This window comes from Pseudophryne corroboree, chromosome 3 (genome assembly GCF_028390025.1).
Source record: "Pseudophryne corroboree isolate aPseCor3 chromosome 3, aPseCor3.hap2, whole genome shotgun sequence".
In the NCBI taxonomy this organism is placed as follows: Eukaryota; Metazoa; Chordata; class Amphibia; order Anura; family Myobatrachidae; genus Pseudophryne; species Pseudophryne corroboree.
Window position 1 is genome coordinate 368,340,572 of NC_086446.1, and position 72,089 is coordinate 368,412,660.

Below are 72,089 nucleotides of genomic sequence, written 5' to 3' on the forward strand. Positions count from 1 at the left end.
CATACCTACACTGACCCACTAGTGCACCCTCCGGGGACAGACAAAACTACAGACCTGACATATACTGCTTTAGACCTGAACTGCAGAGTGCTTTCCATTCTCTTTGCATTTTTCACAGTAAGCTCCATGCCAGAGTACCCTCCAGAATCGGAGATGGACACAGCCATGACAGTTTGGATCAGGTGATCAGCCAAACACCAACTGGAAGCCAGTCTGTGATCACATGACATTCCCAGCAAATCTGCAGGCACCCATGGGTATAAAGATCCTTCAAAGGCACTTCTGGGTTGCCAGGTTTTGTTGTCTCCAGAGCCGCAGCAAGCTACTTTGTATCTTCCTGGCTGCATTCACCTTGATACTTTCAGTGTAACCTCCATCAAATGCTCTCTGACTTCTATGTCACTGGTGACATTCCAGCAGTTGTTCCTGTATCACTGGTGCCATCCCAGTGTCAGCTGCCTCATCCTTTCCTGTATCGCTGGTGCCATCCCAGTCTAAAGTCACAGCAGTTTTTCCTGTATCGCTGGTGCCATCCCAGTGACAGCTGCCGCATCGGTTCCTGTATCGCAGGTGCCATCCCACTGTGAAGCCACAGCAGTTGTTCCTGTATTGCTGGTGGCATCCATGTGTCAACTGCTGCATCTAAGTCCTGTATAGCTGGTACTGCTCCACATCCCAGCATCTAAGTCTAAGTAGCTGGAAACAACCCAGCATTCCTGTGTAGCTGGTACTACTCCACATCCCGGCAATCCTGTGTAGCTTATACTGCTCCGCATCCCAGCAACCCTGTGTAGTCGATACTGCATTTCAGCTCTTCCTGCTAGTACTAGATATAGTAATGTGCCATCTGTAATTCAATCTAATTACTTACTATATGAGAAAGAACCATATTAGACCTTTCAGTTTCTGTCCAAAAACTTTAGACCCCAATGCAGAAATACCATCTGGTCCGAGTTCACAACCAACCCCAGCTGTGACAGATATCTTCAGAAGTACATTAATATGCAGTATTAGAGACTGTACAAAGAAGGGCAACTAAAATGGTGCATGGCTTACATCACAAAACATACCTAGAAAGACTAAAAGATCTTAATAAGTATCGTTTGTAGCAGTGAAGGGAAAGGGGGGACATAATAGGAACCTTTAAATATTCAGGAGGGAGACATTCTTCAAAGGAAGAGAAATATTAGAACATGAGGACATGCACTGAACTGGAAGGAGGCAGGTTCAGGAGAAATTTGAGGAAAAATTACTTCATAGAAAGGGTAGTAAACAAGTGGAATAGCCTCCCATCAGAGGTGGTAGAGGCTAAGACAGCAGAACAATTTAAACATGCTTGGGATAGACATAAGGATATCCTTAGAAAGAAATAAGGATCAAATAGGGTTTGAGGTAATAATATGGTTAGAAAAGGGGCAGACTAAATGTGCCAAGTGATTCTTATCTGCTGTCAAATTCTATGGCACCAGAGCACTGATGAATAGCTCAGGTAGATTTGGGCCTGCCACTGCAATTTGCGGCAGGTTTGATTTGTAATTTGCATGAAGCCATCACTATTATTGTGGAATAGGCCCCGCTGTGAAATACCATGTCATTATTTTTCTAGAAGAAGATGAGTATTTATTGTTAAAAAAAATTCTTAAAGTATATCACTGATAACAACCAAATCCCCAAACTGAAATATTCCCATATGATGCAGGTAAAATATCTGAAACTGCAAGGATTTGAGTGGCTGTGATATCACTGTCTGGCCCTAGCCCTCTGTTTGTATCAAAAAATGTGCACAGTGTATTTCTGAAAGTCAAGTCTACCAAGCAGTTAGTCACTGTGTGGCTGATTCAGATTCACAATCTGACGTGACTGCTTTAGCATCTTCGCCTTTTTTCCTCTAGAAACAGAAGAGGATGGGACATACACATTGCATTTGTAACCCACCACATCACCACAGCCCCAGACTCTGAGTTCACCCAGACCAGACTTACAGGAGGCAACAAGACAAGCAGGTACTGATGCTGGCTCTGACTTCCAGTTCTCCGGGGCTTCATTCCACGAGCAGCATGTGTCACTGTTAGACACATGAATAAAGCACTTGATACAAATTTGTCATCAGATGCAAAAACGTAACAGTAGCTTTTCTCATATGAATACAAATGTTATGCTTTTAAATGATAATGTTTGTACTCTAAATCAAAATGTCAGCCAGCTAAACACCAATTTGACAGAGAGTTTTGCTGTAATATCCAGAATTTTGGAGGAACAAATTCAAATATGGCCTTTCAGTAAAATTTCATTTGTCTCTTTGAAAGTCGAAACAAACTATTCAGGGAGATGAATGAAAATTTAACACTAGCACATCTAAATATTGGTGGCCTCACTGAGGCATCAAGTTGCGCCGGTAGTAGTGCCCACCCCTCGCCTGCACAAATGCCACCCAGATGTGTGGCCAGTACTCAAGTACTCAAGTACTCCCCTATCTGTCCACCTAAAAAAGAAACATTGACAATTTCTGTGAATTACATTATTATGCTTGCTTTATAAAGAACCTTAAACAACAAAAGCAGTTAATAGTTTCTAGTTTTGTTAGTTTGTTAAAAAATAATAAAAAAGACAATATTAATACAGTCCTGCATATAATAAAGCATTGTTTGTAATATTATGTTAAGTTTGAAGCATTTAGGCCTGAATATTGCATATTTCAGACTTTATTTTTTAAATATTTGTATGTGGATTTTAAACGTATTATTTTTGCTGAATAAAACTGTGTTGGTTATTTTTTGAGCTGGAGCGACTTTGTTGCGATTTTTGTGTGACTTTGGTGGTGCTTTTGATGGGTCTTAGACAAAAATATGATTGTTCCATGTGAAAACAGTGCATTGATTTTGTGCATTGAGGTGTGTCTTTGTTGCAATTTTGGTGCGAAGTGGAACATTTTGACACAATTAATTTTTAGTCAATTTGAGATTTCTAATGATAGCAATGTTATTTGGTCGATGTTTGTATCAATGGTGAATTGCTGCATTTTGGAGCACAAAGTCACATTGCGATTTTTTAAGCAAATTAATCATGACTAAATTAGCAGTTTGCAAAAAATAAAAAAAAATTGTCAAAAATCGACCTTTAGTAAATTTTACCCTTGTAGTCCAGCACTCCACAAACACAATGGTTAGTACTGTGGTGCCCTCTGTAGAACATCAAAACAACAGCGACCCTCAGAGTCTTTCAAAAAATGTAAAGTGCCACTTGAATCATCTAACGTTTTGGAGCACGAACACCCTCTTATTTCAAAGTATATTCAATAAATGTGACTATATTATAGTAAGAAACTGCCTGACCTTATTTTTTACCCACAACTTTCTGAAACCAACTGTTTTCATGTTATTAGTTGGTAAGAAGAAACAAATTGTGATTATCGAACAGCAGTAGTGGAAAGCCTTTGTAATTTGATCAGTGGTGGAGATACAGTACTGGCCCCTTTACTATCTCTTTTGGAGTGTATGTAAGTTTGGGCTTGATGGGCCCGAAGTGCTCTGGCAAGCATCCTACCTCAGAGAGAAAATGTATGCTTGCATTTACCTAGGGACAATTTTGTTTTATCCCAAATTAGTTTTTCGAGGGCTGCACTAGCTGAAGAAAGCTACTAAACTGTGGTTTTAGGGTAATTTTGAATCCCCAAAAACTGTGAATTGATGATGGTTTCTATGTCTAATTGATATAATTTATTAAGCAGTGGTTCTGGTGTCTAAACTGAAATCCTCATCAATCCCAGGCGGTTTCTAAATGACAACCCACAGTGGCGTTATTCACAGCGGTTTCTGTTGATAATCCACTTTGGAATACAAGCTAAACAACTAATAACTATGATCTCTGCAGGCTTTATTTGTTGTAAAAGGATAGAAATAGATGTGTACTGTCTTTCATATTTTTTTTACAGGTGGACTACAGGTGCCAGAAGGCCTTTCATGTCCTCAAGTGCCATCAAGCTGGGGCAGGCTTGCTGGGACTTGAAGGCCCCCTGTAAAAACCAATATTATTAACACTTTAATTACCCTTAATTCTGTACACAGTGCCACCAGTGGGGAATAGCTTTTAACCCCCAACCTGGTGCTAGTTATTGGAAAATAGGGAGTACTCTAAGCTTCCCCCAATACCAGATGATGCTCAGAGGTCCAGGTCTGGGTATTGATTTGGGGGAAGGCGCACATTTTCCTAAGTCAACTATTTGTATCCATTTATAAAAAAACAAAGCCTGCGCAGTGCCACAGGCAGGGCTATTGTTTGGGTGGGTTTGACTGTTTTTTTGAGGGCGGTTTTCAAAGCCCCTGCTTGATAAATTTGTGGTTTCTATTCTACTCTTTCTATGGTCTAAAACATATTCAATTCTGTTGTATTCTATTCTAACGTGTGTTTTCTCAGTGGTTTTATGGCAGTTTTGGGCTAAGTAAATTGATGGGTTGAAAAACAGCTGGTATTTACACCCCAACGCTTAGTAAATTTTGCCCAAGGAGTCTAATTGTATCAAAGAACTTGGTTTCAAGGACCTTTGTTACTTTTGAGTAGTGAGGCCATTTGAATACATGTTCCCCTGCTAGCACACTTGTGGGCTTCTCAGATCGAGATCTTAGATGTATTAGGGTCATCATTCAAGGCAATACAGTCAATCCAATTCTTCCATCGGGACTGGATCAGATAAAATAACTTCATGAAATCACCATGATGATGTCTACGGGGGCAAAACAAATATTAAGAAGGACTTGGACCAGAGCATTGTTGGACCAAGTAATCTAGCCAATATTGCTGTCAGTGTACAGGCGAAGGCACCTGTGGTCTACCAAGGAGTAGTCTAGCCTGCAGTAAGTCAAATGAGGTGAAGGGTAATAGTATCTTACCAAGGGGTGGGGATTCTCCAGACATCGACCAGCTGCGAAAGAAAAGATTGCAGATTCTGCTTTTTAGCACAACCTGCATTCCAACCGGACAACCCCCTTTGTGCCATCATTCCCATGCAGGGACTGGTAGTGGATATTCTGATGCCAAGCTGTAGCCAGTCTGGCAAGGGCACTTTGGGGATCTCTAAAATCTTGTAGAATTTGTCCAAGTCTTAGAGTCAGACAAAGAGGCATGTCACCCATTATGGGAAGTAAGAAACTGAGAAGGAAAGCCCATTGAAATCTTATATTATATTGTTTGATGGCATTAGAGGTCAGGGCAAAAAGGTAATCTGGACACCATTAAAATTCTGCTGTAGTTTTGTTAAGTATATCTTTTAGAGAAAGAAGCTGTAGAATAGAAAGTAATAATATTCCAAAATGGCGGGAACTCACCCAGACATCCACACATTCTGGAAACAAAGAGACAGAGCCCTGTCTCATACACAGGAGAATGGATACCTAGTCCCATTACACTATACTCCCTCACAGCTCCCTCATTGGACCTCTGAAAACAGACCATGAAAAACGTAACCCCCCCCCCTGCCTAGTGACTGCAATACATCTCAAGTCTAGGTGTTTAAGCTCCTTCTTGCTCATACCTGAGCACTCACTCCTCATTCTACAGAGGACATGAACAGAGACTATGTTATGAATTTGAGCTTGAAGCTCTTCAGAGGCCTTGCTCTTCTTGGGAGATGTCTGCAGGATGGCAATTTCTGGCTTCACAGTTTCCCTTAGATTCTTCTACCAAATCAAGGAAGTCCTGATTGGCACTTACTATAGATCTTGCTTGGTGAGAAGAGAGTGAATATTGGGCTTTCATCATCCAGAGGTTGGCAAGATGGAGGAGAAGTAATGGCTGGAGGAGTATTGAGTTCAGAAACAAGGTATCAAGGCAGGTTCATTTGACGATTCCTTTACATCTGTTTTTTCTTCTGTAGCAGGGGAGTAAGTGAATAGTAAGATGCAACAGGTGAGCATAAGAACAGGAGCCAGGGTAGCAGCCACCATAGCAGGAGCCATATCAGCATATTAGGTACAGATACACTGTGCCTCAAGTTGCACCAAATATCTCCTCTCTGCATGCATATTTAAAACAACTAGAGGTGACAAAACAACATTGCTACCATACACTGACCACTGGTGGCACTTGTACATCTGCTTGTGACAGAGTCTAAATCTTTGTAAAAAGGTCTGATATGAGTAGCAGGAGCTTTTTTACACGCCACAATTCATTGTGCTTCATACGCGATAATGTACCTGTGTTATAGCAATTCCGGTGCTATTAAAACCGCAGCCTCAAGTACTGTACAATATGAGCAGCTTTTAAAGCAAAACACAGTACTCTACTACTCTTGGAGCATGTGCTGTGTCTAGCACTGTAAGGTGCAAAGACACTAAGTGTATGAGGACCCATCCCTATGACAGGTGCAGGTGTTCTGTGATGAAGAGGTGCTGATAGGCATACCTCCAGTAGCCAGTAGAGAGTGGTGAGTATGGACCCAAGAATATAAAGGTAGCCAACAGAGAGTGCTTACATTCCAATTAAGAGGGTTGTCAGCATTGCAAAAAACACCAGGGGAAGAAGCACCCTTAAGGTACAGTAAATTAAAAGAAAAATGGAATCCCTAGGCATGTAAAGGTGTGCTACAGAAGAAGGGAAAATTCAGAAGGGAGGCAGGTGGTAGCTCCTACAGCAAATGGTCAGCTGGACCATGATGTCCATGGGTAAAATTGAAGCTAAGATGGAGCTAAGGACAGCGATACTATCAGAAGCACCTGCCCATTGCTAGGTGCAGATTCCCCAGCAAAGTATTGCCTCCAATGTAAGTGATTAAGGGGTCTATTCATGAAGCAGTGAAAAGCCCTGTTTTGTGTTAAACAGGGCTTTTCTCTGCTTACTGCAATTCACAGAGCGGGTTACCATGGAGAAGTCCCTGATGTCTCCAGCGGCACCCCCATTCAGTGCCTGAATCGCATCACCATACTTTAGTATGGTGAGTAAGATTCATGAAGGAGCGGAAAGCTCAGCTTTCCACTTCTCCAAGGAGTTTAGGTTCACTCAGGATGGCGTAACCTGAACTGCGGTGCAGTAACTGCGAGAAAGCTCAATGCTTCTCTGCTCTCTGTACGTACCCAGCGCTGTCTCCACCCCCCTGACCTCCCATCAGCCACTGCGGCCTTCTGGGAGGTCAGCCAGCAGGGCATGCGCAGAAGGACCCGCTGGTTGAATTCAGGACCCCACAGAGGGACCGCCGTAGAAGAGAGGGTCACTGGAGCCCAGGACATCGCATTGCTTCACCAGAAGGGTGAGTATGCATGAATTGCTACTTAAGTTATAACAGCTATATATCGCATCGAACTGATGCGATGTATAGTGATATGTATCAGTTCATTTTTCCTTATCTTTATGAATAGACCCCTAAGCATCTGAGTTTGTTACCAATAATGTGGCGCACTCCATACACTCTCATAACATGACTATCAGACAATGCATCTCCATGTGACTGAATAGCCACATCCCAATCACTTTCCAGGAACGCATAAAACATTTCCAATACATTTCTGAAACTGTGTATCTCAGTTGCTTCTGTGTGTCAGGAACACACGGCCCTGACATAGTAACCTGTTGCAGAGTGCTGTGTATATAATGTGTTGGATAAATATTTGGTGCCTATTTATCAAATAATATTTTTTGGGATATTCCCCGACCACACCCATTTATGGGAGTACCCACTAATAATAAGATTTTACTCACAGGTAAATCTATTTCTCGTAGTCCGTAGTGGATGCTGGGAACTCCGTAAGGACCATGGGGAATAGCGGCTCCGCAGGAGACTGGGCACAACTAAAAGAAAGCTTTTAGACTACCTGGTGTGCACTGGCTCCTCCCACCATGACCCTCCTCCAAGCCTCAGTTAGGATACTGTGCCCGGAAGAGCTGACACAATAAGGAAGGATTTTGAATCCCGGGTAAGACTCATACCAGCCACACCAATCACACCGTATAACTTGTGATACTATACCCAGTTAACAGTATGAAATATATCTGAGCCTCTCAACAGAGGGCTCAACAATAACCCTTAGTTAGGCAATAACTACATACAAGTATTGCAGACAATCCGCACTTGGGATGGGCGCCCGGCATCCACTACGGACTACGAGAAATAGATTTACCGGTGAGTAAAATCTTATTTTCTCTGACGTCCTAGTGGATGCTGGGAACTCCGTAAGGACCATGGGGATTATACCAAAGCTCCCAAACGGGCGGGAGAGTGCGGATGACTCTGCAGCACCGAATGAGAGAACTCAAGGTCCTCCTCAGCCAGGGTATCAAATTTGTAGAATTTTGCAAACGTGTTTGCCCCTGACCAAGTTACAGCTCGGCAAAGTTGTAAAGCCGAGACCCCTCGGGCAGCCGCCCAAGATGAGCCCACTTTCCTCGTGGAATGGGCTTTTACTGATTTAGGATGCGGCAATCCAGCCGCAGAATGCTCCAGCTGAATTGTGCTACAAATTCAGCGAGCAATAGTCTGCTTAGAAGCAGGAGCACCTATTTTGGGTGCCTACAGGATAAAAAGCGAGTCAATTTTCCTGACTCCAGCCGTTCTGGAAATATAAATTTTTAAGGCCCTGACTACGTCCAGTAACTTGGAATCTTCCAAGTCCCTAGAAGCCGCAGGCACTACAATAGGTTGGTTCAAGTGAAAAGCTGATACCACCTTAGGGAGAAACTGGGGACGAGTCCTCAATTCTGCCCTATCCATATGGAAAATCAGATAAGGGCTTTTACATGACAAAGCCGCCAATTCTGACACACGCCTGGCCGAAGCCAAGGCCAATAACATGACCACGTTCCACGTGAGATATTTCAAATCCACAGTTTTAAGTGGCTCAAACCAATGTGATTTTAGGAAACTCAACACCACGTTGAGATCCCAAGGTGCCACAGGAGGCACAAAAGGGGGCTGAATATGTAGCACTCCCTTTACAAATGTCTGAACTCCAGGCAGTGAAGCCAGTTCTTTCTGGAAGAAAATCGACAGAGCCGAAATCTGGACCTTAATGGAACCCAAGTTTAGGCCCATAGTCACTCCTGACTGTAGGAAGTGCAGAAAACGACCCAGCTGAAATTCCTCTGTTGGGGCCTTCCTGGCCTCACACCACGCAACATATTTTCGCCAAATACGGTGATAATGGTTTGCGGTTTTATCAGCGTAGGAATGACTTCCTCCGGAATGCCCTTTTCCTTTAGGATCCGGAATTCAACCGCCATGCCGTCAAACGCAGCCGCGGTAAGTCTTGGAACAGACAGGGCCCCTGCTGTAGCAGATCCTGTCTGAGCGGTAGAGGCCATGGGTCCTCTGATATCATTTCTTGAAGTTCTGGGTACCAAGCTCGTCTTGGCCCATCCGGAACCACGAGTATCGTTCTTACTCCTCGTTTTCTTATTATTCTCAGTACCTTTGGTATGAGAGGCAGAGGAGGGAATACATAAACCGACTGGTACACCCACGGTGTCACTAGAGCGTCCACAGCTATCGCCTGAGGGTCCCTTGACCTGGCGCAATATCTAGTTTTTTGTTTTGGCGGGACGCCATCATGTCCACCTGTGGCCTTTCCCAACAGTTTACCAACAGTTGGAAGACTTCTGGATGAAGTCCCCACTCTCCCGGGTGTAGGTCGTGTCTGCTGAGGAAGTCTGCTTCCCAGTTGACCACTCCCGGAATGAACACTGCTGACAGTGCTAAGACGTGATTTTCCGCCCATCGGAGAATCCTTGTGGCTCCTGCCATCGCCATCCTGCTTCTTGAGCCGCCCTGTCGGTTTACATGGGCGACTGCCGTGATGTTGTCTGATTGGATCAGTACCGGCTGGTTTTGAAGCAGAGGCCTTGCCAGACTTAGGGCATTGTAAATGGCCCTCAGTTCCAGAATATTTATGTGTAGGGACGACTCCTGACTTGACCAAAGTCCTTGGAAATTTCTTCCCTGTGTGACTGCCCCCCAGCCTCGAAGGCTGGCATCCGTGGTTACCAGGACCCAGTCCTGTATACCGAATCTGCGGCCCTCTTGAAGATGAGCACTCTGCAGCCCCCACAGTAGAGATACCCTGGTCCTTGGAGACAGGGTTATCAGCCGATGCATCTGAAGATGCGATCCCGACCACTTGTCCAAGAGGTCCCACTGAAAGGTTCTTGCATGGAACCTGCCGAATGGAATTCTGCTTCGTAAGAAGCTATCATTTTTCCCAGGACTCGTGTGCAGTGATGCACAGATACCTGTTTTGGTTTCAGGAGGTCTCTGACTAGAGATGACAGCTCCTTGGCTTTCTCCTGCGGGAGAAATACTTTTTTCTGTTCTGTGTCCAGAACCATCCCCAGGAACAGTAAGCGTGTGGTTGGAACCAGCTGTGATTTTGGAATGTATAGAATCCATCCGTGCTGTTGTAGCACTTCCCGAGATAGTGCTACTCCGACCAACAACTGCTCCTTGGACCTCGCCTTTATAAGGAGATCGTCCAAGTATGGGATAATTAAAACTCCCTTTTTTCGAAGGAGTATCATCATTTCTGCCATTACCTTGGTAAAGACCCTCGGTGCCGTGGACAGTCCAAACGGCAGTGTTTGGAATTGATAATGGCAATCCTGTACCACAAATCTGAGGTACTCCTGGTGAGGATGGTAAATGGGGACATGTAGGTAAGCATCCTTGATGTCCAGGGATACCATGTAATCCCCCTCCTCCAGGCTTGCAATAACCGCCCTGAGCGATTCCATCTTGAACTTGAATTTTTTTATGTATGTGTTCAAGGATTTCAAATTTAACATGTGTCTCACCGATCCGTCCGGTTTCGGTACCACAAACAGTGTGGAATAGTAACCCCGTTCTTGTTGAAGTAGGGGCACCTTGACTATCACCTGCTGGGAATACAGCTTGTGAATTGCCTCTAGCACAGCCTCCCTGCCTGAGGGAGTTGTCGGCAAGGCAGATTTGAGGAAACGGCGGGGGGGGGAGACGCCTCGAATTCCAGCTTGTACCCCTGAGATAACTCTTGAAGGATCCAGGGATCCACCTGTGAGCGAGCCCACTGATCGCTGAAATTTTTGAGGCGGCCCCCCACCGTAACTGGCTACGCCTGTGGAGCCCCCGCGTCATGCGGTGGACTCAGAGGAAGCGGGGGAAGAATTTTGATTCTGGGAACTGGCTGACTGGTGCAGCTTTTTCCCTCTTCCCTTGTCTCTGTGTAGAAAGGAAGCGCCTTTGACCCGCTTGCTTTTCTGAAGCCGAAAGGACTGTATCTGATAATACAGTGCTTTCTTAGGCTGTGAGGAAACCTGAGGTAAAAAAAATTTCTTCCCAGCTGTTGCTGTGGATACGAGGTCCCAGAGACCATCCCCAAACAATTCCTCACCCTTATAAGGCTCTATGTGCCTTTTAAAGTCAGCATCACCTGTCCAGTGTCGGGTCTCTAATCCCCTCCTGACAGAATGGACATTGCATTAATTCTGGATGCCAGCCGGCAAAATATCCCTCTGTGCATCCCTCATATATAAGACGACGTCTTTAATATGCTCTTATGTTCGCAAAATAGTATCCCTGTTTGACAGGGTCACAGACCACGCTGCAGCAGCACTATCTGCAGGTCTCAGTCTAGTACCTGAGTGTGTAAATACAAACTTCAGGATAGCCTCCTGCTTTTTATCAGCAGGTACCTTCAAAGTGGCCGTATCCTAAGACGGCAGTGCCACCTTTTTTGACAAACGTGTGAGCGCCTTATCCACCCTAGGGGATATCTCCTAGCGTAACTTATCCTCTGGCGGGAAAGGGTACGCCATCAGTAACTTTTTAGAAATTACCAGTTTCTTATTGGGGGAACCCACGCTTTTTCACACTTCATTCACTCATTTGATGGGGGAACAAAACACTGCCTGCTTTTTCTCCCCACACATAAAACCCTTATTTAGTGGTACTTGGGTTAATGTCAGAAATGTGTAACACATTTTTTATTGCCGGGATCATGTGACGGATGTTCCTAGTGGATTGTGTATATGTCTCAACCTCGTCGACACTGGAGTCAGACTCCGTGTCGACATCTGTGTCTGCCATCTGAGGAAGCGGGCGTTTTTGAGCCCCTGATGGCCTTTGAGACGCCTGGGCAGGCGCGGCTGAGAAGCCGGCTGTCCCACAGCTGTTACGTCATCCGGCCTTTTATGTAAGGAGTTGACACTGTCGGTTTATACCTTCCACCTATCCATCCACTCTGGTGTTGGCCCCACAGGGGGCGACATCACATTTATCGGCATCTGCTCTGCCACCACATAAGCCTCCTCATCAAACGTGTCGACACAGCCGTACCGACACACCGCACACACACAGGGAATGCTCTGACTGAGGACAGGACCCCACACAGCCCTTTGGGGAGACAGAGAGAGAGTATGCCAGCACACACCAGAGCGCTATATAATTTAGGGATTAACACTATATTGAGTGAATTTTTCCCAATAGCTGCTTGTATATACAATATTGCGCCTAAATTTAGTGCCCCCCCCCCCTCTCTTTTTAACCCTTTGAGCCTGCAAACTACAGGGGAGAGCCTGGGGAGCTGTCTTCCAACTGCACTGTGAAGAGAAAATGGCGCCAGTGTTCTGAGGGAGATAGCTCCGCCCCTTTTTCGCGGACTTTTCTCCCGTTTTTTTATGGATTCTGGCAGGGGTATTTATCACATATATAGCCTCTGGGGCTATATATTGTGATATATTTGCCAGCCAAGGTGTTTTTATTGCTGCTCAGGGCGCCCCCCCCCAGCGCCCTGCACCCTCAGTGACCGGAGTGTGAGGTGTGTATGAGGAGCAATGGCGCACAGCTACAGTGCTGTGCGCTACCTTGGTGAAGACTGATGTCTTCTGCCGCCGATTTTCCGGACCTCTTCTTGCTTCTGGCTCTGTAAGGGGGACGGCGGCGCGGCTCCGGGAACGAACACCAAGGCCAGTTCCATGCGGTCGATCCCTCTGGAGCTAATGGTGTCCAGTAGCCTAAGAAGCCCAAGCTAGCTGCAAGCAGGTAGGTTCGCTTCTTCTCCCCTTAGTCCCTCGATGCAGTGAGCCTGTTGCCAGCAGGTCTCACTGTAAAATAAAAAAACTAAAATAAACTTTCTTTCTAGGAGCTCAGGAGAGCCCCTAGTGTGCATCCAGCTCGGCCGGGCACAGAAATCTAACTGAGGCTTGGAGGAGGGTCATGGTGGGAGGAGCCAGTGCACACCAGGTAGTCTAAAAGCTTTCTTTTAGTTGTGCCCAGTCTCCTGCGGAGCCGCTATTCCCCATGGTCCTTACGGAGTTCCCAGCATCCACTAGGACGTCAGAGAAATTATGTTTTCCCTATCTGCACTCTCCAATATCTGCCATGATTCTACCATCTAAGACAGCACAAGGAACCCCCATAGGTTTCTATGGAGGCTGCTCGTATGTCAGATTTACCATGCTCTGGAATGCGAAGCACCCACATAAACGGCAGGCACCAGGCTGACAAGCCATAAGGAATAAAAGTAAAGAAACCATAAAGACACCCCATACTGCTCATGAATTACAAACTGGAAGGTTATTAATTTGTCAGTAGTCGACCCCCATGTTTTGGTTTTGAAGCTTTATAAATTTTGGGTTTTGGTTCTAATTTAGCAAAACCACACTCACAAGTTTTGGTTTTGGAACTGTATTTTAGAAGGAAGGAAAATTCCAACCACAGCTAAAATCATATAATGGGGCATGTTTTTGTTCCTACAGTGCCTCACAGCTCACAATATTCTTCACCAATATTGGCAAAACTAAGCAACAGAGCGGTGGCACAGCCACACAACAGTTATTTCTGTTTAAAAATGTGTTGCAAATTAGTAATGTATTAGTGCAATAACCAATTAAAAGGTCTATGCAAAAATACCGTCTCCAATGCCCATTATGAAAAGTGGTTCAAGATGGAACTGTCCTTGGGCCCTCCCACCCATTCTTATGTTGTATATTAAAAAGAACATGCACATTTTAACAAACCAAGCACGTTAGTTACAGGGACTGCCACTTTGTGGCAGAAGTGCTTGGTTTGTTTGGTCCCCACCAAAAAACATTTATTTGGAAGGACTAACTTTGATAATTTATAAGGAGGTTGATGATGAGGGTGTTGGCTGAAAAGATTGCATGGGCTGGTCCAAACTGTTGGTAGCTGATACTGGACTGCTTGTTATTATTTTGAAAATTATTATAATTTAGTAAAATATATTACATGAACTCGCGGCATATGAACATGGAGGAGAAGCTTCAATGGTTAACGTCCCTACTACTTTGGCCTCACAAATGGAGCAGAGGCCTTCACAAATGTGGTCAGGATTTGGGTAAAAAATAATCCACGCCCAAAGGTGGCTTTTATGGCCTTATGCCAAGGCATCACAATATCTTCAATTTTATCATGGGCAAGAATTGCTGCCACTAATTACTGGCTTTCACAAACACCATCATCAACATCCTCATCATCATCAATATCCTCATTAGCATCAGATGGTACACCAATACTCCCCTCATCCGGAGGCACTTGTACACATCCTCAATTTCTATTATGTCATCATCACCATCTTTACTTGTACTGTACATACACACTTTGCAGAGGGTGCAGAAATGGTGGAAGGAGGCTTCTTTTCAAGTACAGTGTGAGAAAAGTCAGACTCACACATACTGTATCTAACATGGACACCCCTAGACTCTCTTCAGGGATTTGGGAACACACAATTTGTTATTCAGCCTTAGTGTTCTTTTTGTTTTTTTTTGGGGGGGGGGGGGGGGGGGCACTGATTTGTCAGTTTTAAATACTCAAAATCTTTTATTAAAATTGTAAAATATTTCTAATTTCTTAATTTTTCAGGACCACCTTTAGTAGATGTTGTAGAACTATCATGACTGACAGCAGCTACAGCACTAGTACTTGGTTTCTGCTCCTGCTCTTCAATTGACTGATCATGATCCATGTTAACTTACATCGCTTATATTATTAATGCAATGGCACAGCACCTACTGAGCATTGTTGTAACACAGTGCTGCCATCTGACCCTGAATACAGACAAGTTTTTAGGGGAAAAAACACTTTTACCTGTTGGTTTTTTTTAAACAAATTTCACAATATTTACCATCTATAATTTCAGCATCGTGTCCTCCCATTAGCTCATAACTTTATCTGTCAAGTTGTTTCATCTAACTAGACAGATGAAACAAAGTGCAGGTTATTTCCAGTAGTTTCCACTGCAAAATTATGCAGGTTTCATGAAAATCAGTTCAGTAGTTTTTGCGTTAACTTGGAACAAACAGACACAACGATCTTATAATATTAGTAAAGATATAGATATTTGTCTGAGATAACTGTGGTCTCAGTGTTGTTGGTCACTATGGCACTGATGCCTGTCGGGGGGGTGTATCTTGCGTGTTTTCACATTGATGGGAAAATGCATTAAACCTTTGATAGAAATAAATTGGAGAAGTTGCCAAAACAATCAGCATCTTATTGTCAACTGTACTAGATAAATGACACTTAGAAGCTGATAGGTCACTTTGGACTACTTCACTGTATCTGTCTCCAAGGCTTGATACACCTCCCCCGTGTATGCTCCAAGCTGGGCATATGCTTGTACTGTGCGCTCAGCTAGTATGGTTAATGTGAACAATGCACAATTATACACATTTCAATCTACAGTTATAATGGAGGAGGGTGATTAATGGGCACACTCATGTAGGCAAAGTCAAGGGAGGGCCTGTTGTGCAGGCGTGGGGTATGCAGAGATGGATATAAGCGCACATATACTGTTTCCAGGCACTTCATTCATACCAACTACAGGCTGGTGCAAGTGTCCACTGATGATGGTGCACTGCAAGATGCGTACATCTGCTGCATGTGGGCACATGTACACATTTTTTTCTATACATTTTTATATTTCTATACATGAACTGCCAATTTGCATCTACATTCATTGTACTGCACCACGCATCTCATGAATATACTTACACGCTTGTAAACAATTAGTTGACAATTATATAAAAGAAGATTCACTGCTAGGAAGCCAGAGAATTAAGGACATTGCTTCCCACTGTGCAAGTGGCTGTCTGTCCTAGCAACACACTGTGAATTGAATGTTATGCAGCATTTGTTATGAGTGATGTGGGCTTTTGGCTGACATTAAACAGATGACAGTTTGCAGTTTGTAGCTCAGATTAATATCATAACTAGTACAGACACTGATGTGTACAGAGGGAAAGGATGGGTAAGACCATTGTAGTAGTGAGTTTTAAAGGCATAAAGTAAGGATTTGAGAGAAGAGTTAACTAAAATAAACCATTCTAAAATATAATAACATGAACACAAGGCATACTTGCCTACTCTCTCGGAATGACAGGATGCTCCCAAAAATCAGGTGGCACTCCTGGCCATCCGGAAGCGTGGGCAAGTCTCCCAGAGCCGGCCGCTACCCGGTTGCCCACTTACCGAGTGAAGATGGCAATCATAGCCACGCCCCCAGTGTACAATGCTGTAATACCAGCAAAGTATACTGTAGCAAGAGAGAGGCCATGATGACGTGATTGCAGCCCCCACCCTGCCCCTAATGCCTCTCTATACCACGCCACATCAAGCCTTTGAGAGATGGTGTTCCTTATAGAAGCTTATGGGCTTATTTTTGTAAAGTGGTCTGTAGAGGGAACCGGATGATGCCCGAGAGTGGCCACTAGCATATGCACAGCCCGATGGCCACACATGCACATTACTTTACCTGGCTCATGAGACAGGAAGTGAAAATGAATAATACAGTAAAATGAAGAATACAGTGGGCGTTCCTACAGGTGAGTAGGTAACATGTTTATCAATGATTAATGCCTGTAATCATTGATAACTATAATGCGAAGTCCCTTTGCCTTCTACAGTACACAAACCACATTACTAGCTTCATCACCCATTGCTCATTGTTGTTTTTTACTATGCACATTTTTTTAGAAATACGCTGAGTGCAGATACACTAAGCCTTGGAGAGAGATAAAGAGGAGAGAGATAAAGTACCAGTCAATCAGCTCCTGTCATGTTACATGCTGTGTTTGATAAATGTCATTTAGGAGCTGATTGGTTGGCAGTTTATCTTTCTCCACTTTATCGTTCTCCATGGCTTAATACATCTGTCCCATAGGGTAGTGAAGTGTGGTCAGGTGAGGCAGGTGAAGCAGAGCCTCTCCTGTCATACTTCAAAATACAAAGAATATATAATAGATATCTTTTTTGTTTTATCCAGGGCCGGTTCGAGGGCCCTCGGCGCCCCGGGCAGGGAATGGGGGCGTGGATTAATACAGGGGGCGTGGCCAGTTACGCCCCCTGTACAGTAGAAGCGCCGCTTAAATGCTGAGCGGTGCGTGATGACGTCATCGCGCACCGCACAGCAAAAGGTCCTCTCCACGAAGGGAAACTAGACGCGTAGCGTCTAGTTCCCTTCGCGGAGAGGACCTTTGCTGTGCGGTGCGCGATGACGTCATCGCGCACCGCTCAGCAAAGGTCCTCTCCGCGAAGGGAAATTAGACGCTACGCGTCTAGTTCCCTTCACAGGGGACCACAACCGGGACCACAGCCGCAGAGCCGGGGGACACAGCGGGCAGCGGAGGGCACAGCAGTGGCGGATCTTGCCATGGTGCGGCGCCCTCCAGAGGGCGGCGCCCCGGGCAAAAGTCCTGCTTGCCCGTGGCAAGATCCGCTACTGGTTTTATCCTAATCATTTTACAGTCAAAACTAGTGACCGGTATACACTACAGGGACCACTATAGTGACCGGTCTATACTACATCCTACTGACTGGTATACACTATAGGGACCAGGGATGAAGTTAATTTGCCAGCTACAGGGATCCCAGCAGTCAGGATACCACCAGCAAAATCCTGACAGTCGACATCCGGAATCAAGGGCTATTCCACTCGTGAGTGTCCACAACACCTATGTAGTAGGGGTGTGCACCGGGCCATTTTTCGGGTTTTGTGTTTTGATTTTGGATCTGGATTGGTTTTGCCAAAACCGCCCTTGCGGGTTTTGGTTTTAGTTTTGGATCTGGATTTTTTCGACAAAATCATCATAACAGCTAAAATAACAGAATTTGGGGGTGTTTTTGTTCCTACAGCATTAGTAACCTCAATAACATTCATTTCCACTCATTTCCAGACTATTCTGAACACCTCACAGCTCACAATATTGTTTTTATCCAGTTTAGGTCAAAAGGTTGCACCGAGGTAGCTGGACGGAGCAGCAGCAGCCCTTGGATGTATATACTGGGAGGACAACATATAAAAAAAAAAGTATTTTAAAAAAGAAGCATTAGGCAAGACTCAAGATTTCAGTTTACAAAAAGGTGATTAAGGCAAAGAAGAATAAACAAAGACAATATTTTAGATTTAATTTATTTTAATTTAATTGATTTTAATTTATTTAGACTCAAATTCTTCATTTCCTCCAAGATATCTTCGATATGCAGAAAGTTCACTATATGAGTGTGGAGAGTTTATTTATATTCATTTAATTTAAATGTATCTAATTTATAATTATTATTATAATAATATTAATTTGAATTAATTACAGTGTGGTGATAAGAAGAGTTATGAAAATAGGACAATAAGTTATAATGAGAATATGAGCTACAGAAACCACACCCTGAAATGGACGGAGCACATCTGTATGTATTCTGGGAGGATACAGCACAAAATATATATATAAAAAAAAGATGTCTTTTATTTTGGGTGGATTGAAAGAACACCCCTAGATGGACGGAGCAGCTGCAATCCCTGGATGTATATTATGGGATGACACAGCACAAAATATAAATTTAAATCAAAATATATTATTTTTTATATCACACACTGCAGTTACAGTGTCGCACAAATGAATAAAAAATATGTAGAAGTATTTTTTATATCACACACCGGCGGTTACAGTGTCGCACAAATGAATCAGAAATATATATAATAATTACACACTGCGGTTCACTACACCGACAGCATTGCACAATGCGTTTATGAGTAGAAAATGATATACTTCTGACCGGCAGTGTCACAGTACTTATGGAAAAAAAAAATTGTATAGTACACTGAGGTACAGCACAAACAAAAAAATAGATATATTTTTTATAATTATAATTTTAGGATTTTTGTTTTTAGCTTTTACTATTTTAATTTTACACTGGGGAGGAGGCCCTGGATGTATGGACAGACCACCGTTTTCTGATACAGCAGACAGAGCACCCCTTTCAAATACATAATAGAAATATATTTTTGGCTCTAGATCACACACAGATATATAGCAGTAGTGTATGGCAGTACTGGTAGTCATCACTGAGTGACACACCTATAGAAATATATTTTTTGCTCTGGATCACACACAGAGGATATAGAGCAGTATTGTACGGCAGCTGCTGTACTAGTAGTCAGAGTGATGCACCAATAGAAATATATTTTTTGCTCTGGATCACACACAGAGGATATATAGCAGTAGTGTACAGCAGTACTGGTAGTCATCACTGAGTGACACACCAATAGAAATATATTTTTTACTCTGGATCACACACAGAGGATATATAGCAGTAGTGTACAGCAGCCGCTGTACTAGTAGTCAGAGTGATATGCCAATAGAAATATATTTTTTGCTGTGGATCACACACAGAGGATATATAGCAGTAGTGTACAGCAGTACTAGTAGTAGTCACTGAGTGATGCACCAATAGAAATATATTTTTTGCTCTGGATCACACAGAGAATATATAGCAGTAGTGTATGGCAGCCACAGTACTAGTAGTCAGAGTGACACACCAATAGATATATAATTTTTGCTTTGGCACACATACAGAGGATATAGATAGAGAATAACACCTGGTCCTATACACACTCACAGTATGCTATATGCAGTGCACTGTCTACTATGCAGAGCCCTAACACAGTGACAGTTACAGAACACCTACACAAGCAGCACCCCAGGTTAACTCAACTCTCCTGCTGCAACCCCTCTGCTCTATCCTGCCCACCTTCCCTAACCTGCCTATCTGATTACAGCACAGAATACAGCACAGACCACAGCACAGAAGGAACATGTCCTTACTGTGCACTCTCCAAGTCCAGAGTGAAGATGGCGCTGATCACCTGGTCTATATATAGAATCCAAAACACGCGAGATCCAACAGCGGGATGATGATGTTTTGCCTCATTTTTGGATCCGAATTAGGTGCGAGAAACCAAGCCTGACTTGGATCCGGGCTCGGATCCCCAAGTTCGGGCAGGGAACTGAACCCGCTCATCCCTATTATAGAGTGGTAATATAACCTGTGGAGAGCCACCGATCCCACAGCATGGTGAGTGCCGAGAGCCCACAAGGGGACTCTTATTGCTTATCCAGCTGCTGGCATGCTGGCGATCGGGATGCCGCTGTCGGTATACTGACGGCCGGCATCCCGACTGCAGGTAAATCAACCTGATCCCCAGGGACCATTCTAGTGACCAATATACACTACAGGGGCCATACTAGTGACCGGTATACACTACAGGAACCATGCTAGTGATCAGTATACACTATAGGGACCATGCTAGTGACCAGTATACATTACAGGGACCATTCTAGTGATGCTATACATTACAGAGACCATGCTTGTGACTGATATATACTACAGGGACCATTCTAGTGACCAGTATACTCTACGGGGACCATTCTAGTCACCAATATACACTACAGGGGCCATACTAGTGACTGGTATACACTACAGGAACCATGCTAGTGATCAGTATACACTATAGGGACCATGCTAGTGACCAGTATACATTACAGGGACCATTCTAGTGATGCTATACATTACAGAGACCATGCTTGTGACTGATATATACTACAGGGACCATGCTAGTGACCAGTATACTCTACGGGGACCATTCTAGTCACCAATATACACTACAGGGGCCATACTAGTGACCGGTATACACTAAAGGGACCATCCTACTGACCGGTATACACTTCAGGAACCATGCTAGCGATTAGTATACACTATAGGAACCATGCTAGTGACCAGTATACTCTACGGGGACCATTCTAGTCACCAATATACACTACAGGGACCATGCTATTGACCGGTATACACTTCAGGGACCAGGGATGCAGTCAATTCGCCGGCTGTCGGGATCCCGGTGGTCAGAATACCAACACCAGAATCCCGACAGCCGATAATGTCGACATCTGAAATCCCAGCGTTCAGGGCAATTCCCACTCGTGGGTGTTCCCAACACCTATAGAGTGAGAAAAGAACACCGTGGTGAGTGCAGCAAGCCCGCAAGGGGACTTTTAGCACTCGCTCCACTGCCGGCATGCTGGCGACCAAGGTGCCGCTGTCGGTATACTGATCCCCAGGGACAATTCTAGTGACCAATATACACTACAGAGGCCATGCTAGTGACCGGTATACACTACAGGAACCATGCTAGTGACCGGTATAAACTACAGGGACCATCCTACTGACTGGTATACACTTCAGGCACCTGGGATGCAGTTAATTTGCCTGCTCTCGGGATCCCAGCTGTCAGGATACTGACGCCGGAATCCTGACAGCAGATAATGTCGAAATCCGGAATCCCGGCGTTCAGGGGCTATTCCTACTCATGGGTGTTCCCAACACCTATAGAGTGGGAATAGAACCTGTGGCAAGGCACCGAGCCCACACGGTGGTGAGTGCAGCAAGCCCACAAGGGGACTCTTAGCACTCACTCCGCTGCCGGCATGCTGGTGGCCGGGATGCCACTGCCAGTATACTGATCCCCAGGGACCATTCTAGTGACTGGTATATGCTAAGGGACTATTCTAGTGATCGATGTACACTACAGGACCATGCTAGTGACCAGTATAAATTACAGGGACCATTCTAGTGATGCTATACACTACAGAGCCCATGCTTGTGTCCGATATATACTACAGGGACCATTCTAGTGACCAGTATACACTACAGGAACCATTCTAGTCAACAATATACACTACAGAGACCATTCTAGTGACTGTCATACACTACAGGGACCATTCTAGTGATTGGCATACACTACAGGGACCGTGCTAGTGACTGCTATACACTACAGGGACCATGTTAGTGACCGCTATACACTACAGGGACCATTCTAGTTACCGATATACACTACAGGGACCATTCTAGTGACTGGTGTACACTGACAACTGGGACTGTTTTAGTGACCAGTGTACACTACAAGGACTTTTCTCTATTAAATCATAAAGGTATGATTAATAAATGTAATTAGTCCCACTGCATGAAAAATAATAATAATAAAAACATGGTATGCACAAATGATAGACCCATAATCATTTTGCACTCAGGAAAGTGAATTTTAACTTCTCTTGGCAGTGTATATTATATTATCATTTACTATCTATGTGAATCAGGACCCCCTGCACAGTGAGCTCAGCCTACAGTCTGCACTGCTGTAACACTCACTACTACTGTGTGGAGAAAGAGACTAGAGATTAGAGAGGAAGAGTATACAGTAGCTGACAGAAGAGGAGCATTTTGAAAGATTACATCTCCAGAGTCAGACTACCTTGCATGCTGGACCTTCGGCACTTCTTCTTATCAGTGCAGCAGCTGCAATCTGATTTCTGTTCAGTCTCCAGGTCTGTTCTCCGGGGTCCGTCTGTACTCAGTGACAATAGGAGGAAGCGTGGTCTGCAAACCAGGTAGCTTCTCAGTGGCGGAACTTGTGAGTGGTGGGCCAAGGTGCGAAAATATAATTTGGGCCCCCCTCCTCCACCCCAACCCAAGTTCACAATATGCCACTTGGCAGTGGGTGACAGGGAGAGGCAGAGGCTAACAGCGTAGGGCAGGGGAGGCAGAGGGTGACAGACAGAAGGGAAGGGAGGGAGAGGGTGACAGCGGAAGGCAGGGGGAGGCAGTGGGTAACTAGGGTACAAGCACAATGTCCTCCTGCACAGTACACAGAACAAGGGGCATGTACCTTTGTGGAGGCATGAATACAGCGACCTCTGCTCCGTGGGCCCGATTTAGTAAGGATTGCAAATTCTGCTAAGTAGCAGAATTTGCAATGCTTGCGATCGCATGCTGGGACCAAAGTCACATCACCCCTCTGTTATACTTTCAGCTGGATTCTCTAACGACTTCCACACTTGATTCATGGAGCATATGCATTATATAAATAACTTGAACGGGGTAAGTTGCTGGAGGTTATCCCCCATCAATGGAGTCCTTGGATATTTTAGAAATAATTGTAAACAAGCTCCTTATAACATACAGCAATTAAACATTAAAGAGAAACGACAGTCACCTGCTAACACCCCCACTGCCACTGGGTGCTCATCTTTGTGTGAAGCAGGACACGCCACCTTAATGGAGCTGCACGCGATTCTATCATCAACTGGAATCTCCTAGAAACTACTTTTCAAGAGTAGGCAAGTATGAGATTACCTACTGTAATTTGTACCCAATATACTATTATAATAGAATAGAATGACATTTATCTGACAGGAGTTAAACCTACTTGGGGTGGTGTACAAATAAGACAGTGAGCACTTACCAGAGTAGGTTAGCCAACAGGATATCAGGGAGAAAGAAGGGTGTAGAGTAAGGGATTCTTTATTAGGGACTGCTTACATAACCTATGACTCTTATAGAAGACTGCCTCCCACTGCCAGCTCTTGCTGTCCTTGTGGTTATTTTATAGAGGTTGAATATGTATTCACATTGTCTAGTAGTACATAGCCAGCATATGCCGTTAGTGTCTACATGGGGGTTTAATACATGCAAAACTTGCATTTACCGAGAAAACCAAAACAAATAAAACTACAAAATGATATTCAATTAAATATAAGCATCTGTTATCTTCCTCTTTAACAATCAAATGTTCCTGCCACAGTCTGTATTCAAATATTAATTAAGTAACGAGAATAGATTGCTGTGATTACCTTTTATTTAGAAGCCACATTAAATGTTTATACACAGTGGGAGGGGACAAGACACAATCAGTCATTCAGAAGCAGCTGCCAATTGTCATCATCATCATCATCTTTATCATCTTCATCAAGGCGCATTTTGCACAAGAGATACTGTTCCCGACAGCAATCTATGTGTCTGTATCTCGGCCTCACTGAGGGCTTGATTTATAATAGTTCGATTGAGGGATTATCAGTGGTCATACGTCACTGCCCAGTGTGCGCGCGCAGTAATTGAATTTCAATTATGGATGCAGTGAGGATTCATTCACAAGTGATTGACTGTGAGTGGCAGTTTTGTGGGAGGTAACAGGCAGAGGTGGCAAAAACGCAGGCATGTCGGGACCATTGTTGGGGCGTGTACCAGCCACCTACTGTGATCCTTTATGCAGGAAACACATCTCAATTGCGATGGCGATTCTGAGTGACCATACTCAGGGAATCTATTTTTGCCATATCTGTGTCGATGCTGCGAATGTGCACCAGTTTCGCCCAACTGCGATGGTTCTGGTGGTCATCTCTATACATATCCTGACAGCTATTACATTAGCATATTGTAGCTCATCCTCTGAGTCATCTATGGCAGCATTAGAATACAACTATGAAACAGGCCCCCAGTCACACATGTATTTGTACAAGCCTGTTCCCAACTACGTGTACCAAGGTGTAAGTGTAAGGGTTCCGGTATGAATGGTCGACCATGTTATGGTCGACAGTCATTAGGTCAACCACTATTGGTCAACATTGGCGTGGTCGACATGGACAAACGGTCGACACATGAAAATGTCGACACCTGAAAAGGTCGACATGAGTTTTTTTAACTTTTGTGGTGTTGTTTTCTTCGTAAAGTGACAGGGAACCCCAATAAGTGCACCATGTCCCCTCGTATGGCTCGCTTCCCTCGCCATGCTTCGGGCAAGGTTCCTTGCTCCGCTACCGCTGTGCTCGGCACAGATTACCATTCCCAATCGTAGTCCACGTGGATCATAAAGTATGGAAAAGTTCCACAAAATACATTTTTTTCGACCTTTCATGTGTCAACCATTTTCATGTGTCGACCATGTGTACATGTCGACCATGTCAATGTTGACCAATAGTGGTCAACCTAATGACTGTCGACCATAACATGGTCAACCATCCAAACGGATACCAAGTGTAAGATGTGCCAATCTGTGTGAGCGTTGTTTGTACCCAGTTGCAGTGCAGAAATATACAGTATACTCACCAATGGTGTTATAAGATGAAGTGCAATCCCCTACTCTCTAAGCAGCACAAACACCTGAATATCAGAATAATATAATCTGTTGACACAAACGAAAGAAAGTATCAACACCTTTATTTGCTGGAGTTGCTAGTGTGTATACAAATGCACTTGTCAATGAAAAAAAAGAAAGCATTGGCAGCCAAGATTAATTCTGAATCCTAATGCAAGGTTCTGCTTCTGTAGACAGTAATGATGCTGAGAAGGATGCAGGAAAGGTCAGATAGAATTTACTTTCATTTGAACAAAGATAAACATACAGATGGGAAAGTGGAAGTGATAGTCATCATGATAACTTTGCAATTTTCCCGCCAGTCAATTTCCCGCCAGTCAATATTCACTGTGATGATGGTGATACTATTATGGTGCTTGTATTGTATTGCCACTGGTGATGATATGATGAATTAGCTAGCCTTAAAATTGGTCATTGCACTTCTAGTAATAAGTCAGTCATATGGGATCAGGTCACCATACTGGCGATCAGGATGCCGGCAGTTGGAATGCAGACACTGGTCAGTAGACTGGCGAAGGCAACACAGATCAAAATGCCAGTGACAGAATCCCAGTGACAGGTTTAGGCTGGGGGGGGGGGGGGGGGTTAGGGTTAGGCTGCGAGGGGGGAAAGTTAGTGTTAGGCACCACCCGTGAAGGGTTAGGTTGCGGGGAAGGGAGGGTTAGGTTTAGTCTGCAGGGACAGAGGGTTTGGATTAGGCACCACTGTGGAGGGTTAGGCTCGGGAGGGGAAGGAGGGTTAGGGTTAGGCTGTGGGGGAAGGGTTAGTGTAATAGGGAGTTGGTGTCAGCATACTTACTGAACAGATACCAGTATCCTATGTGTTGGGATGCTGCTGTCGGAATTCTGACAACCAGATTCCAATACAAACCCATTCATATAACCCCCACACCACCAACATCATCATGATGATTGTCTCAGTCAGACCTGTCACTACTATCATCCAGCCTCTATCACATTTTGTTCCCAATACAGGTTGAAGATTATGTAACCTCCACGCTCAACTGGTTAGTAGAGGTAAAGTAAGTTTTGGAAAATTGTTGTCTGATCTTACATTATATTTTATTCATAATTGTCTATTGGCATGGTTATTTCATACCTCCCAACATGACCCTCTCCAGGAGGGACACAATGCTCTGCTTCTGGACTTTTCTCTGAATTTATGATTTCCGGCACCTGTTTTGAACAGGTGAATGGATAAGAAAGGTGTTTCAGCACAGGTGATAGCAATCATAAATTAAGAGGGAAGTCCAGGAGCAGAACATTCTGTCCCTCCTGGAGAGGGTCATGTTGGGAGGTATGTTATTTTATTTAATGTTTTATTATATTTTATTTCACCTTATTTACATAATTTTAATGTAATTTCTTCTTTCACAATGGTCACCTATAAAAACAAAAACATAGATTACATTATTGCACAGAGCATGCATCTCTTCAGGAACATGAAATAAGATGTATGAATTTGGCACAAAAAATATGCAGAGAAATCAGACAAAATGTTAGTTTTATTGAAAAAATGGGTTAATTTTAAACAGAGGTTAGTGGGTTATTATATATATATATATATATATATATATATATATAAGTGTTTATGTCATACTTGCCTACCTGTCCCTCTCCATGAGGGAGAAAATGCTCTGTTCCTGGACTTTCCTGGTAATGTATGATTGCCATCACCTGTGGTGAGCTAGTTAATTGATAAGAAAGGTGTTTCACCACAGGTGATGGCAATCATACATTACCAGGATAGTCCAGGAACAGAGTATTTTCTCCCTCATGGAGAGGGTCAGGTAGGCAAGTATGGTTTATGTGTACATAAAATTGTTCACATACAGTACAATAAAATAATAAGAAAAACATTCATCCTAGCTCTCTGGTCCAGAGATTGTAGGGGGTGGAATTTCCCCAGGGAAAGCAAGTACTGTATAGTCCATCTTCGTGATTATGTTGTTGGGCTGTTACTCTCACCCCCCACCGTTTGGTGAGAGTGTACAAGTGCTGACTGATGACGGTGGGTCTCCTGTCGTGATTGCAGAAATGAACTGGTAATCAAGAGGCCTGATTGTGCAGCTGCTTAGGCTGTTGGCTAGCAGCAGGACTTACTATGTAATAATGGGCATCAGATAAAAATCATGGTGGTGCCCCTTACACAGTGTATGATGGACCAGAATCTTCTTCTATATCTCTTTAATGCTTCCCCAAAAATCATCACCTCATGCTGCCCCATCACACTCGAAACACATTTTTTCTGATGTCTGCTCTTAGGTGAGTGTGCTCCTGCCCATTTTCCCCCATGGCTCCTCTTTTTTTAACCCCCATACTATGAATCGCAGAAGCATCCTGCCCTGTGATGGCACCTTCCATGTCTTCAGTTTTGCCATTTCGCAGACTGCTGCCCACAAGTAGCGGCAGTTCAGATTATGAGTTCTTGCAGAAGTGTTCTGTAATTATGCACTGATAGGGCTGTAACACACTCTCCCGCTTTTGCCGGGCGGGAAAAAGCCGGATGGCTTTTTCCCGTGCCGGTATTGTAATTAATAGTGTAAGGGGTAGGGTCCTTTCACACTGCACGGCCCCGGCCCGGCTGCCGGGTTGCAGCCGGAAATATCCACTGGAATGTCCGGCTGCTGGCCCGGGGGGCCGGGCCGTCTTTGAAGGCAGAGAACCGTGTGTGTGAAGGGGAGCTTTCACACACAAGGGTTTTTTTCAAGCCGTGTCTGCTGCTGCGCTTGCACACAGCATCACACATGGCTCAAAGCCGTTGTGTGTGAAAGACCCTGCTGGATGGCAAAAAGCCAGACAAACTTTGTCCGGCTTTTTGCCATCCGGGGAAAACCGAGTAGTATGTTACAGCCCATACTCATCAAGATCCATTGATGTAGATCTCATCCTTCAAATCTGATATGACTAGATGCCAACCTGAGACTGGATTCTTTTTACTTTTATTTGTTCACATACTGTAATTGGCCCTTGTTCTGAACAGAAAATTATCAGAGTGTGGGAACCTTAAATGAAAAGTCCCTGTTAGGCATTGTTTTACAAAACAGACATTCTAGCTCAGGCATTCCCAACCGCGGTCCTCAAGGCACACCAACAGTGCAGGTTTTAGTGATATCCAGGCTTCAGCACAGATGGTTAAATCAAAATAACTGAGCTACTAATTAGGTCATCTGTGCTGAAGCCTGGATATCACTAAAACCTGCACTGTTAGTGTGCCTTGAGGACCGTGGTTGGGAATGCCTGTTCTAGCTGTACAAAATACTAGCTAGTCTTGTACATCCACCTGCCATAAAATCCTAACTTTAATGACTAGCCATTTTGCCATGTACAGTAGCCCAGTGGGTAGCTACTCACAGCTGCAAGGAGCAAACAATAAATTGGCCAGAGGTGGTGAAGAGAACAGCAGTAACACAACAGCGGGACTAAGTCATCATTGCTATGTTTATTCTTATCACCAGAAGCAGCAACACATTGTCAGGCACTATTATGTATGCAAAGTTTAAGTGAAAGTTCCATATGGCTTCAGATATCTTGACATTATTACAAAATGTAGTTAACCATTTGCTATGTCCCAGAGTTCTGCATACTGATTATGTAACAGCAGAAAATGTAATGTATTTTGTTGCAACAGTGTATAAGGGTCAAGGCAACCTCAATCCATGATTTGTTCATGTCCACTTTTTTATTATTGAGGTGTCATGATGTGCTGACAATGGGGGTTATTCAGATCTGATCGCTGCTGTGCATTTCTAGCAGCGGGTGGTCAGATCCAAACTGCGCATGCATATGCACTGCAATGCGCAGGTGCGATGGATGGCTGCAACGGGGATCGTCAGTCAGCAACGCTATTGTGCAAAGGATCCATTTGCACGGGCATTCGCAAGGAGATTGACAGGAAGAGGCCATTTGTGGGTGGCAACTGACCATTTTCAGGGAGTGTCTGGAAAAGCGCAAGAGGGATCAAGCGTTTTCAGGGAGGGTGTCTGACGTCAAATCCGGTCCCAAACGGCCTGATGTGATCGCAGGGGCTAAATAAGTCCTGGGCTGCGCAGAGACTGCACAAAATCAGTTTGTGCAGCTCTGCTACACATGCGATTGCACACTGACACAGCAAATATACACTTCCCCTGTAGGCGGCGACTATCTGAACGCAGGACAGCAAAAGCGCTGTCTAGCGATCAGATCTGAATGACCCATAATGTTACCACTAGCATACACAATTTGCTTTCACTTTAATGTATCAGTGCAGTGCAGGAAATGTTACGTACACTTTGGGTTATAAAGACAAATTTCCATTACACAAGTTGAAAATGGAGGTCCTCGCCAGATGGAATAGCACTTTCAGTATGTTTGCACAGCTGCATAGCAACGAAAAGCCATTAACAAGCATGTCACAGTGCATTACAGGCTGCTGTATCGGATCTACTTACATCCTAGGCAAGAGCAAATCAGTGGGGACTTATGACGGCTATTCGCATCCTTGAAGGCACAAACCATTGCAGTGAGTGTGTACAATGCTACTATGAATCTTATCATCCCTTCCATATTCATCACAGAGAAAGCTTTCATCACAATGCAACACTATAATTGTAATAGTGACAATGATGAGACTGGTGTTGCTGCTTCTCCTGGTAATGATGACACAATGCTGGAGACAATGGTGGTCATTCCGAGTTGATCGCTAGCTGCATTCGTTCGCTGTGCAGCGATGAGGCAAAAAAACGGCACTTCTGCGCATGCGTATGCGGCGCACGCGCGTCGTACTATTACAACAAACAAACAATGTAGTTTCACACAAGGTCTAGCGAAGCTTTTCAGTCGCAATGCTGGCCGCAGAGTGATTGACAGGAAGAGGGCGTTTCTGGGTGTCAACTGACCGTTTTCAGGGAGTGTTTGAAAAAAGACAGGCGTGGCTGGGCGAACGCAGGGCGTGTTCGTGACGTCAAAACAGGAACTGAACAGTCTGAAGTGATCGCAAGCGTAGGTCTGAAGCTACTCTGAAACTGCACAAAATTGTTTTGCAGCCGCTCTGCGATCCTTTCATTCATACTTCTGCTAAGCTAAAATACACTACCAGTGGGAGGCGGCATAACGTTTGCACAGCTGCTAAAAACTGCTAGCGAGCGAACAACTCGGAATGACCACCAGTTTGTGATAAATGGTGGCATGAAACAATGTGATGTAGCCAATTAAACTCTCAAATGAATGCTTAGTTACACATGGTCAGCTATCAATGGAGTGAACTAAGGGGCTAATTCAAGTAGGATCGCAAATCGTGATCCAACCAGAATTTTTGTGATAGTCCCACGGGCGCATGCACAGCGCCTGTACTGCGCATGCAGCCGCACTTTCTGCGGGGGGTCAGCAGAAAATGCATTTGCCTCTGCCTGTCAATCAGGGGACGGGAGGGGGGCGGCAACGCTCCGTTTCCAGGGAGGAGACGGAGCGTTGTGGAGGCAGGGCAACCCATACTATGGGCGGTGTGGCGCGAATGGGGGCATATCAGGGGAGTGGTCATGGCGGTTTCGTGACATCACATGCAGCCGCCGCGACAGGTAAAATGGCGCCGGGACTTCTGCGGCCGCAGCTAGGCTGCGCCAGCAGGAGTCATCTTTAATTTCTGCTGACAAGCAGAAATTGCGAAGCGATCGCAATTTCTGCTTGTCAAAGGGGGGGGGAGGCGGCGGTCAGCATGCTGGGCGGCCCCCAGCATGCGAGCAAAAGGATTGCAAATTCTGCTTATTAGCAGAATTTGCTATCCTTACTGAATTAGCCCCTAAATGTTGGAAATATGGACCATTTTCCATTGACCATTATGCATAGCATAAATATACTTAAAAGACAAGAATATGCCAAACTACAGGTAGTTTAAGTTAAGAAAGAACTCTCACTTCACACCTATAGCAGTACAGACAAAGAAGAAAAGAATAAATGTGTCAGGATGGTAGAACTGGTTGAAATAAAAGGTTGTGGGAAAATAACAGAATTTTGGAAAAGTAAAAACATTTTAAAGAAAGTATGTGATTGTATAAGGGGGGTCATTCCGACCCGATCGCACGCTACGCTTCTTCGCAGCCGTGCGATCGGGTCAGAACTGCGGATGCATGGCGGCCGCATTGCGCATGTGCATCTTTGCCGCAGCGATGCCTCCAACGAAGAAAGCGGTCGCAGCGGCGACCGCAAGAAGATTGACAGGAGGAAGGCGGATCCGGGCGTCAACTTACCGTTTTCGAGGCGTGGAGATCCGAACGCAGGCGTGTGGAGGCATTTGGAGGGCAGATGTCTGACGTCGGTTCCGGGACCTGCAAAGCTGAAGTGATCGCATAGAGTAAGTAAGTCTTACCCTAGACTAGTTCTGCACAAAACTTTTTTGGCATAGCAGGGCTGCACATGCGATCGCAGCCTTGCTATGCAAAAATACACTCCCCCCATAGGCGGCGTCTAGTTGATCGCACTGGCTGCAAAAAGTGGCAGCGCGCGATCAAGTTGGAATGAGGGCCAGTATCCAGCTCACAGCATCAAACTATAAACCCGAACAAAATCAATAGAAAAACAGCATATTAGTATGCACAGGCACGTTATGTGTTGGAAATATGTGTGTACAGGCTTGATAATGTGGCAAAGTTTCAGTACACACCAGCAGATGCCCTAAGGCACAGGTTCTCAAACTCGGTCCTCATGTTTTGCAGGTAATCCAGCAGGAGCACAGGTGTATTAATTACTCACTGACACATTTTAAAAGGTCCACAGGTGGAGCTAATTATTTCACTTGCGATTCTGTGAGGAGACCTCGAAAACATGCACCGTGTGGGGTACTGAGGACCGAGTTTGAGAACCTGTACCCTAAGGCATAGAATGGCCCAATTGATTAACCAGTGTAGTGGTTTATTGAAGGAATAATGGGTACAGCCATACTCACTGTTATGTACACTGGTTGGATGGAGCAGAGTTTGAGTGGAGCAGGGTGTCTTAAAGCTCGACAACCGGTGAGTGTATGTAGCTTGCGGATAACTGTGTAGGATGCGGGAACAATGTCTGGAATGGCAGGTAATTGCAGGACTCACCGGAACTAAGTGGAAGACTACTGTCTCCTTCAGTGGTGCTCTAACACAGTGACAAGATGATACCAAGCATGAGCAGTACTTATGTCAATGACCATCTTGGTACAGGGAATGAAGCCTTCCTGGAGTAACAATATGGAGTCTATGCAGTAGTGCGCTCCTATTTCATCTTTCTGAACTTCTGAAAGTCCATCAGCAACAATCAGAATCAGTAGAGGAGGGAAGGTAACTGCTGGTAGTTTGAGCTATCTTGCAAGTTAGAATGTGTCAGGGATCAGAGACCACTCCTGATTGGATGGCCATTCACGTGCACCACATGCACCTAGTGTTGTTATTTTATATGGTGCAAGACAGTTGGTGCAATTTAGAGGCTATGCCACATATAAAACATTTCATGATTTTGCATTTTAGCATATTTTTTGCACAACATGTTGACTTTTTGCACAACAGCTATGTACCAACAGATTTGTAATGTACTACAAATGGGGACTTAAAGAGGGTCAATCAGGTGCAGTTGCATCTGCGCCCATAGTTGGAAAGTACCAATTTTTGGTACTTTGCTCATGCACAGGCAACGCCGCCATCAATAGGGAATGGCAGATACTTCAGTCCCGTGCCTAGACCGCGAGGAAGCCCAGGTGACAGCAGTGTTGATTGGGACCAGCATGGATGGGTAGCCGCCAGCAGTATTCTGAATATAGCGCTGGCCATGAGCCAATCAGAGCTTACAGACTGGCAGACAATCAGAAGCTGCCACTCATCAGCTCCTGATTGGCTGCTGGCACGCAAGCTCCGATTGGCTCAAGGTCAGCCGCAAATTTGAATTACTGCCGCTGACATGTAACATGTGTAGAGAGATTTAGATCTGGGTGGAGTGTGTTCAAACTAAAATCTAAATTGCAGTATAGAATTTAAGCAGCCAGTATTTACAATGCACAAAAACAATATAACCCACCCAAATCTAAATCTCTCTGCACATGTTACATCTGCCACATCTGCAATGCAGCATGGTTTTACCCAATTGCTCTTTTTTGGTTTGCTAACAAACCTGACTATCCCACATGTACTTTTTTTATTTATTGTATTTGAGTCTACACATTTAAACAGAAGACTTTCCCAAAGAAATCAAAAGGAAAGTACCTTTACTCACTCTACTTTTTTACACTTACAGACCATCAGTAGGTATGATAAAGTTAGGAAATTTGCTTCTGCTGCTCTGCATGAGGTCCACTCCTGCATAGTTCACAATGCCAAATAAGATGGGTGCTGCTCATACTTGCCTACCTGACCCTCTCCATGAGGGAGAAAATGCTCTGTTCCTGGACTTTCCTGGTAATGTATGATTGCCATCACCTGTGGTGAAACGCCTTTCTTATCAATCAACTAGCTCACCACAGGTGATGGCAATCATACATTACCAGGAAAGTCCAGGAACAGAGCATTTTCTCCCTCATGGAGAGGGTCAGGTAGGCAAGTATGGTGCTGCTGTGGCTGGGAATCTGCCAGAGCTCACATTTTGACCATAATAGTGACACAGTCCACTGTGCTGCTCACTAATGGACAGAATGCTGAGCAGTAGCCAAAATGTCAATATGTCTGTCTTCTCTTCCCTAATGGGTAGTCCAATTCACAACCAGACAACCCCAGTGATGACCAGGCCAGCCAACCAAACCATGGGCTCTGGTGGGGGTTATCTCCCTAGTGAAGCCAAAGTAACATATTGAACACAATGGGGGTTGTAGTATCTATGAAGATAGTTTATGTGCATTAGCTAGATGAGGTAGTGTACCTTTAAGAATCTTGCTGCACAGATGAACATATGATCAGGAAGTAGAAGGAGAGAGAAGGAGAAGGAAAGCAGCCATGTGGATTTGATGTCTATCTGTAACCATGCAAATCATACTTGCCTACCTGACCCTCTCCATGAGGGAGAAAATGCTCTGTTCCTGGACTATCCTGGTAATGTATGATTGCCATCACCTGTGGTGAAACACCTTTCTTATCAATTAACTAGCTCACCACAGGTGATGGCAATCATACATTACCAGGAAAGTCCAGGAACAGAGCATTTTCTCCCTCATGGAGAGGGTCAGGTAGGCAAGTATGATGCAAGTATTACTTACCAATAAGAAATAAAATACATAATCTTCATACTGCATGATTCATTGAAATAAAGAGATGTACATCAGGATATAACAACTGGCGACGAGGATAAACTTTTAATTACTTACACCCAGCTACTGTACATCCCTCTTAGTCACCATGGCTGACATGCTAGCATTAATCCCTCAGATTCTGCATACTGATGCCCCTAATGCAGCACAGTTATGGAGAAAATAGATTGCCCAGATTGATCACTATATTGAAGGGATTATAACAAATGCAGGGACTCTCTGACTGCCTATTTTGCTCCAAAATGCAGCCTGTCACATTCAAAATATCTGCTCAGGACAGCTATACAACTGCAAACTGAATCTGTTGATGCATACATTACTAGATAACGAATTCTTGGCAAAACTTGTCAGTTCCATGATGTAGAGGATGAAATTAAGCAGCAGCTAATCGCATATGGCCATGCTTGCCTACCTGCCCCTCTCCGTGAGGGAGAAAATGCTCTGTTCCTGGACTTTCCTGGTAATGTATGATTGCCATCACCTGTGGTGAGCTAGGTAATTGATAAGAAAGGTGTTTCACCACAGGTGATGGCAATCATACATTACCAGGAAAGTCCAGGAACAGAGCATTCTCTCCCTCATGGAGAGGGTCAGGTAGGCAAGTATGCATATGGCACATGTGGAAAGTTGCGCAGACGTGCTCTTAAATCTGAAATGACGCTGACTGAGCTGCAGCAATATGCTAGTAGTTTAGAACTTTCAGAGACACATGCTAAAGACATGGAGAGGGGCATGACCCAGCTGCAAGTGTGCAATAAATTACACACTGACACCAGTACCATTCTGGAGACAGGGAAATCTAGATCATGTTACAGGTGTGGACGCTCCTATCCACATTTAGGAGACTGTCCTGCCACAGGTAAAATTTGCACTGCATGTGGCAAAATTAATCACTTACCCTCTGTAAATCTAAGGAAATCACGTCTACACCTAGACAATCTTCACAACAGTTTAAATCCAGGCAAAAGACCGTGCGTTGTATGGATCAACATTCTACATTGGATCTGCCTGCAGAATCACCTGATAGTGATGACAAGTCAGAAGGATTTATCTACGTGATTCATCAAGTTGGAAAAAACAAGGTCAGTCCAAAAACTGCCAACACTCTAGAACACACTTCTGTTGACTTTCTCATAGATTCCGGTGCTTCTGTAAATATAATGGATGCTACCAGTTTCAAGAAGCTGCATGGCTTTTACATATTACAAAAGCTGTATTTTATGTCACTAAGTATGCAAGAGGTAATCTTTTGGAACTGGATACTGCATCAGAGTTGGGTCTTATACAAATTGTGGCACACTACTGTCTTACATGACCCTCCCAATCTCACTCCTGTCCTACATGACCCAAAACCACTACGAAGTGATGTGGATGTTTTACTACAGGAGTATGATCATCTTTTGCATGGCATTGGAAAACTTAAAGACTATCAAGTTCATCTTCACATTGATCACTCAGTTATCCCAATTGCTCAAGAACATCGGCGTATTCCTATCAACATAAGGAAGCAAGTGGAAGAAGAAATACAGGCCCTTGAAGACTTAGATATAATTGAAAAGGTATCTGGTCCAATACCATAGGTATCCCCTATTGTGGTAGTGCCCAAACCAGGTCAACCAAATGCAGTGAGAATATGTGTTGATATGCGTCGTCCTAACATTGTCATTAAAAGAGAGCACCATATAACTCCTACTATGGATGATATCATACATCAACTCACAGGTGCAAGTTTCTTTTCGAAACAGGATTTAACTAAAGGTTATCATCAACTGGAACTTGATGAAGAGTCACGGCAAATAACAACATTCTCAACTCATGTTGGGTTACAACGATACAAATGGCTGTCATTTGGAATTGTATCTGCAGCAGAGGTGTTTCAAAATGCTATCCGTCAGGTCATACAGTCAGTTCCAAATGCCATCAATTACAGTGATGATATCCTGGTTTTTGGAGCAACACACCAGGAACATGATGAAGCTCTGCGTCAAGTGTTGCAGTCTCTTCAAGCCAAAAATGTAACACTGAATAAAGATAAATGTGTCTTTCTTCAACAGAAGCTCAAATTTTTGGGGCATATCTTTTCTCAAGATGGAGTTAGTCCTGGTCCACAAAAAGTCCAGGCTATCTCAAATATGTCCACACCTGATAATGCTGGTGAGGTCAAGTCATTTCTTGACTAACTATTGCTCCCAATTCATTCCAAATTACGCTACTCTGACTGCCCCACTTAGGGAACGCACAAAGAAAAATGCTAAATTCCTATGGCCTTCCTCTCAGTCACAAGCATTTGATGACATAAAACGATGTCTGCAGGATAGTGTCACAATGTCATATTACAACACTGATTGGAAAACAGAACTTATTGTGGATGCCAGTCTTGTGGGGCTCAGAGCTATCGTGACTCAGATGAATACGCATGGGGATCATCATATTGTAGAATGTGCAAGTCGCAGTTTGACAGAGGTGGAAAAACGTTACTCTCAACCAGAAAGGGAAGCTCTTGCAGTAGTCTGGGGTTGTGAACACTTTAATCTCTATCTATACCTCAGAATGTAAGCTCTCATGAGCAGGGCCCTCTTCCCTCATGTGCTTATCCTTTTCGTACTTTAATTTTTTGGCCACCTTGGAACTTATCTCTATGTCATTTACTTATGTAGTTATGCTTAGTTACCCTGTACTTGTCCTGTATTATCTTCAACTGTACTGTTTTTCTGTTTTGATTATGTGCATATGTACTCTGTAATTGGGCGCTGCGAAACCCTTGTGGCGCCATATAAATAAAGGATAATAATAATAATACGGCATTGACTTTACCATCCAGACTGATCATCAAGCCCTAGTGACACTTTAAGGAAAGCCAAAATCAAAACAACCAGCTAGAATACAGCGATGGGGCTTACGTTTGCAGGCATACAATTTCTCCATCATTCATAGAGCTGGTGCTGACAATCCCTCAGATTACATGTCCAGACATCCCCTGCCTTCTGACATATCGCAGTCTACTTCAGTGGAGGAGTATGTGAACTTTATTATTAACAATTCAATTCCTGATTCACTTATTAGTGCCAACATCAAAGAGGCTTCTTCCTTCGATAAAGTTTTGTCAGCCGTAAAATACTGCATTATTTCCAATGATTGGTGACTGGGACAGTTTTTATTTTCAACTGATGAGGAACAAGACTTCCGAACACTTCATAAACATTGTCAAGAACTTACTGTACATGATGATTCAATCATTCTCAGAGGTGACAAAATTGTTATTCTAGCTGTTTTGAGAAAGAGGGTAATTGATATTGCCCATGCCAGTCATTTAGGAATTGTAAAGACCAAACAACTTTTATGTGAAAAGGTATGGTTCCCCTCCATGGAGCAACTTGTTGAATCGGAAATCCGTAACTGTATGACATGCATCCTTCTTTCTACGCAAACTAGCAGTGAACCATTGCGGATGACTAATCTATCTGACAATGTCTGGGAAAATGTTGATATTGATTTTATGGGCCATTATACAATGGTAAATACGTACTAGTGGCTGTGGTTGAATATTCAAGGTATCCTGTTCTTGAAATATTATCTTCATCGTCTGCCACATCTGTCTTACCAGCGTTGGATAGAATATTTACTACTTATGGAATTCCATGAGCAATAAAAACTGATAATGGTCCGCCATTTCAAAGTGATGATTTCAGCAAATTCATGAAACATTTTTGAATTCGACATCAAAAAATCACTCCCCTGTGGCCACAGGCTAATGGTCTTGTTGAACGTTTCATGCGTAATCTGGGAAAGCAAATAAAGATTTGTAAAGTATCCCGAATTCCAATTCAACAATCTCTAAATCAATTTCTCAGACAATATCGCTCAGTGCCTCATTCCACAACAAATGTCCCTCCTCAGACATTAATGTTTCAAAGAAAAGTAATCAGATCCACTCTTCCGGAAATCCATTTGACTCCTTCATCTAGAGATCATCTGGTTAGACAGAAGGACTCTGCCAATAAACAAAAGGCTAAACAATATGCAGACCAGAAAAGGAGAGCTATTGCTTTGGACTTACTTTGGACTCTCTGGTGAAACAAAAAGTAGTACGTAAGGACATGACTGCTTTTCACCCAAGTCCACTGACTGTAGTGAAAAGGAAAGGAACAATGGTTGTTGCAGGAAATGACCATCACACTGTGACAAGGAATGTGTCCCATTTCAAGGAGATATTCCCATCCTTATCTTCTGATGCACCAAGTCAAGATGATGTCAACACAACACCTATAACATCCTCAGCACCAAGTGATTCTATCGTGTCTGTTCCTTTGAGTGAAGGATCATATACTTAGACGAAAGCAGGCAGAGTCATTAAACCTCCTACACGGCTTATTGAGCAGATCTGACTTTCATCTTATAGCTCATAATTTGTTGTTCAAAAATCTTTTCCAGTTTAATGTGTATTGTATATTGTGGGTTAATGTTCATGCTCAAATTCAGTCAGCATATTATTATATGTTTAATTGGTTGAACGTAAAATCAATTTTATGTGTTTCAAAGAAATATATTTATTTACATATATAAAAGGAATGGGGAGATGTAGTATCTATGAAGATAGTTTATGTGCATTAGCTAGATGAGGTAGTGTACCTTTAAGAATCTTGCTGCACAGATGAACATCATAGTTGCCTACCTTGCTGCACCATCCTCCGGGAGGCTGCAGCGTGATAGGCTAATGGGGGCGTGTCTGGCAGTGATGTGGGCAGTCCAGTGGCATGGCCAACGGGGAAATCGAGCGGTCCGAGGGCGTGGCACCATAGTTGTGTCATAGCCCCGCCCCCACTAGACAGTGCAGAGAAAACAGGCACTGTACAGCAGGGGGCGGAGCTACGATGATGCAAATCGCATCATCATATCCCCCTCGGATTGCCCACTTGTTCTCTGCTGTGGTTGGCCAAGGGGGAGTGCGGGGGCTGCCAGGAAAAGCGGGAAACTTGCCCACCTTTCCGGGGGGGCTGGAAGGCCACCCGATTTTTGGGAGCCTCCTTGCCTTTCCGGGAGGGTAGGCAAGTATGATGAACATGTAATCAGGAAGTAGAAGGAGAGAGAAGGAGAAGGAGAGCAGCCATGTGGATTTGATGTCTATCTGTAACCATGCACGTATTACTTACCAATAAGAAATAAAATACATAATCTTCATACTGCATGATTCATTGAAATAAAGAGATGTACATCAGGATATAACATGGGTTCTCTATCTAGCGACAATAATGGCAGCATGGATGGTGTAATGGTTAGCATTTCTGCCTCAGAGTGCTGACATCATGGGTTCCATTCCCACCATGGCCCTAACTGTGTGGTGTTTGCATATTCTCCCCATGCTTGCATAGATTTCCTCCGGTTTCCCCCAACAATCTAAAAATATTAGAGATGTGCACCGGACACTTTTCGGGTTTTGTGTTTTGGTTTTGGATTCGGTTCCGCGATCGTGTTTTGGATTCGGACGCGTTTTTACAAAACCTCCCTGAAAATTTCTGTCGGATTAGAATGCGTTTTGGATTCGGGTGTTGTTGTTTTTTTTTAAAAAAACTCAAAAACAGCTTAAATCATAGAATTTGGGGGTAATTTTGATCCCATAGTATTATTAACCTCAATAACCATAATTTCCACTCATTTCCAGTCTATTCTGAACTCCTCACACCTCACAATATTATTTTTAGTCCTAAAATTTGCACTGAGGTCGCTGGATGACTAAGCTAAGCGACCCAATTAGGCGGCACAAACACCTGTCCCATCTAGGAGTGGCACTGCAGTTTCAGACAGGATGGCACTTAAAAAAAATGGTACCCAAACAGCACATGATGCAAAGATAAATAAAAAAAAAGAGGTGCAAGATGGAATTGTCCTTGGGCCCTCCCACCCACCCTTATGTTGTATAAACAGGACATGCACACTTTAACAAACCCATCATTTCAGCGACAGGGTCTGCTACACGACTGTGGCTGAAATGACTGGTTGGCTAGGGCCCCCACCAAAAAAGAAGCAATCAATCTCTCCTTGCACAAACTGGCTCTACAGAGGCAAGATGTCCACCTCATCCTCATCCCCCGATTCCTCACCCTGTGTGCATCCTCCTCCTTACAGAGTATTAATTCGTCCCCACTGGAATCCACCATCACAGGTCCCTGTGTACTTTCTGGAGGCAATTGCTGGTAAATGTCTCCACGGAGGAATTGATTATAATTTATTTTGAAGAACATCATCTTCTCCACATTTTCTGGAAGTAACCTCCTACGCCGATCGCTGACAAGGTGACCGGCTGCACTAAACACTCTTTCGGAGTACACACTGGATGGGGGGTAACTTAGGTAAAATAAAGCCAGTTTGTGCAAGGGCCTCCGAATTGCCTCTTTTTCCTGCCAGTATACATACGGACTGACTGACATGCCTACAGTGATGCTGTTACTCATATAATCCTCCACCATTCTTTCAATGGTGACAGAATTATATGCAGTGACAGTAGACGACATGTCAGTAATCGTTGGCAGGTCCTTCAGTCCGGACCAGATGTCAGCACTTGCTCCTGACTGCCCTGCATCACCGCCAGCGGGTGGTTTTGGAAATGTTATCCTTTTCCTCGCAGCTCCAGTGGCGGTAGAAAATGAAGGAGGAGCTGTTGGCGGGTCACGTTCCGCTTGACGTGACAATTGTCTCACCTGCAGGTCTTTGAACATCTGCAGACTTGTGTCTGCTGGAAAGAGAGATACAACGTAGGTTTTAAATCTAGGATCGAGCACGGTGGCCAAAATGTAGTGCTCTGATTTCAACAGATTGACCACCCGTGAATCCTGGTTAAGCGAATGAAGGGCTCCATCCACAAGTCCCACATGCCTAACGGAATCGCTCCTTTTTAGCTCCTCCTTCAATCTCTCCAGCTGCTTCTGCAAAAGCCTGATGAGGGTAATGACCTGACTTAGGCTGGCAGTGTCTGAACTGACTTCACGTGTGGCAATTTCAAAGGGTTGGAGAACCTTGCACAACATGGAAATCATTCTCCACTGCACTTGAGTCAGGTGCATTCCCCCTCCTTTGCCTATATCGTAGGCAGATGTATAGGCTTGAATAGCCTTTTGCTGCTCCTCCATCCTCTGAAGCATATAGAGGGTTGAATTCCACCCCATTACCACCTCTTGCTTCAGCTGATGGCAGGGCATGTTCATGAGTGTTTGCTGGCGCTCCAGTCTTCGGCACGCGGTGGCTAAATGCCGAAAGTGGCCCGCAATTCTTTGGGCCACCGACAGCTTCTCCTGCACGCCCCTGTCGTTTTTCAGAAAATTCTGCACCAACAAATTAATTGTATGTGCAAAACAAGGGACGTGCAGGAATTTGCCCACATGTAATGCACGCACAATATTGGTGGCGTTGTCCGATATCACAAATCCCCAGGAGAGTCCAATTGGGGTAAGCCAATCTGCGATGATGTTCCTCAGTTTCCGTAAGAGGTTGTCAGCTGTGTGCCTCTTATGGAAAGCGGTGATACAAAGCGTAGCCTGCCTAGGAACGAGTTGGCATTTGCGAGATGCTGCTACTGGTGCCGCCGCTGTTGTTGCTGCGGGAGGCAATACATCTACCCAGTGGGCTGTCACAGTCATATAGTCCTTAGTCTGCCCTGCTCCACTTGTCCACATGTCCGTGGTTAAGTGGACATTGGGTACAACTGCATTTTTTAGGACACTGAGGACACTTTTTCTGACGTCTGTGTACATTCTTGGTATCGCCTGCCTAAAGAAGTGTAACCTAGATGGGATTTGGTACCGGGTACACACTACCTCAAGCAATTCTCTAACTCCCTGTGAACTAATGGTGGATACCAGATGCACGTCTAACACCAACATAGTTGTCAAGGCCTGAGTTATCCGCTTTGCAACAGGATGACTGCTGTGATATTTCATCTTCCTCGCAAAGGACTGTTGGACAGTCAATTGCTTACTGGAAGTAGTACAAGTGGTCTTCCTACTTCCCCTCTGGGATGACGATCGACTCCCAGCAGCAACAACAGCAGCGCCAGCAGCAGTAGGCGTTACACTCAAGGATCCATCAGAGGAATCCCAGTTAGGAGAGGACTCGTCAGACTTGCCAGTGACATGGCCTGCAGGACTATTGGCGTTCCTGTCTAAGGAGGAAATTGACATTGAGGGAGTTTGTGGTGTGGTTTGCAGGAGCTTGGGTGCAAGAGGAATAAGGGATTTAGTTGTCAGTGGACTGCTTCCACTGTCACCCAAAGTTTTTGAACTTGTCAATGACTTCTGATGAATGCACTCCAGGTGACATATAAGGCAGGATGTTCCTAGGTGGTTAACGTCCTTACCTCTACTTATTACAGCTTGAAAAAGGCAACACATGGCTTGACACCTGTTGTCCGCATTTCTGTTTAAATAATTCCACACTGAAGAGGTGATTTTTTTTTTGTAATTTGACCAGGCATGTCAATGTCCTTATTCATCCCACGGACAACAGGTGTCTCCTCGGGTGCCTGACTTAAACAAACCACTTCACCATCAGACTCCTCTTTGTCAATTTCCTCCTCAGCGCCAGCAACATCCATATCCTCATCCTGGTGTACTTCAACAGTGACATCTTCAATTTGAATATCAGGAACTGGACTGTGGGTGCTCTTTCCAGCATTTGCAGGGGGCGTGCGAATGGTGGAAGGAGCCACCTCTTCCCGTCCAGTGTTGGGAAGGTCAGGCTTCGCAACCGACACAATTGGACTCTCCTTGGGGATTTGTGATTTAGAAGAACGCACAGTTCTTTGCTGTGCTCTTGCCAGCTTAACTCTTTTCATTTTTCTAGCGGGAGAATGAGTACTTCCATCATCGTGTGAAGCTGTACCACTAGTCATGAGGAACATAGGAGAGGGCCTTAGCCATTCCTTGCCACTCCATGTTGTAAATGGCATATTGGTAAGTTTACGCTTCTCCTCAGACGATTTTAATTTAGATTTTTGGGTCATTTTACTGAACTTTTGCTTTTTGGATTTTACATGCTCTCTACTATGACATTGGGCATCGGCCTTGGCAGATGACATTGATGGCATTTCATCATCTCTGCCATGACTAGTGGCAGCAGCTTCAGCACTAGGTGGAAGTGGATCTTGATCTTTCCCTATTTTACCCTCCAAATTTTTGTTCTCAATTTTTTAATGTGTGGAATTATATGCCAGTAATATATCTGGAATTAGACGGTAGTAATGTCTGGAATTAGATACCACTAGATAGATACAGTGTCGGACTGGGGTATGAAGGGCCCACCAGGGAAATACGATCACAGGGGCCCACTAAGGGGTGTTGCCACATGTTGGAAGGGGTGTGGCCACATGACAAGAGAGGAGTGGCAAGCCATTATAGGCGCCACCTAGCATTGTATATAAATAAAAAGAGCTCTACCTCGCTGCCAACTTCAGGCTGTTGTGTATGTGCCTGGGTTACACCAGGAGAGAGCAGTAGTATATGTGCCTGGGTTACACCAGTAGAGTGAAAGATACACATAATGGGCCTAATTCAGAGTTGATCACAGCAGCAAATTAGTTAGCAATTGGGCAAAACCATGTGCACTGCAGGTGGGGCAGATGTTACATGTGCAGAGAGAGTTATATTTGGGTGGGGTGTGTTCAAAATGAAATCTAAATTGCAGTGTAAAAATAAAGCAGCCAGTATTTACCCTGCACAGAAACACTATAACCCACCCAAATCTCACTCTCTCTCTGCACATGTTACATCTGCCTCACCTGCAGTGCACATGGATTTGCCCAATTGCTAACAAATTTGCTGCTGCGATCAACTTTGAATTACCCCCAATGACCCCAGTAGTGCCAGATACACATAATGACCCCAGTAGTGCCAGATACACAGATGCCTCCAGTAGTGCAGTGCCAGATATACAGATGCCCCCAGCAGTGCCAGATATACAGATGCCCCCAGCAGTGCCAGATACACAGATGCCCACAGTAGTGCCAGATACAAAGATGCCCCCAGTAGTGCCATGCCAGATACACGGATGCCGCCAGTAGTGCCAGATACACGGATGCCCCCAGTAGTGCCAGATACATGGATGCTCCGAGCAGTGCCAGATACACGGATGCCCCGAGCAGTGCCAGATACACGGATGTCCCGAGCAGTGCCAGATACACAGATGCCCTGAGCAGTGCCAGATACACAGATGCCCCGAGCAGTGCCAGATACAAGGATTCCCCCAGCAGTGCCAGATACAAGGATAACCCCAGCAGTGCCAGATACAAGGATTCCCCCAGCAGTGCCAGATACACAGATAATGCCCCACAGTGCTGCTTACCGCCACCGTGCCTGTGTCTGAGGCCTCTGACTCTGCCTCACACAGTCACCGCCGCTGTCTGGGCTCTGCTGCTTTATCTGAGGTCCGGGGTGAAGAGCGCAGTGCGCGCCTCTTCCCCCTCAGTGGCGGAACTTGTGAGTGGTGAGCCCAGGTTTAAAAATATGCTTTGGGCCCTCCTCTGCCCCACCCCACGTTAATAATATGCCACATAGCAGTGGGTGACAGAGCAATGTAGGTAGTGAAGGGGAAAGGCAAAGGGTGACAAGGCAAGGTAGAGAGTGACAGGAAGAGTCAGAGGAGGACAGGGAAAGACAGAGGGTGACAGGGAAAGGCAAAATGTGAGGGGGAGAGGCAAAGGGTAATGGGCAGAGGGTGACAAGGCGAGGTAGAGAGTGATGGGGAGAGGCTGTGGGGGACATGGAGAGAGTGACAGGGAGAGACAGTTGGTGACAGCCGAGGGTGACATGGAGTGATGGGAAGAAGCTGTGGAGGACAAGGAGTGGCAGAGGTTGACGATGAGTGGGTGACAGGGAGAGACAGAGGGTGACAGGGAGAGGTAGAGAGTGATGGGGAGAGGCTGTGGGGATGAGGAGGCAGTGACGGGCAGAGGGTGATGGTTAGAGACAGAGAGTGACAGGGTGAGGTAGAGAGTGATGGGAAAAGGCTGCAGGGGAAGAGGAGAGGGTGATGGGGAGAGGCAGTTAGTGACAGGCAGAGGGTGACAGTGTGAGGTAGAGAGCGATGGGGAGAGGCTGTGGGGGATGGGGAGTGGCAGAGATTGACGATGACAGAGAAAGGCAGTTGGTGACAGCAGAGGGTGACAGGGAGAGCTAGAGAGTAATGGGGAGAGCCTGTTGGACATGAGAAGAGGGTGAAGGGAAAACGATGACAGGCAGGGGTGACAGAGAGTGGGTAAAAGGGAGAAACTGTGGGTAACTGGGAGAAGGTGATGGGTAAAGGGTGATGGGTAAAGGCAGAGGGTGACAGAGAGTAGGTTAAAGGGAGAGGCTGTGGGTGACTGAGAGAGAGAGAAAGAGGGTGACGGGGACAGTCGGAGGCAGAGTGTGGCAGGCAGTGGAGACAAATATAGGCCCTCATTCCGAGTCGTTCGCTCGTTCTTTTTTTTTCGCATCGCAGTGAAAATCAGCTTAGAGCGCATGCGCAATGTTCGCACTGCGACTGCGCTAAGTAATTCTGCTATGAAGAAAGGATTTTTACTCACGGCTTTTTGTTCGCACCGGCGAACGTAGTGTGATTGACAGGAAATGGGTGTTACTGGGCGGAAACACGGCGTTTTATGGGCGTGTGGCTGAAAACGCTACCGTTTCCGGAAAAAACGCAGGAGTGGCCGGAGAAACGGGGGAGTGTCTGGGCGAACGCTGGGAGTGTTTGTGACGTCAAACCAGGAACGACAAGCACTGAACTGATCGCACAGGCAGAGTAAGTCTGGAGCTACTCTAAAACTGCTAAGTTTTTTTTGTTCGCAATATTGCGTAAACTTCGTTCGCACTTTTAAGATGCTAAGATACACTCCCAGTAGGCGTAGACTAAGCGTGTGTAACTCTGCTAAATTCGCCTTGCGACCGATCAACTCGGAATGAGGGCCATAATTCAATTTACTTACCACCTACTGTACCACTGTAGAACATCAGCATGTGGAGGGCAGTTCCTCATTGGGGTTTCGCACCGTGGAACGAGATCGTGATGTTCAATCCCCACCACCGGCAGCAAGAGAGGAGGCAGTCTATTAGAGAGGAAGGAAGAGTCAGGAAGGGTTGAGGGGAGGAGGATGGAAAAAGAGAGCCGGGGCCCTAGTACATAATATATTTGCAGCTCAATTTAATTTAATTTAATTTTATTTAATCTTAGATTTTTAGCTCAGCAAGCCCATTTCCACCCCTGGCCCGGCAGTGCTTATGTGTCCACGCTGCAGCATATCACAAAAATATAGATCTTGTGTATAACAGAGACCTCATGCCACGTGCCAGTGTGTGATATGCTGCAGCATGGACACACAAGCACAGCCAGGTCAGGGGTGGATATGGGCTGGCTGAGCTGTATAAAAATCTAAGCTTAAATTAAATTCAATTAAATTGAGCTGCATCAGCTCTGTGTCTTTTTTCCCCTACCTGGCAGCCATAGACGTGGGCTGCATATTTTATTAGGTTGTGCACCAATAGAGAATCTGTATAGCACCACCCCTCGCCACATTTCTTTAATATTAAAGGGGGTCATTCAGAGTTGTTCGCTCAGTAAATTTTTTCGCATCGCAGCGATTTTCCGCTTAGTGCGCATGCGAAATGTCCGCAGTGCGACTGCGCCAAGTAAATTTGCTATGTAGTTAGGAATTTTACTCACGGCTTTTTCATCGTTCTGGTGATCGTAGTGTGATTGACAGGAAGTGGGTGTTACTGGGCGGAAACTGGCCGTTTTATGGGTGTGTGCGAAAAAACGCTACCGTTTCTGGGAAAAACGCGGGAGTGGCTGGAGAAACGGAGGAGTGTCTGGCCGAACGCTGGGTGTGTTTGTGACGTCAAACCAGGAACGACAAGCACTGAACTGATCGCAGATGCCGAGTAAGTCTGGAGCAACTCAGAAACTGCTAAGAGAGGTGTATTCGCAATATTGCGAAAACGTTGTTCGCAATTTTAAGCTGCTAAGATTCACTCCCAGTAGGCGGCGGCTTAGCGTGAGTAAATCTGCTAAAAGCAGCTTGCGAGCGAACAACTCGGAATGACCCCCAATATCTTCATACAATCATATACAGTACAAATAATATGTCCTCAGCTTTACATATGCCCTTAAATTCAAGGAAGGTTCATACATTTAAAGTACAGTCCTCAGACCCTAGTGACAGGCTAACAGCCAGGTGTCTGCTGCTGTGCCTCCGTCCATTGAAGTGAGTCATCAGTCTGCCCTAAGTCACCCCAACCTGCGGCCCTGCTGACAGAGATACTGACCCTGGTGACCCATTCCTGTCTATTTCTCATGCTCCTCACTTGGAAAAGTAGGAGGTAGAAAATTTGCTGCACTGTGATGACATCGTAGGGGGGTGGAGCGTCTGCCCTACTCCTCCCTTCATCATCCACCCACTGTCCGCATGTCACCCCACCCCCCGCATAACCCTGAGTGCTAGCTGCTGCATGCTTGCAACCTATGGCCCTCATTCCGAGTTGATCGCTCGCTAGCTGCTTTTAGCAGCAATGCAAACGCTAAGCCGCCGCCCCCTGGGAGTGTATCTTAGCTTAGCAGAAGTGCGAACGAAAGGATAGCAGAACTGCTCGAAAATATTTTCGAGCAGTTTCTGAGTAGACCTACTCCTACCTTGCGATCACTGCAGACAGTTTGGTTCACAAACAGGTCCTGCGTTCGGCCAGCCACTCCCCCGTTTCCCCAGGCACGCCTGCGTTTTCATCTGACACGCCTGCGTTTTTTAGCACACTCCCGGAAAATGGGCAGTTACCTCCTAGAAACGCCACGACGTGGCGCTCCCTGATTGGCTGAAGGGACCCTCTTTGACAGGAGTCAGGGGGGGGTCCCACCAGACGGGGAAAGGGGTCCCATGTGTAAACATGGGACCCCTTTCAGTGCGTGGATCGGGTATGCGGTTTGCTTTTTTGCCAAGTACGTGGATTATTAAAAAAGGACACCACACAGTGGATTTAGGTGAGTATAATTTTATTTTCAGGTACCCTGGAATCGTCGTCGAGACGTGGGCCGAGTAGGCATCTGAACATAGGTAAGTATGTGTGTGTCGGAATGTATGTAATAAAGTTGTACTTTCAAGGTGTGTGTGTCCTGTTTTTATTTGGGTATTTTTTTGCAGAAGAACTATAGGTACCAGCGGGCCCGTTTAACCCCCGCATGCTGGTACTTGTGGTTCCCCAAGTACCAGCTTGCGGGGGAGGCTTGCAGGGACTTGTAGTTCTTGTGCAAAAAACAATATTCTTTTATTTTACACTTGGATATCAGCCCCCCATCCGCAGCCCATGGATGGGGGGGACAGCCTCGGGCTTCACCCCTGGCCCTTGAGTGGCTGGAGGGGGGGACCCCTTGATTTAAGGGGTCCCCACTCCTCCAGGGTACCCGGCCAGGGGTGACTAATTAGTGATTTAATGCCAGGGCCGTAGGGACCTATATAAAAGTGTCCCCCGGCTGTGGCATTATCTCTCTGACTAGTGGAGCCCGGTGCTAGTTCAAAAAATACGGGGGACCCCTACGCTTTTTGTCCCCCATATTTTTTGCACCAGGACCCCTGTCAATTTTTCCCCCATATTTTTTCAACCAGGACCGGCTCAAAGAGCCCGTGGCTGGTTATGCTTAGGAGGGGGGACCCCACGCAATTTCCCCCCCCCAGTTTTTACAGTAAACAGACCCTTTCCCATAGATAACCATGCACAGATCTCACTGATCCGTGCATGATTATCCAAACTCGCCTGGAAAAAGCAGGTCTATTTTTTGCTGCTTAATTTAACGAATCGCAAAAAAATACACCCGCATTTGAGCACTCAGAGACTAACACCCAAATACGAATTAATAGTGAATAGTACCCGTATTGTATGAAATAACAGCCACATTTGACAGATGGTCTATTCATTCGTATTTCTGAACTTTGCAAATCAAACCATTACGAATAGCCCAAACACTGCCGAGATTTGTGCTTAGTGAATTCCCGTGTTGGGACTTAGAAAAAAAAACACAAATCGGACAAACTCGGATTTTTAGTAAATATTGGCCCTTGTCCTAACCCTTCAGACTCATAGCTGCTGCCATACCGCACTCTAAGCAGTGCTGCCATAGAATATGATGGCAGATAAGAACCATCTTGGCCCATTTAGTCTGCCCTTTAAACATGAGTTTATTATATAATCTACTAAACACGCCTTAGGGCTGATTTTGCATATATCACACATCAGTGGCGCATTCCCTGCATAAATCATACTGTGCATATCTTAGACATGATCCACACGAAAGCACCCACTAACCTCACCCTGCTGCGGGCACTGGAGCATACAAGTTCCTGAACGAAGGTGCATGGAGATGACCACGACATGCCAGCCACCAGCTGGGAATGGTGCAACACACATAGCAGGGGCACACAGCCCCCCATAGCAAGGGCACACAGTCCTTCCCCCCCCACACACACATGGGCACACAGCCCCCACAGCTGTGTCACACAGTCACCCCACACACGCACATGGGCACACAGCCCCCACAGTAGTGGCACACAGTCCCCCCCACGCACATGGACACACAGCCCCCACAGTAGTGGCACATAGTCCCCCACACACACACACGCACATGGGCACACTGCCCCCACAGTAGTGGCACACAGTCCCCCCCACGGACATGGCCACACAGCCCCCACAGTAGTGGCACACAGTCCCCCCCACGGACATGGCCACACAGCCCCCACAGTAGTGGCACACAGCCCCCCCCCCACGCACACAGCCCCCAGCAGTGGCACACAGTCAACACACACGCACACAGCCCCCACAGCAGTCCCTCCCAAACACACACACATGCACAGCCCCTACAGCAGTGGTACACAGTCCTCCCCCCACACACACACACATATGCACATGGGCACACAGCCCCCACACGCACACAGCCCCCACAGCAGTCCCTCCCACACACACACACACAGCCCCTACAGCAGTGGTACACAGTCCCCCACACACACACACACACACACATGCACATGGGCACACAGCCCCCACACGCACACAGCCCCCACAGCAGTCCCTCTCACACACACACACACACGAGCACTGCCCCTACAGCAGTCCCTCCCACACACACACACAGCCCTCACAGCAGTGGCACACAGTGCCTCCCCCCCCAACACACACAAACACGGGCACACAGCCCCCACAGCAGCGGCACATAGTCCTCCCCCCCTCATGGGCACACAGCCCCCCCACACACGCACGACCCTCCCAGCAGTGGCACACAGCCAATGCCCACAGGGTTCTGATTCCCACAGGGAGGAGGGGAACAGGGCAGCAGCTCACTTACATACAGAGGAGAAGAGAGGGCCGGCACGGCAGATATCTTCAGCGATGCTGGCAGCGTTAGTTACGTGGATACCAGGGGGGCGGCTGCTGCGGAGGAAAATTGTTGTGACTGCCTTCCTTTCCTCCCAGAAACAGAGCGGTGGAAGGCGAAATGTAGGAAAGGGGAGGAGCTAAGATGAGAGGGAAGAGCAGCCCCTCCTCCCTCTCCAGGAGACTCCGAGGCCGAGCCTGAACTGCTGCGCTAAGCTGCTGATACGGACAGCATCAGCAGCAGCTTAGTAGCGCAGCGTTACTGAGAGTGGTACTGGCGGCACGAAGCCCCACCCTCACACAAAAGAGGGCGTGGCTAATACGCGGCAGGGCCTACCGGTGTGTTCACCAGCTCCCCGGTGGCCCAGTCCGAGCCTGGATAGATACCAGATACCACTATGACTGGAATGATGATGACCTATGCACAGTGACAGGACACTACCACAGCACCCTACATCAGCAAGATGCAGCACAAGACACTGTACTAGTATTAGTAATGTACTGAAGTATTACTGAGCACCACAATGCAGCACAAGACAATGAGCAGTGATACTGAGCACTGATGGTGATAATATTGAGAACTGACACTGAGCAGCAAGATGCAGCACAAGACACTGGACTAGTATATTAGTAATGTACTGAAGTATTACTGAGCACCACAATGCAGCACAAGACAATGAGCAGTGATACTGAGCACTGATGATGATAATACTGAGAACTGACACTGAGCAGCAAGATGCAGCACAAGACTATAGGCGTGCGCAGGGGGGGGTGCCTGGTGCGCACAGGCACCCCCTAATGTCTGGCACCCCGATCTCACATGCCTGATGCAGCGATCGCCGAGCAGGCTGATTACTGTCCCCTCTGTGTTGCACCCTGTCAGGACTGCATTACTGACCAGACACCTGGGTTAATCAAGGGTGCCACTGCCACCGGCTTTCAAGCTCCCGGCTCCACCTCCATGTACAAAAACAGCGTGATGTAACGTGATGACATCATGCTGCTCGCACACGCCCACCCACCACATGCCCACCTCTCTCCTTCCATTCTGTGCCAACGCCAGCCACTGATGAGCAGCTTGCAGCCAGCGTTTAATACTGGCAGGTGGTCGGCAGCAGCATTGAGACGTCACTCTTTTTTCCAGGAGCAGCAGTACTAGTCTGTGACTGTCAGTGTCAGTGACTGACTTGTAAGTAAGCTGTTGCAGCTTGCAGGGGAAAGTGAGGGGGAGCCAGACCAGGCTGAGGAGGAGCAGTGTAATTGCAGTGAGTGCCATCAGGGGTGTTTGTTTGGTGCACACCACAACATCTGACAATGTATCTGCTTTATTAGGATTGGTACAAGGGTGGATATTTTATATTGCGTTGACCATCAATAGATGGTGCTAGACACGCACCTCCAACAGTGCACCCCCTAATAAAATGTGCTGCGCACGCCTATGCACAAGACATTGGACTAGTATATTAGTAATGTACTGTAGAGAGACACTGTACTTGTATTACTGAGCAGCAATAAGTAAGCACTGATACTGAGCACTGATATGAGATTTGCCACTGAGAGAACGTAGCCACGTTCTCTCTGCTCTCTCCACAATGCACGAGTGAAAATGGCAGCGACGTGCGGCTCTTTATATGGAATCCGAATCTCGCGAGAATCCGACAGCGGGATGATGACGTTTTCCCTCGTTCGGGTTTTCCGAGTCAGGCAGGAACAACCGAGCCTGCCTCGGACCCGTGTAAACCACGTGGAGTTCGGGGGGTTCGGTTCTCGAAGAACCGAACCCGCTCATCTCTAAAAAATATACTGGTAGGTTACTTGGCTCACAACAAAAAAATAACCCTGGTGTGTATATGTTTAATATATACTGTAGATTGTAAGCTCCACTGGGGCAGGGACTGATGTAAATGGCCAAATATTCTCTGTAAAGTGCTGCAGAATAGGTGTGCGCTATAATAATAACTGGTAATAATAAATAAAATGTCACACACTGATCAGTCCCCAGTGATCCTAACATCACAAACTGAGCACAGTGAAGGATAATTTCCCTAAATGCACTATTGTCACAGATAGCGTAGTGGAGCATATCCCTAGAGATACTAATGTCACAGACTGATCACAGTGGGCGATATTTCCCCAAATACACTGATGTCACAGACAGCACAGTTGGGGTTATTTCCCTAGTGATGCTGATGTCACAGACTGAGCAGCACAGTAGAGATTATCATCCTAGTGACGCATGTCACAGAATGAGCACCGTGGGAGTTATCTCTCTAATCACACTGATGTCACAGACTGAGCACAGTGGAGGTTATGTACATGGTAATGCTGATGTCACAGACTGAGCACAGTGGAGGTTATGTACATGGTAATGCTGATGTCACAGACTGAGCATAGTGGAGGTTATGTACATGGTAATGCTGATGTCACAGACTGAGCACAGTGGAGGTTATGTACATGGTAATGCTGATGTCACAGACTGAGCACGGTGGAGGTTGTGTACATAGTAATGCTGATGTCACAGACTGAGCACGGTGGAGGTTATGCATGGTAATGCTGATGTCACAGACTGAGCACAGTGGAGGTTATGTACATGGTAATGCTGATGTTACAGACTGAGCACAGTGGAGGGTGTGTATATAGTAATGCTGATGTCACAGACTGAGCACGGTGGAGGTTATGTACATGGTAATGCTGATGTCACAGACTGAGCACAGTGGAGGTTATGTACATGGTAATGCTGATGTCACAGACTGAGCACAGTGGAGGTTATGTACGTAGTAATGCTGATGTCACAGACTGAGCACAGTGGAGGTTATGTACATGGTAATGCTGATGTTACAGACTGAGCACAGTGGAGGTTATGTACAGTACATAGTAATGCTGATGTCACAGACTGAGCACACTGGAGGTTATGTACATAGTAATGCTGATGTCACAGACTGAGCACATGGAGGTTGTGTACATAGTAATGCTGATGTCACAGACTGAGCACAGTGGAGGTTATGTACAGTACATAGTAATGCTGATGTCACAGACTGAGCACACTGGAAGTTATGTACATAGTAATGTTGATGTCACAGACTGAGCACATGGAGGTTATGTACAGTACATAGTAATGCTGATGTCACAGACTGAGCACACTGGAGGTTATGTACATAGTAATGTTGATGTCACAGACTGAGCACATGGAGGTTATGTACATAGTAATGCTGATGTCACAGACTGAGCACAGTGGAGTTTATGTACATAGTAATGCTGAAGTCACAGACTGAGCACGGTGGAGGTTATGTACATGGTAATGCTGATGTCACAGACTGAGCACACTGGATGTTATGTACATGGTAATGCTGATGTTACAGACTGAGCACAGTGGAGGTTATGTACAGTACATAGTAATGCTGATGTCACAGACTGAGCACACTGGAGGTTATCTACATAGTAATGCTGATGTCACAGACTGAGCACACTGGAGGTTATCTACATAGTAATGCTGATGTCACAGACTGAGCACATGGAGGTTGTGTACATAGTAATGCTGATGTCACAGACTGAGCACAGTGGAGGTTGTGTACATAGTAATGCTGATGTCAAAGACTGAGCACAGTGGGGTTTATCTCACAAGTGTGCTGCTTAGTAATGAAAAGCATGCTGAGCAGTATCCACAATGTCAGTGTGACTGACTCCTCTTCCCTAATGAGCGGTCCGGGGCATATCTGAATCACCCCTTAGTTTCAACAGTGCCAACTGGGCTAGCCCATTAGACCACCTGCCCATATGGCCAATCCGGCCCTGATGTTGGCACTGAAGTGTCCAATCCCAGTAGAGCTGCCCTGGACCAACTACAGTAAAGGTTGCTGATGAGGGATGTAAAGACTTATCTGTTCTGTGGTGACTCTTAGCAATGGCAATGTACTGTGATTTGTGCGGCACTGTCAGGAGTTCCCCACTGCTTCCTGCCCGTATAGGATCCTGCCTCTACTGATTCCGTATCTCAATGACAACAGTGTCAAATATCTCAATTATCTGCTACCTGCACACACTCACCATTCCACATATCACCTGGAACTGGAATCTAATACACAATGGTGCTGCTCCTTTTATCATCACTTTCAGCTGCCTCTGGCAGCCAACCCTGGAGCTGCAGCGCTCTCCCCCATTTCGATCACCAACCCCGTTCCCACCAGGAAGCATAGGTTTGACTTGGTGCAATCACTAACAAGGCAGATCTGGCCTCCTAAGGCATAGGTAGTGTCGTGGTAGTTATGCCCTTGCCTTGACAGAAGACATACTATGGGACATAGCTTCTGATTGTTGGATGCTCCCACCAGTGGAAGAAAGAGACATGAACCCCAGAAGTGATGAATGACGAATAGGGAATCCATCACTCTTTTAACAAAAGAACCCATGAGTACTTGCCCCAATCCAAAGATAATGTTGTGGACTTTGACAAATCTGAGCTTGAACTTCTGAAGAGATCACTTTAAATGAAGCCTTGATGGATATGAAGATGGCACGCAGACTCCATTTTGGCCCTGAGCCTGACACTTTATGGGATAAAGAGGAAAAAAGGAGAAAGAGGAGAATGTGGAAGTTGGTCCTAGACCAACAGAAGTTGCGAAGGAGAGAGGTAAGGAATCATCCATTATGTGCAATCATTGGATTCACTTTGGACCAGTTAGTGATCACCAAAATGAGCTAATCAAGGCTAACATTAGTAGACCACAGGGCTGTAATTAGGCCAGTGAGGTCATTCTGGGAGCAACGTCCCTCACGGATGCCACCACAGATGCCCACCAGTGCCCTGGCACCACCACTCCAAGTAGGGGGCACCACTGTGCACAGAGGACTCCAGTTGTGGTCAACATTGCCCACATGATGTAACACAGTGTAATGTTTTCTGTCAGGAGTGTCAGCACTCAGTGTGCTTGAAGCAGGAATGAATTAATCCAGTGAGAGGTAGAACTATTTCACTTAAGAAACGAAAATGTTACAGAAATTTTTGTCAGATTTTAGAAAGGGTATTGATGTGCCACTTATTTGTTCAAAGCATGATCGTGCAATATATGCCTCTCCACCAGAAGTGACTACTGCATAAAATAGGACAATGTATGTGTGTGTGTGGGGACTGGGGGAATGGGGGCAGTGCACTGGTGTTCTATTTTGCCCAGGGCACCAAAACGTCTCGTTACTCTTCTGGTAGACCAATCACAGTTTGCATAGATTTGCCAATCACGGGAGGGTGCACCATTTAAGACAGAAGAAGCATCTTGTTCAATAGGAGAAGTGGAATTGGGCAGAAAGAAGATGCCAAATATGAGGGTGCCATTGTCCATAAGCAGAAGGAGGATGTTAGAGCAAGTAAAAGAAGGATATAAAAGGAGACAGTGGGAAAGAAAAAACAAGCTAACACTGGGGGTAATTCAGAGTTGATCGCAGCAGCAAATTTGTTAGCAGTTTGGCAAAACCATGGGGGTCATTCCAAGTTGATCGCTAGCTGCCATTGTTCGCAGCGCAGCGATCTGGGTAAAAATCTGCATTTCTGTGCATGCGTATGGGCCGCGATGTGCACGTGCGTCGTACGGGTACAAAGGCCGTTGTGGTTGTGCACAGGTTCTAGCAAAGATTTCAGTCGCACTGACGGCCGCAAGAAGATTGACAGGAAGGGGGTGTTTCTGGGTGTCAGCTGACCGTTTTCAGGGAGTACTTGCAAAAACGCAGGCATGTCTGAAAAAACGCAGGCATGTCTGAAAAAACGCCGGCGTGGCTGGGCGTTCACTGGGAGGGTGTATGACGTCAAATCCGGACACGAATAGGCTGAAGTGATCGCAAGCGCTGAGTAGGTTCAGAGCTACTATGAAAATGCACAAACTTTTTTTGCAGAGCTCGGCTGCACATGCGTTCGCACTTCTGCTAAACTAAAATACACTCCCCGGTGGGCGGCAGCATAGCGTTTGCGCGGCTGCTAAAACTAGCTAGCGAGTGATCAACTCGAAATGACCCCCCCATGTGCACTGCGGGGGGGGGGGGGGGGGGGCAGATATAACATGTGCAGAGAGAGTTAGATTTGGGTGTGTTGTGCTCAAGCTGAAATATAAATTGCAGTGTAAAAATGAAGCAGCTAGTATTTACCCTGCACAGAAACAAAATAACCCACCAAAATCTCTCTCTGCAAATGTTATATCTGCCACACCTGTAGTGCACATGGGTGGTCATTCCAAGTTGATCGCTAGCTGCATTAGTTCGCTGTGCAGCGATGAGGCCAAAAAATGGCACTTCTGCGCATGCGTATGCGGCACAATGCACACGCGCGTCGTACTATTACAACGAACGATGTCGTTTCACACAGGGTCTAGTGAAGCTTTTCAGTCGCACTGCTGGCCGCAGAGTGATTGACATGAAGTGGGCGTTTCTGGGTGTCAACTGACCATTTTCAGGGAGTGTTCAAAAAAATGCAGGCGTGCCAGGAAAAACGCAGGCGTGGCTGGGCGAACGCCGGGCATGTTTATGACGTCAAAACAGGAACTGAACAGTCTGAAGTCATCGCAAGCGCTGAGTAGGTATTGAGCTACTCTAAAACTGCACAAAAAAAACGTTGCCGCCGCTCTGCGATCCTTTCGTTCGCACTTCTGCTAAGCTAAAATACACTCCCAGTGGGAGGCGGCATAGCGTTTGCATGGCTGCTAAAAACTGCTAGCGAGCAAACAACTCGGAATGACCACCATGGTTTTGCCCAAACTGCTAACAAATTTGCTGCTGCAATCAACTCTAAATTACCCCCACTATTCCCCAACTATTTTCTTTCCTATGTGGAGCTAGGAAGTACCTCACTTTTGGTATTAAGGCTCAATAGACAGCTCTCCTCCATTGTCTCCTGTTCCAGGTGTGCTGCTATAGCAGCAACACTATTCAATTAACTGTTGATAGCTCTTTTCTATGACAATTACCAGTCCCACAACTGCCACCCCTAAACAATGTCAGACATTGGCCCTCATTCAGAGTTGATCGCTAGCTGCTTTCGGTCGCAGCGTGGCGATTAGGTGAAAAAGCGGCATTTTTGCGCATGCGTACAGGCCGCAGTACACACGTGCAAAGTACTTTCACACAAAACTATGCAGTTTTACACTAGGCCTAGCAACGCTTTTCTGTCGCTGTGTTGATCGGTGAGTGATTGACAGGAAGTGGGTGTTTCTGGGTGGTAACTGGACGTTTTCAGGGAGTGTGCTAAAAAACGCAGGCGTGCCTGGGGAAACGGGGGAGTGGCTGGCCGAACGCAGGGCGTGTTTGTGACGTCAAAGCAGGAACTAAACTGAGTGAAGTGATTGCAAGGTAGGAGTAGGTTTGGAGCTGCTCAAAAACTGCATGAAAATTTTTACGAGCAGTTCTGCTAATCTTTTGTTCTCACTTCTGCTAAGCTAAGATACACTCCCAGTGGGCGGCGGCCTAGCGTTTGCACTGCTGCTAAAAGCAGCTAGCGAGCGATCAACTCGGAATGAGGGCCATTGCTAGGTGTGGCTCCCCTATTTAAATAATGGACTACTCTGCAACTGCTACTGGCAAGGCAGTCCAGCCTTCTGGTTCAGGAGATTTTGTGATGAGTCAGTGGTATTTGCCTTATATACAGGGCCAGCGCTACCATTAGGCAGCTTTAGGCAGCTGCCTAGAACGCCAGCCGCTGGAGGGCGGCACTTGGTCAGCAGCTCCACATTGAAATGAGAGACAAGCTGCCACCACTGTTCCCACGCAACCCACCACAGCACCGTTTTTGTTTATAAATATTTTTGCAGGTTCTGGAGGGGCGAGGTGGGGAGTGAGGATAAGTGCAGGCAATTAATTAGAGCCAGCAGCCGCCCGCCCCTCGCCAGCAGCAGCCGCCCGCCCCTCGCCAGCAGCTGCCGTCCGCTCCTCGCCAGCAGCAGCCGCCCGCCCATCGCCAGCAGCAGCAGCCTCCAGCCCATCGCCAGCAGCAGCCGTCCGCACTTCACTTATGGAGCCGGCGGCAGCAACGGGAGCAGTGCCTCTCCACCAGCAGCAGCAGCAGTACTAACCCAGTCAGCACCGTGAGCCAGGAGATGATGGCAGCAGCAGTGGGGAGCAATAATCCCTTCACGGCTTCCAGCGGTAAGATAGTAAGGTTTTATTGTGCAGGTGGAAAGGGGTGAATCCCAGTGGCTGGTAGCCAGGCTCAACAGGTTGCAGTAAGAGGCTAAGCTACAGTAAAAGATGGTCGCAGGTTTGATGTAGTGTGGTTCAGTGGCAGGTAGTGTGGACTGAAATGCAGGGGGCTCAGGAAACAAGGTAGTCAGGGTAGATCACAAAGCTGGGATCTGAGGTGCCAGAGATTGACATATGTAGATAAGGGAAGCGCACCTAGAGTAGTAGCTGCCTGGAGTCACACCCGGGGGAAGTGGTAGTGACCAAAGTCTGCCCTGGATGGGGTAGGAGGGGGGCTGGATTTATGTATAAAGACAGTGTTTATATGTATGTAGGCAGTGTATGGCTGTATGTATGGAGGCAGTGTATGGCTGTATGTATGGAGGCAGTGTATGGATGGATATATGCAGGCAGTATATGGGTGTATATATGTATGAATGTATGTATTAGAGAGGCAGTGTATGTATGTATGTATGTATGTATTTATTGGAGAGGCAGTGTATGGATGTATATATGTATGAAAGGGGCGTTATATGTATGTATGCAGTGCCGTAACTACCTGTGTGCCAGGTGTGCCTGGCACACAGCGCAGTTGCCCTGAGGGCGCACGGCCAGCGGCTTATAATGAGTCAAATTGACTCATTACAAGCCCCCTGTTCTGTGCCGTGCTGGAGGAGAGCAGCAGCGCCGGAGGCAGGGAAGGAGGAGGAGGGAGGGGGACTGGTGCCGCAGCAGCGCTATGTTATTGGTAGTAGCGCCGCTGCAGCAGTCCCCTCTCCTTCCGTATTGGCTGCTCGGCGCTGTTGTGAATGCTGGGATGCGGTTCCCTCATCCCAGCATTCACAGCGGCGGGCAGCCAATGCGGAAGAAGAGGAGGCTGCTGCAGTGGCGCCTCCATCAATTACATAGCGCTGCTGCGGCTCCAGTCCCCCTCCCTCCTCCTCCTTCTCCACTGCCCGGGAATGGATTTGCATGCACGAAGAGCCTGACTGCCAGCGGGGAGAGATGGTTAGTATCTCGCTCTCGCTCTCTCTCTCTCTTTCTCTTCTGTCTGCCAAAATGTGCAAAAAGGGGACGCTGTCTGCCGTAATGTGTAAAAAGGGGGACGCTGTCTGCCGTAATGTGTAAAAAAGGGGGACGCTGTCTGCCATAATGTGTAATAAGGGGACGCTGTCTGCCGTAATGTGTAAAAAGGGGAATCTGTGCACCGTAATGTGTAAAAAGGGGCTCTACTTGGTGTAGTGGTGATACTGTGCACCGTAGTATGAATTGGTATTATTTTGTGGCCACGTCCCTATATAATTTTCGCACGCCTGCGGCGCGCACTGCCCCTGTCTTGCATGGGGGGGCACAGATGCCGTTTCTTGCACACAGCGCTAAAATGTCTAGTTACGGCACTGTATGTATGTATGTATGTATGTACTGTATGTATGAGAGAGGCAGTGTATGGATGTACTGTATGTAAGTATGAGAGAGACAGTGTATGTATGTTTGTATGTATGTATGTATGTATGTATGAGAGAGGCAGTGTATCACTGTATGTAAGTATGAGAGAGACAGTGTTTGTATCTATGCATGAAAGATGCCGTGTATGGATGTGTGTGTGTGTGTGTGTGTGTGTGTGTGTGTGTGTGTGTGTGTGTGTGTGTGTATATATATATATGTGTGTATGAGAGACAGAATTAAATAGAAAGATAGGCAGCTGGGTAGGGTGCCAGGATCTGGGAACGGGGTGCCACTGAGTGTACCCATCAAATAATTAAGGATGTCTTTGAGAGGTACAGCCTTGTTGTACTCAATGCAGTCAGACGGCTGGGTATTTGGTGGTGTTGGGGGGCAGTAGGCAGAAGTTTTGCCTAGGGTGTCAAAAAACCTTTTAGAAAAGCAAATACCAGACGCGCTGTCACAGCTGCCAGTAAGGGATTGTCAGTCCCAAATGTATATGCAATATTGAAAAAAGTATACTGGCGTTAGTGGAAGTTTCTCCAATATTAATAACAGAAACGTGGATGAATTGAAACAAGTAAATAATTTATTCACTAAACAGTTAAAATATCACTTAAAAACAATAAAAGTTGGGCATAGATTGAAGCTGAGAATCAAAATGAGAATAGCTGCTAGTATGCATCCACATGCGATCCCGGACTAAGAAATAAAGTTCCCTGGGGAATAATGTTGTTTAAATACAGCTGGTGTTACCCATGGTGATGGAGTCCTCCAAGAGCTTGAAAAGTAACAGCAGGCAAGCTGTGATGTTTTGTGCAGAGGCTGATTATCTCCAATCGGTGCTGTAATGATGCAGTCCCACAGAGAAATTTCCAAGGCAGGAATATTCGTGTTAAAAGTCCATATCTGGATCCTCACAGGATGGAATGCATATGTTGGTGGCAGCTTGTCACTTAACGCGTTTCCCTAGGCACGGTCACCTAGCTTCATCAGAAGTATAACTCAGACTGAATATGGGATCTATTTACTTTTTTCAATATGTCAAAAAACCTTGCACCGGCCCAGCTTATATATATATATATATATATATATATATATATATATATATATATAGATTTCAGATATAAGTACTTAAGCAACTTGTTTCCAGTCAGGAGAGGATAGTGTATCAATTATAAGAGGTTAACCTGTCACTTGAACTAAACATTGCCGAACCTCTCAGAGAGCAATAGGAGGAAATAAATACATTAAAGGAAAGCTTAATAATCAGCAACTACTTATCTGCTGTGTAAAGGGTAGCTCTCCCAGTGACCTTAAGTGTTGTGTGAAAATCATTACTTTTTTACCTCAAAGGAGGAGCCCTAAGGAAAGTGAGAAGCTAAGCAAGGGGACCTAGGGCCCTTTGAAATAGTCAGCCTATCCCTGCAAACCTTAAATATATAACATACATCAGGCGGAGCTTGGCCTGTCGTCCCAGCATTTACAGCACTGAGCAGGGCAGCATCAGAGGCAGGGTGGGGTAAAGAAAGAGGCGGATTATTCTCCTCAGCGCCAGCCTTTTGACAGCCTCAATCGAGGGAAGGCCCGCCCTAAGGTGCAGCCTGACAAAGAAATATGTAAAACATTTTAAAAGCAGTAGTAAATTTGCTTAAATACCAGCGCTTTTCATCTATTTGTGATTATTCTTGAAGTCACCTATAAAATCGAATGTAAAATTGAAAAAATGTCCTAATTTATTCCTATTGGTCCAAATATATCATATGCAAGAAGCTGCTGTGGTTTCTCTAATTCTACTTTGTGTACATCTCCGATTCTGGGGCACCTGCACATGCCCAGGATCTGTTCTGTGCATGTGCAGAACGGGTCCTGCATCATCACACACAGTGCCCCCTAAGCCGCAGCCTGTCTTTGTTTGAGGGCTGGGAATCCAAAAACGCAGGAGCTGTACTGAGTCCATCTCTGAATGAGGCCCATAATTCCTACAGCCAGTGAACCACATGTTTGAGTCCATTTTTATTAGAGATGTGCGCAAATCCTCAAGTGTTTCTTGATTTCTTTGAAATTTATAAAAACATCTAAAATCATGTAATTTGAACCTGTCACATAGAGCCTTTATAGTATTATTAATATCTGGCCTGATTCACTGACAGGCGCTATGGTGATTACAGCTCTGATTAAGCACGTTGAGGATGTGCAAAATTATTTAAAAAAAACCTGAAAAGTACAGAGACACCCAGTGGAGCAATCGCAAAGGCACAGCAACTGTGTACATATTCCCAGTACACTCGCACATCCTGCCATAATTGGCAGCTCAGTTAAATGAACAGCCATGCAACATGGCATCCTGAACACAGATGCTAGAGGCACGCTGCTTGAGTACAGATTCGCAAGCGCACCTAGTGACACGCCCAAAAAATGACTGCGACATGCCTGCATTTTTTACACCTCTCCCCCATCAACACCCACAAACTGTGCCTGGCTGTCAATCACCCTACATAACGGTAAACACTGCAAAAATATCGGCATAGCATCCGTCATCTCTACTTTTATAGGCATCAAAATGAATCTTAGGGAACCGAATGTTGTCTAGCAGCTAAAATCATGGTCTGTTATTAGCAGGGTTTAAAGTGGTCCTGGAGAGGTGGCGGAACTCATTTACCCAGCCACCTCCCCTCCTCACATTAAGCGGAACCAGGGCCAGTGCTAGTGTTTTCGGCACCCCCCTGCAAATTATAAATTAGTGCCCTACTTCCCATACTTTATAAAGGGACACAGATCTCACAAAGAAGCAACATGGGCCCTCATTCACTTTACAAGTGTGCGAATGCTTGTGCAGCTGAGCTCTGCAAAAACATTTTGTGCAGTTTTAGAGTAGGTCTGAACTTACTCAGCCATTGCGATCACTTGCAATCAGTCTTTTTGGTGCTGGAATTGACGTCACACACCCGCTCTCCAAACGCCCCAACACACCTGCGTTTTCCCTACCACTCCCAGAAAACGGTCAGTTGACACCCATAAACGCCCTCTTTCTGTCAATCTTCTTACAATCGACTGTGCGTATGGATTCTTCGTTAAATCCATCGCTCAGCAACGATCCGCATTGTACCTGTACGACACGTGTGCGCATTGTGGTGCATACGCATGCACAGTAGAGACTTGATCGCAGCGCAGCGAAAATCTGCAGTTTGCGAACTACTCGGAATGACCCCCATGGTCACATAATAGTACCCTCAATTCAAATTGCACAACACAGGAGCACAATCTTATTCACATTATACCGCATAGTAATGCTCCTTATTCAGGTTACATCACTCAGTAGTGCCCTTTATGCACACTGCACTACACAATGGTATCCTCTATATATGTTATGCCACACAGTAGTGCCCCTTGTACACAATTCCCACAGTAGTAGTACCCCTTACAAAATGACCACAGTTGTAGTGTCCCTTACACATAATGCCCACAGAAGTGCCACTTATACACAAATCCCACAATTGTAGTGCTCCTTGCACACAATAGTAGTGCCCCTTACACATAATTACCACAGTAGTGTAGCTTATACACATCTCTGTCACTCTAGCAGCTCACCGCCTGTATCCCTCCAGCAGCTTCCCCACCTCTCTTATCCCTCCAGCCCCCTCTCATCTTGACTTCAAGATGCATAGAGCCTGCTCCACTTCATGGTTCCTCTTCACTTCAGCAGCAGTGACAGCATGACATCACATACGCCATGACGGAAAAGGAAGCCAGTGGGATCTAAGGATGGGATGAAAGATGTCCAACAAACACAGAGTGTGCAAGTAACAGGAGGGGTGGGCTGTAAATGGAGGACCATAGAGACACCAGGACCTGGGAGGAGGAGGTGGCTGCAGCTCATCAGTAACACATCTATTGATGTAGGTGATGGGGCAGGTTTTTCTGTTGGAATTACTGTGCAGGGCAATGGAGATGGTGGAGCTAGTTCCCCCTACCATTACAGGTGGTGGAACTCAGTTCCATCTCGTTCCTACTCACTTTAATCTCTGGTTATTAGTCTGTTATTTTGGGGATTTATAGTTCGATTTTGTGTCCAATTTGTGTCCAATTTTCAATTTGAATGTTAGTAAATCAGGGGATCCTATGTTTGTCTATGTAAAAGTACTGATGTTTTGCCGATATTTGATTATGAGTGAGATTTGGTTTCATATTCGATTTTGCCTTTAGTAAATCTCCAAATGCATAATCGAATGCAAAATCACCCAAAACCCAAAATGGAACATTGATAAATATACCCCCAAGCGTAAAAGATACTCTCTAATGACAGCTGGAAGCTACATCTTTACTTCGTCCTTATCGTAATAATATTTATCAACAGCTGATCTTGCCATAAGATAAATATGGACAGCAATATGAAACTAACATTTTTTTGCTTCCTTTCATTATCAATGTTTTCACATGAAGTGTATATGGTTTCGTCTACCACTTTGGATCACATGTTGTAGTGTTTTGCCAATTTTGTCAGCACATAGCATTGCCTGCTATCCTAGACTGCATATGGCCATGCTTCCTAGACAGCTGCACAGAAGCAGAGGAAACCCGAAACACAGATATGGTGTAAAAGGCAAATGTAACTCTTGTTAATTATTATTTACTATATCATTATTAATAACAGTGCCAGACAATACATTGACTTCAGGGGATGTGATCCTCCATCCATCATCTCTACTGTCAGCCCACATATGTCTGTACCTGTTACATTCCTGTCAGGTGTCAGGAACAGAGCATGATTCTCCTGCATTGTACATTAGCATCACGCTCGCATGCAAATGTGGCCTCTTCTATCTGGGATACATGAATCTTTTCTTGGAGTGGTGCCCACCTGCTGACTAACAGACAGTCCTGGATCCCCTGAATTGGAGTGGAGATTGTCCGGCCTTTTATTTCATTTTGCTCAGTAGAAAGCTACCTACAGATAGGCCCAAAGGATATACATGATAAAGATGATTATCAGTCATTTGAAATGACAACAGCTTTTTCTGACCTGATACTCAGTATCAGCAGTGTAAATAAATAGGAATCAGTTGTGTTTAGTGAGCAGCTTAGATGTAGGAAAGCTGTGGCTTTATATCTGCTGTGGTACTACAAGGCCAAGCATACTCTGAAAGAGGTTGGGATTTGTAGCTCTCCAACAGCTAGAGAGACACAGATGCTCGCGTCTGGTTTAGGGTTTATGGAGAACAAACAAAGCTTCCACGATTTATGGTTAAATGTAAGCAACAAGTCTTATTTACTAACACAGCCCACTAGAACCACATTAACCAATGTGACATCTGCTTTTATTGCCTAGCTTGCACCAGACAAATATAACCTAATTACTTATTGGTTGCTTTAGTGCTCATTTGCATTTTTAAATGGTGTTATTTAATAACAGTAAATATGTGCGTTTTAAATAATAGAATAAGGAAAGAAGAGCCTCTCTGTAGACATGTCATACGTCTCTGTATTGTGAATGTTCCTGCTGGGCTAAAAGTCCATGCCATGCCCCTCCCCTGTAACACAGGGGCACACATACTTCTATGACAAATGTCTTACAACCACATCTCCCAGCCATCCCAATATCAGGAGTACAGACTCAACTGATGGCCTGCTGTCCGGCTAACAGCACACTAGTCCCAATTTATGGGTCATTGGAAGTATTCAGAGATGCCTTCAGGTCAGTGTGTGTGGCATTAAGAAGGAAATGCCAGCCAGGATATGGAAACTGCCACCAAGAATGTGGGCATGCCCACTGTGATGCGGTCATAACCCTAGCATTCTGCAGCCATGGCCCTGTGCATGACTCCAAAGTAACCATCATTGGGCCTAATTCTGATATGTATAGTATTGCTATGTGGCTGTGCAATACCATTCAACTAATATGCTTATACTACAGGGGGCATCTGTAGAAAGATTCCTCCTGCCAGCATCTGCAATCCCAGTGCTGCTTCCGAAGACGCATCATCAGATCACCATTGCGACCATCATTATGGTTGCAGCCCTCTGCCATCATTATAAGCCGAAGCTTGCTCAGATTAGCCATCGGAACTCATCTGCCAGGTCCAGGAAGTTTGCGTCTGACGAACCCTGGGCTCTGCACACCTAAATTTTCTGGAACAGTCCCCATCACCGAATCACCGAGCGATCTCGCAGGACGGATTCTGCACATGCACAGAAAGGTCCTGCGCATGTGCAGTTCCCCCACCATCGAGTTAGTATGTAAACCATCAGGTCCATTGTCAGGTATAGCCACATCCTTTCACTGTAACATATTTGTGGTGTTGTTCCCTTTGGCACACAAGCAGGCTTTTCAGAAAAGGGTTTCCAAAGTCTGGAGTTTGGAATAAAACAAAATCAAACAAAGTAAAACAAAGCCTGCAACAGTATGTTTTTAGACACATTGAAACAATGATAGTAAATGTCAGATTTTTATTCTTAGCACTAATTACAAGTACACTTTGTACTTTGCGCGAGCTCCGGACACCCATACTGTGCATGTGTAGTATGGGTCTGCGACATCAGAAGCAGATCGGCTGTCAATTGTCAGTGATTGACAGTCTGCTGCCGTTTGAATGCACCTTTATCTGCATCCTAAATGCTATATTACAGTGTTTTACCAGGAAAACACTGTAACATAACATTTTATATGCAGATAGAGCTGTAGTCGCACTCAGAATATAGTCATGCCCCAGATCATTTTAATCAGCAGTCTGCTTGTGAAGTTTATTTGTATAGCAATGCAAATAAGATGCATTCTGGGGAAAAATGCACTAAGAGACACCCAGCGTTAGTAAATGACTAGGAGTAATTAGAAGGACTGTTTAATGTGACTGCAGTGATGATGGAGAACACATCAGTATATAGATAGATAGATAGATAGATAGATAGATAGATAGATATTATCCTTTATTTATATGGCACCACAAGGGATCCGCAGAGCTCAATTACAGAGTACATAAGCAAATAATCAAAACAGGAAAAAGTGACGTACAGTTGAAGACAATACAGGACATGTACAGGGTATCTAAACATAGCTACATCAGCAGATGACACTGAGATAAGTATCAGCAGATGACACTGAGATAAGTATATATATATATATATATATATATATATATATATATATGAGATAGTAGAGACCTAGGCGCTTTGTACAGACGTGCAATGATATAAAGTGATTAGAAAACACTCCTCATCCCTTGCATGAGTGGCAGCTCGTAATACAAATTTTGTGTTTGGTGTAAAAATAGGCAAAAGAGAATACAAGCGCCCACGAGTGTGATAGCTAAGTAATAAAAGGAATTTTTAGGTGGGTGTTTTTATGGCCCAAAACACTTATCTGGTTAAAAGAACTTCCAATGAGTATCCACCATTTGAGATATCACATGTAAGAGAAAAAAACACAGCAAACATAGGGGTAAATTTACTAAGGTCCCGATTTTGACCGAGATGCCGTTTTTTCATCAAAGTGTCATCTCGGTAATTTACTAAGCAATAATCACGGCAGTGATGAGGGCATTCGTAATTTTTTGGAAGTCCAACAAAAAAAATACAAATGAATACACCATCGGTCAAAACGCGGCTGTTTAAGTATGAATCTCGGTAATTTACTAAGAAGTGCAAAGCAAAAAAACAACAACAAACACTGCCGTGAAAAATTACAACTCGTAAAAAAGTGCTAAAAAAAACCAGACCTGCTTTTTTAATCCGTGATTGTATAGGCATGCAGGGATCCATGAGATCCGTGCATGTATATCAGTGGGAAGGGGTGGGAAAGTGGTTATTTTCTTAAAAAAAATTGTGTGGGGTCCCCCCTCCTAAGCATAACCAGCCTCGGGCTCTTTGAGCCGATCCTGGTTGCAGAAATATGGGGGGGAAATTGACAGGGGTTCCCCCATATTTAAGCAACCAGCATCGGGCTCTGCGCCTGGTCCTGGTTTCAAAAATACGGGGGACAAAAAGAGTAGGGGTCCCCCGTATTTTTAAAACCAGCACCGGGCTCCACTAGCTGGACAGATAATGCCACAGCCGGGGGTCACTTTTATATAGTGCCCTGCGGCCGTGGCATCAAAAATCCAACTAGTCACCCCTGGCCGGGGTACCCTGGGGGAGTGGGGACCCCTTCAATCAAGGGGTCCCCCCCCCAGCCACCCAAGGGCCAGGGGTGAAGCCCGAGGCTGTCCCCCCCCCCATCCAATGGGCTGCGGATGGGGGGGCTGATAGCCTTTTGTGATAATGAAAAGATATTGTTTTTAGTAGCAGTACTACAAGGCCCAGCAAGCCTCCCCCGCATGCTGGTACTTGGAGAACCACAAGTACCAGCATGCGGCGGAAAAACGGGCCCGCTGGTACCTGTAGTACTACTACTAAAAAAATACCCAAAAAAAGACAAGACACACACACACCGTGAAAGTAAAGATTTATTACATACATGCACACAAACATACATACATACTTACCTTATGTTCACACGAGGGTCTGTCCTCTTCTCCAGTAGAATCCAAGGGGTACCTGTTGAATAAATTCTACTCACCAGATCCCGGGTCCCAGGGTCCTCGGGGCAACCATTTGTAATCCAGGTACTTGAATAAAATAACAAAACGGAAAGCAGAGCCACGAACTGAAAGGGGCCCCATGTTTTCACATGGGACTCCTTTCCCCGAATGCCAGAAACCCACTCTGACTGATGTCTAAGTGGGTTTCTTCAGCCAATCAGGGAGCGCTACGTTGTAGCACCCTCCTGATCGGCTGTGTGCTCCTGTACTGTCTGACAGGCGGCACACGGCAGTGTTACAATGTAGCGCCTATGCGCTCCATTGTAACCAATGGTGGGAACTTTCTGCTCAGCGGTGACGTCACTTTAGGTCAACCGCAGGGCAGAAAGTTCCCACCATTGGTTACAATGGAGCGCATAGGCGCTACATTGTAACACTGCCGTGTGCCGCCTGTCAGACAGTACAGGAGCACACAGCCGATCAGGAGGGTGCTACAACGTAGCGCTCCCTGATTGGCTGAAGAAACCCACTTAGACATCAGTCAGAGTGGGTTTCTGGCATTCGGGAAAGGAGTCCCATGTGAAAACATGGGGCCCCTTTCAGTTCGTGGCTCGGCTTTCCGTTTTGTTATTTTATTCAAGTACCTGGATTACAAATGGTTGCCCCGAGGACCCTGGGACCCGGGATCTGGTGAGTAGAATTTATTCAACAGGTACCCCTTGGATTCTACTGGAGAAGAGGACAGACCCTCGTGTGAACATAAGGTAAGTATGTATGTATGTTTGTGTGCATGTATGTAATAAATCTTTACTTTCACGGTGTGTGTGTCTTGTCTTTTTTTGGGTATTTTTTTAGTAGTAGTACTACAGGTACCAGCGGGCCCGTTTTTCCGCCGCATGCTGGTACTTGTGGTTCTCCAAGTACCAGCATGCGGGGGAGGCTTGCTTGGCCTTGTAGTACTGCTACTAAAAACAATATCTTTTCATTATCACAAAAGGCTATCAGCCCCCCCATCCGCAGCCCATTGGATGGGGGGGGACAGCCTCGGGCTTCACCCCTGGCCCTTGGGTGGCTGGGGGGGGGGACCCCTTGATTGAAGGGGTCCCCACTCCCCCAGGGTACCCCGGCCAGGGGTGACTAGTTGGATTTTTGATGCCACGGCCGCAGGGCACTATATAAAAGTGACCCCCGGCTGTGGCATTATCTGTCCAGCTAGTGGAGCCCGGTGCTGGTTTTAAAAATACGGGGGACCCCTACTCTTTTTGTCCCCCGTATTTTTGGAACCAGGACCAGGCGCAGAGCCCGATGCTGGTTGCTTAAATATGGGGGAACCCCTGTCAATTTTTTCCCCATATTTTTGCAACCAGGATCGGCTCAAAGAGCCCGAGGCTGGTTATGCTTAGGAGAGGGGACCCAACGCTATTTTTTTTGGGGATTTTACAGTGTTTAATTTCAAAAAAAAAAATTAACCCCAGCACGGATCACACAGATCCGGCCGAGATTCATTGTAAAAAAGTCGGCAGTGTTTTGCTAATCACTGCCGTAAAAATTCAAAAAAAAACACGAATGACATCGACATCGGAACAAAAGAAAAACCCGAATACGACAGCTTAGTAAATCCGTCGTAGCAAATTCAAAAAGTTGCAGTTTTACACTTTCGATGTCATTCGTGATTATTCTCCCACCAAATCGGGAGAATTACGAATGTTAGTAAATATACCCCTAAGTGTGTACAGTTCCCAGACTTACAGCATGTCATTTGTAATAGAGGGCGAAATTAGGGAACAAGCTTATTCCCAATAATGTATATTTACTAGCCCAAACATTAAAAGGTTAAAAATACATAGGTTTAATATACAAAGACATACAATGGCTAAAAAACATGCGTACAAGATTTAAAACGATTGTAAGGGGAATTGTTCTTTAAGCCCAACGCATTTCGTCCTTGAAAGGACTTCATCAGGGGAACAGATTTATGAAAAAATATTCAGCAGGCTCCATTATTAGAAAGAACAAGAATGATTTGGCACCAGTTAGGATATTATAAATACAGTAATCACCGATTAACCAAAGTAGTACAATACGAGTACAGCATATGTCAATTTTGGTGTGTCCATTTGGTGGTGCACCCAGAGTCAGAAGAGAGTATGCAAACAACATAAAAAGAAAAAAGAAGACTCTTTGTGTGGGCGCACTCTTGTTGGTTTGGTAAATACTGTGTAACGCGTATAGTAGGTAAAATGTTGCATTAATAATACAACATTAAAAATATTTATATCTCACAGAGAGCAGCTAGGAACATAACCTAAATTAATTACACTGACAAAACATGAAACAATACAGGCTCAATCCACATTGGGATGTCCTTACCAGACAAAGAACATCCACACCCTATTATCATATGAAAGATGATGAAAAATTAGGATGTGTTCAGGTCACTATCAATGTTGAATAGGTTAGGGGTATACAGCCATAGGTTTTTACTGCATCTTTCCACCCTGACCAGTACAGGTAAAACTGTATTGATGAGGCCACAATGCGCCAATCGGCATTGGAGAGAGCCTCACCTATGTTTTAGTGGTACTGTATGCAGTGGCAAACGCAGGATTTGCATGGGGGGGTTTCCAGAACTGGGTGTAGCCAATCACGGGGGTGGGGACTGAGGTGACCCAGTATTTGCTGGGTACATAAAACTAGTGTGTCTGTGTGTGTGTGTGTGTGTGTGTGTGTGTGTGTATATATATATATATATATATATATATACACATATCCACACATATATATACCGTGTATATATATATATATATATATACACACATATACACATATACATAGCATATTAAACATGCATACATATATATATATATATATATACACACATACAGTACACGTATATATACACATGTATATATATCATATGTGTGTGTGTGTGTGTGTGTGTGTGTGTGTGTGTGTTTATAGTATATAATACATGTGTATATATGTATGCACATGGATATATATGTACTATAATTAAAATAAAGTAAACTTTTATTGTACTTACAAGTGCCACCAGGAAGACAGCAGGCTGCAGAGGACGCTAGACAGCCATTAATAATACTCATGCAGCTAGTGATCAGGAGGAGGAGGAGTTTTACTTAAAATAAAAA